Source organism: Neodiprion pinetum, chromosome 5 (assembly GCF_021155775.2).
Source record: "Neodiprion pinetum isolate iyNeoPine1 chromosome 5, iyNeoPine1.2, whole genome shotgun sequence".
NCBI classification, from domain to species: Eukaryota; Metazoa; Arthropoda; class Insecta; order Hymenoptera; family Diprionidae; genus Neodiprion; species Neodiprion pinetum.
The window spans coordinates 32,899,101-32,966,369 of NC_060236.1; the positions used below are offsets into that span (position 1 = coordinate 32,899,101).

The following is a 67,269-nucleotide window of genomic DNA, read 5'->3' on the forward strand; positions in this document are numbered from 1 at the left end:
TCGCATACCTGCCTTATTCACCTACTGTAAAATCGAGCGGATGAAGGTGTATAATAAATTAATGCAGACACCAACAGAGTTGCTTAAGGCGACTTAACGAATATAGATTAAAAGTTTGAGGGTTGGTCTGAGTCAGTTTGTTTGTATTTTAATGAAGGGGGATGGGCAACCGAGGCTGGGTTATGCTAATCCTAGCCGTTGCAGAGGAGCGAGTGACGAGAGGGATGCTGGGGAAAAAACGTTGCAGTTTTTGGTTTTTAAATTTTTCTGAAAATCCATGAGCCGAGGGTTACTCGCGTATTTCGCGTTTAACGGGCTTTATAGCCTGCAGTTCTTCGCCGAATAAATTCACGCCTCACTCTTGTATTTTGCAAATTTAAGGGAAACAGCGCGGCCTACAAGGTCTGATTGTTTTAATATCAGCCTCGCTTTCGCTCGGTTTTGCTCGAGGGTTAAAGCCGGGCATTCAAAAAGAGCCGCGGGACGAGGGACGCCAACCGGGACAGGGCGAACATTTTACATCCCCAGACTATCTCGTACCTACTACTCGACGAGGGAAACCCCGCTTTGACACACTGCCATAATTTCGACGATCGATAGATTCTCATCCCCCATTGACTTCCCGCTTCGGTATTGGCAAAAAAAATTTACCATTAATTTTTTTTTTTTTTCGTCTCTCCTCAATTTCATATATCGACAGGATTTCATTTTTTCTCAAATCACTTTTGTACATCAGTAATTTTTAAAAGAAAATCTAAATGCACCGTCAAAAGTAATTGACTCTCGAATTGTTTTGTACATTTTCCAAATAATTACGAAGCTGAAAGCAATCCAGAATTCACCAAAAGATTCATCTTATTCTTTGACTAGTCCAGTTGAAAACCAGATGCAAATTTGTTACGAGTATTGTTTGTTACGTATCGTGTGTATCGTTATTTCCCAGCGTGCCAATTTAGGCGAGCACTTGAACAGCCAAGTGAGAACTGGTTTATAGTCGGGCGAAATAACTAAACACATTATACGGAATCAATGGGGATCATTTGTAAGGCGGTCGCGTCGCTGGATGGCCCATCATGGCGATGCTACGACGCTCTATAACCTCACTTTTCTCTTTCGCGCCTCATCCCTTTCCTCCCTTTTATTCCCTAGGAGAGCAGCAGCTATCCTGTTGTGATACACCCGTTCAACTTTGTCCATGCAAAGAAAGAGATGGGTGGGAGAAAAAAAAAAAAAAGAAAAACTCGCCGCTACTTCGCCTAATAACATCGCCGCTTTGCATACATTTACTTATTTTTTTTTCCTTCTCCTTCCCTTCTCTTTGCAAGTTTCTCCCTTTTTTTAGCTTCTATCTATTTTTAGGAATATAAATATATCACTTCGAAACATCTTAAAATTCTTTACGAATAAAATTATCCACTGAATAAAGAATTATTTACAGTATGTAAGAGAAAAAGTATGCAGAAAAAATCGACGTATCATGTAAACAGTAAATAAAACAGGGTGAATCTTGGTACAAACTAAGTGAAACTCCGGGGTATTATATAGCTGTGTCAGCAAATAATGTGGAAGCCGATGGACAGACGAATCGGGCCTGAGGGTTGGTTAGGAGTTATTGACCGGGAAGAAATCGGTGCCGTAAACAACCACCCTAAACACCCTTCTGCAAAAGCAGGAGAAAGAGGAAGAGTAGGAGGGGTAGTTTTTCTTCAAAATATCCCCAACAACGAACACATACCAACGTCGACACTTTCGCACGGTTACAAATTGATCTGATATCGTGCGATATGAAGACATACCATCGTACCGAAATAAGGGATGAAAAAGATTTTTTAATCAGTCGTTGTTATTATTGTTTTCATCGTTGAAGGAATGGCACGAAGAAGCAGAGTTTTCCGACCCCTTTGAAGCCGAGGGAAAAGAATAATGCATAAAAAAAATTCATGTAAACACGTACCCAACGATGAATGTGAATATTGCAGTGATAATTTCGTGCAACTGATGGTATAAATATGTACATTACATGTGCGTAACGGGGCGGGGTTGGTTTCGTTCGGCGGCGCGATACCCAGAGGCGATCGCTTTGTAAAGATACACGAGAAGAGGATGAAAGGATATATAATTGCTGGTGTACCCCCGACGCATGTAACGTTCTAACTCGGTGCGGTGAGACGAACTTAACAAGGCAACCTTGTACCCAAATCGTGTCTCTGATATATCATAATACCACGTCGAGTGAATTACATACAGCAGCGAAAATAACCCACGCCACTCAACTGCAGCGATTACACAAACCCGTGAAGACCAACCCTTGATTTTCCAGAGTATAATTTGTGATTCGATGAAAGAAGGGAGGAAAAACGGAGCAAGAAGCTCCGGGCGTTTACTTGACAGAGTGAGACAAAATAGGGCTTACAAGATCGGGATATCGCACTTTCAAATTACCCAAGATTTTTGTTATCTGGAATAGCCGAAGAAGCTGCGGCAGCAGCAGTTGCGCCAGTCCTTAAACGCGAGAGAATAATACCCGAGATATCGACTCCCATGCATACGTTTGAATTCGGTAGCGAGACAAACCTCCGGTGTAATAGAGGGGGATAGTGTCGATACCTACTTGATAAAACGGCAGTGAGGAAAAAAAAAAAAAAGCTGCGCAGGAACGATTCTCTTCCCTGGCACACAGTGTGTCTTATGCGCCGTGCGACGCTCTTTATCTCGATTCCTTTCCCGCTACTTCTCCTCTTTTTCTTTTCAGCCCCTATATTCCGCTCGCCTGCAAACACAACCAATGATCACCGCGGACTCGGTCGGTAAGGACGGAAATAGAATGGTGCTGAACCTAATTCCGCGCAGTCCACACTTTTTACGCACCGATTTGGGACCCCGATTAAATCAAAGAACCATTAAAGTGACCGTCCCGATGACCTCGGGACTTGCCCGCGATCGTTTGCTGTTTTTCTTCAGGGAGAGAGAGAGAGAAGGAGGTACCGGGTCTTGTCCTATCCTGAAAAAGGGATAATCTCCGACATAACCAAGGCTTACCGAGTTGCCCTTCACCCCGGGAATCCCCGAGTCCGCGAAACTCTCGTAAACATCGGTTTATTTCGGAACACACCCTGCGGAACGGTCATGTCATCCAGTGATCGATACAGAAACGTCGCTCTGCACCTCGTCTGCAGCTGGGAAAAGTGAAATACCAATTTTTTGCAAGACCACGTTCTAACCCGCCTGCAGTATAACAGCTGATCGATTTCATCCTCCGCCCCTAAACGATCCCAAACCCATCCCGTATTTGTCAGATCATACGTGCCTCGTGCTCGCGATGGGGTCTAACAAATAGGGCGAAGGATCCAGTCGCCGATGCGCACTTTCACCGAACTTCCAACCGCTGTACAAGCTTTGGGCGGAAACCAATGATGACCGTACAGAAAAGCGGTCAGCCTCGTGGTCAGCGTAAACAGCCGGCAAAAACGGGGGCAAAACCCTTCCTCGCACCAATTTCTGTCCTGCATTCAGAGTCGTTCAGGGAATGGGAATTGCGAGGGAAAGTTTGAAGGGCCGATTACGAGTCGTGAACCCCGTTATAAAAATTCAACCTGTTTTCTTCGAGCCATCCACAAGTAGGTACTCCCTGAGTGTTCAGGTGCTGATTTTTCGTCACGCAGAATCAAAGGAATCAAGGAGGAGACGGGAAGGAGCGGCCGGGAGAAAAATAGTAATAATAAAAGTAAAATAAATATCCTGACTGGGCAGGGAGTTTCGTCCAAGAGTGTTTTTCTCCTATGGTCCTGTTACGGTTACTGCTTATGGCCGCTACACATCCGAACTAGCCAATGTAATAGTGGTACGTTACTATCTGACCCCCATCGGCTTATCCCAATCTCTCAGAAGGATATCGGAACTCGCGTCTTCCGATGTTATTTTGAATTGCCTACCCGATTGGCCGTCAGAATCCCGCCGAGAGAGTTTCGCGTAGTAATCTTTGCTCTTCGGGACGTTACGGGAAAAAAAAAGTTTCTGCTTAATCCTTGTATTTATTTCTTATCGCCGTGCAATATCCTTCCGATCGCGAACGGTCCGACTGTTGGCTGTATAAAGGAAACCATTGCCAAGTCATTCGAATCACAAAAGAAAACTATAACCACATTTTTAAATGCCCCAAGCACTGTTCAATCTATTCAAAGGAGTCCAGTTTTTCATCAAATCGGAGCTGCGAGATGGCAGAAAAGCACCTCTCTCTCTCTGATTCGGGATACATTATTTACTGTTCTCACTCTTATTTCGAGGGTGGCGATGTGGCGAGGATATTCCTCCACTCTTATTATCGCGTCTCTCTTTTTCCCGGTAGTTCGTTTGCCCGTTCTGCGGCTCAAAGAGAAGCGATTCAGTCAAGCCCTGCGCAGTGATAGCTTTGTGCATTACGAAGTGTATTATCCGGAAATGTGGATACTCCTCATCTCGTCGAAAAAATCGGCTGGTATCGTTCAGTATTTCATTTGCAACCGTTGAGCGGGGATCGAATTACGAAGGTAAAGTTTCGGGAGTAACGGTCTTCTGACCTTAAGAGTAACTCGGCAACTGTTTTCTTGAATTACGGTTCGAGTGATTAGAGCCGGAGAACTTGAATCTCATCAGAAGAGCCATCAGCGGCAGCCCAACCTTGACCTCAACCACCCTAAATCACAGTCATTAAACCCTTGCAGGGTTCTAATCTAATCTAATCGTAGCTGCAAATTCGAATGAAAGAAAAGTGATACGAGATCCGCGTCACGTGTTCAGCTGTCAGAGACTGAGCCTGATGCATCGCGTGTGACGCGGGGATGTAATTAAACACCAATCAGCCGGGTACAGTAGGAAAGTTACAGGGACGATGATCAAGCGTAGGATTTTCACCGATGTATGTTACATAAATTCCGGAGGGATGAGAGCCGAGGATACGACGCGTGTAACTTCTTGCCCGAGAGTTTGGTGTACCTAATGCTTCCCTCGGCAACGATAAACACTATCGGTAGTCTGCAGGGGGCTGACTTGAAGGTATGATGCAGGTGTTGTCGAAGATTTATTGGCCGCCAGACGTCTCAGGCAATTAAATACTTACCAACGCGCGAACGCGATCCAACCAACCTCGAGGGGGATGCCAGCTGATGTCGTCAGTCTCACCACCCATCCGTAAGTACCGAAGAAACCTACGCCCTGCACCCATCCCCCAGTCCTTCCTAATTATACGAAGACCCCGTTACACACACGCCGTTTTTTGCCAACGTGTCACTATTCCCGCAAAGGGTTCGAGGATTCGGGGATAAGGATGCCCCTGGCGAAGGTGCGGAGCCCCCTTCAGTCTCACTCTCTCTCTCTCACTCTCTTTTGCTCCTTCTCTCGCTCGGAGGCGACAGAAGGCTCTAAGATTAATGGGACGGTTTTGGCTTCTCCACTGTCTCGCCGGGGCTCAATATTGTCGACGGCATGAACAATGCCCTAATAAATAGACGCACATTGTTGCGGTCGGCTTAATTTACTAGTAACCTGCTGCTAATGCTGCCGCTACAGTTACTGCTACTGATACTCATGGTTTACATTTGTACAAAAGGTAATAAGACGCTTCTCACGATTTACATTTCTTACCACCGTCTTACTATCAACCCTGCTCTGAAACTTTAAAAGCATCCCGAACGGTAGCAAAAAAAATTCGACGATGCTTCAAGACTCTGAAAAGGCTACCAAAGCGTATAATATTTAAATTCGGTAATACGCTGCGTATATATTTGAAATTGGATCGCTTGTAAAATTTTCACCAAACGAATAATGCGAATAGTGGTTTCTAGGCACAAGTTTTATAAACACTCAAAACTGAATGACCGTTAGATTCTTTCAGATCAAAATCATGCTCCGAATGCACTTTTATTCAAAAAAAGCACTTGAAGCGATTAAATTACGGTTCAGAAATTGACGATAAGATTTTTCTACACTTTGTTTGGAGTCTCGGAATTGCGGACTTTATACAATATCTGGACTATCCAAATATTTCGAAGTAACAAACATACCGCTGATCGTGCCGCGGAAGTGTTGCCTGAGCTCTGCAGGTCAAATCCACCTACTTTTAGGCAATTGAGGGTAGATTTTATTGAAACTCGCCTGCATTTCGGCAACCAAAAATACAATTTACCGATCGACATTTGTCTCATACTTCACAATTGGCTGACTTCTCCTCACTCTCCTCCAATCGTAGACAACGAAACAAATGCCTATCGGTAAAATGTACGCTGAATTGCATGAATGCGGGCGGATTCACTCTAAATATGTTAAATTGCCGATGTAACATTTCCACAAAATACCCCTTTGACAACTGTGAGATTGAAAATTCTTTAGGATGTTTTTCCCTCGTTTTTCGCACCGTTAAAGTAGCTAGAGTCGCAATTGAAGGAGACGACGGTATGTATCTGAAAAAGGTGTGAGTAAATTCGACGGACATTTATCCAATTAACCAATTCCAGTACTACTTCAGGCTCGACACCCCTTAGGAGTAGTGAGAGGGGCGAAGAGAAGGGTGAGGAGGAGGAGGAGGAGGAGGAGGAGGAGGAGGAATAATGTTGATCTGTTATGTTTAATTACACCAGACCGATATTGACGGCTGGTATGTGCCGCGAGCCGTAGAGGGAGAGGAGCTACTGGATGCTTGTTACCAAAGTTACCCCGTTTCTCGGTAGCAGCTTTAAAGGGGGGAGGGGGTCAGGGGCTTCGGGCGAATGGCAAGAGTCCCACCGCTAGGATTCTGTCGAACGAAATGGCTAGCAATATTGTCCGTCGAGATGCTCTGACAAGGGGGATTAATTAGAACAACCAAAAACTTTCCCTGTCTGCCAGCCTGGCTACATCCTTCGACCCGGCTAACAAAGGACACACGTCGAACCCTTTTTAACCAGAAATAAAATAGCATTGCCTTTCAACTATTGGTAAAATTTTTTACAGGAGTGCGGGTTTTTGTTTAGCGTAACTTTCGTGCTGCAGCTTTATTGTTGGCGATAAGTCGGAGTATCGGAAAAATTTGATTTTTGATTTTGCCTACCTTGCGGTCAGGAGTGACCATTCCGATTCGCGTTCGAAAGAAGCTTTTCCTATGACTAACGAGCGGGACTTCCTGCAAACAATTAAACCTTACGACCTCGACTTAAGACTGACTAATGACGTATATTAAAACTAATACCAGCCCATCTCATCGGCGATTTCTCACCGATGGATTCACTTTCAGGCCTCTTTCCTGACGGGCCGGGCCGCGAGGCGCGGTGCAGCTCATTTCGCATTTACATCCAACAATATTCCGGCCTTTTTTGCCCCGTTCTCCTGCCCCCAAAAATCGTTTTACGTAAACGACTTCGGCGCCGGCTTTAAAGGGTGGAGGAAAATTTTAAATACACCACTTTAATCACCTGACATTAATATGAACAGATGTTCGCCTTTTTTCTCTCTCCTGTTTCGGCAAAAAAGCCTTCGCGAATCATTTGTCTCCACCGAAATAAGCCTCCCTTCCTCCCGGCGTCATGATCATACCTCCCCTGTCTCACCAAGGCTCCAGATTCTCTGGGATATAAAGTGTTGAGTTCGGCTGCGGGGCGAACGCCTTGACGATCGATTACGCTATCTCTCGCCTTGCTCAAGACCAGGTATCCTTGTCCTGAAACTAAGACACGATCCGTCTATGTGGATCCCTTTGCCCAGGACTAGAGGAAAAAAAAATATTGGCGAAGAATAAATCAACCGGTCAGGTCGAATTCAATACCATTTTTTGATCTGGACAATATTTTACCTTGAGTCAGCCGTGTCTGATGTTGTTTTTTTGCTTTTTGTTCTTCAAATTTTCTTTACCTTCGCGGAGACTGCGAGATGACGACAGGGATGAATATTTCCCTGTACAAATTATATTCCAGCGCAATTAAGGAAGACAAATCGTGCAAATAAGAAGGAAGGAAGAAAAGGGAACGGGGGGAAGTGAAGGTGACAGTATTACAAGAGAGAAAAATCTGCATAACTTTCTTTCGACGCGCTGTCCCTAGAAGCACCGCCCCATGCACACGAAGACGAAGTGAAGAGAACAGAAGAGAGCAGAACGGAACAGATGAAATACTTTCTGGCGCAGAAAATCAAATTAGGAATGCCGCGAAGGACTTTGCTCCTCCCGCCGCGGCTTCCCCGTTCTCTGTATTCCTGTCTTTTTTTAAAGCTCTTCCCCGCAGTATCTCCTCGCCTCAACTAAGAAGTAGAAATCAGGAATATTCAGAGGGTATTGACGCAAAATGGTTAAAAATAAAATCACGTCTTTACAGCCCCCGCGGCCCCCGACGCATATCGGATATTCAAGAAGACGAATTGTAATTGGTCTTCCGGTAAGTTAGACGCCGGATTTTCCCAACACCACGCTATGGCGCTTCGTCAATTTGGTCTGAAGGATGAATCGGCTGCAAAAGAGAAAAAAGAAACCGCTAAAAATATCTCATCAATTTTATTTGTGTCGACGATAGTCAGCACGGATGAAACAACATTCCTTGTACGCCATAGAAACTATCCAAGCAAATTCGAACAGCGCGAGCTATGATATCAATAGTTTGAAAAAAGCTGTTAGTATATTAGAATCTTCAAAGTCATTGGACTCTGGTGTTTTTCATCCCATTATAAAATTTTTCAACGCCTTTTTGTTCCCTGGCCAGATTTCCACAAATCTTCTCGAAAACATTTAAAAAATGTAAAATTACACCGTATAGTCATAACACGGTGTTGACAGACATCTGTTGCAAAAATTTTTCAGTCGATCTCGAGATGGTGAACAAAATTAACCCGTCAAAATCAGAAATCAATAACACCAAAATTCGATCATTAAGAACATTCTAACTGCAGCGAAATTTTCATAATTTCGCGATGTCTTACAGCTTGTGTCGAAACAGTTATTATCTCCTTTCCTACCTTTGATTCAGACGGCCTGACAGATTGATCCTTGCAAAAAAAAAAAAAATCACACCACCTGCACATCGGCGTAAGAAGAAGATATACACAAGTGGCATAGAAAACCCGCCCCTAATCCGCGTCGGAACTTCTCCTTCGATTGCGGTGAATCTTTCTGCGGGTCTTGGATCGTTGATTTTTTGGGCTAATAGTCCCTAATGGATCCCCGGATGTATCGGTCGATTGATCGTCGGTCCGAGGCTCCCTTCCACCCCTGTAACTCCACGCACTAAGCACTCGACGGGATTTATCGGTGGGGAATTGGCGTTCTTCGGTAGCTGCGTGGGATACCTTATACACCGGTTCTCCGCGTTTTGGGGGAAAAGCCTTGTTTCGAGGCACGACTTTTCACCGAGGAAAAGTTAAAACGATCAGAGGCGGCAACACCGGCCGCTGCAGCCACTTCTCTCAAGCTGAGCCCAACGCTAGAGCGTGTGAACTACTCCGCAAGATGTTGCATCCCATTACAATCCCCGGTGAAGGAGGAGGAGAGCTCCTATTCTTATCGCCCCGTGTATCCGTGTGTCTCGCACCATGGATGTAGGGGTTCGAGACGCGGGCCGAGAAGAGGGGTTGGTCGAGGTACTACACCCTGATCGGAAAGGCATAGCCGTCGCTCCTCTTGAATACCAAACGAAACAACTTAAGGGAATACATTTACGTTGCACAACTCGGATGCCGAGGAGGTGAAGTTTTGTCTTTTGTAAACTGTGTATTACCGCGTTGTAGATATTACACAAAACGAGGAATTTATATTTGGACAAGGAGATTAGGAGTATCAGTAACCGAGAACCGGAAGAAATTGACCATGTGCACAATGGTCTAGTGGAAAATTTTCTCATGACGTCAGAGCCTGGTTGTCGGCGCCATTTTATCACCAGATAACCTAACTTTTTAATTTTAATGGAGGCAAATCGCAATTCTTGGGGTTTCAAATTACTCATGTCATGTAAATTAGTGAAACATAATCAATGACGTATCTGTTCTACCATCCATACGCGAAAAAACACGGTCAACTGTCTGCCTGGTTGCATTAGTTTTATTTTTCTCCGCCAGATGACGCATTGTAAAGTGACAATCATCATAACGAATAAATAAACAAACGACAAAGAGGAGTAGTGATAACGATTGTGTAAGGAGAATAGCTCGTTTAGGTTCCGGGAAGATTAAGGGAAGTTGCGGTCTTAATAGCTCACTTAAACCCCACAAAGTGGTGATAATAATTAAAGTTTCATATATACAAGCGATATAACCCCCAAACCACCGGTGTGGAGGTGGAATTACCTAGCCGCCTTGGAAAACAAGATATTATCTAGAACCACAAGAATTAGGGAAGCAGGTTAAACCGGGGATTTGTCGCGGATGGCGTGAAGTGAACTACGCACTCGGTAACGCACAAACCTTGGGGGGTAGAGTTAAGGAAAAATGTCTCATATATGAGTTTTCAACTGAAAAAGTGTCCACCAAAAAGCGACAAATAGTGATTCAACAGGTCACCGGAGGGGCGCTTATAAACAACAAGGCTTCAATCTGATTAGCGATTTGTGGAACTTTTGCTACAGTAACGCCATCTTAATTGTACCTTACCTCTACCCTCCATAAGGCAAAGCTACGCCTGTGATTAACGTGCAGAAATCGCACGTCGATACCTATAACTCACATTTTTCTATCGTTACAGGTTTAATTGCGCCCCGAATGCGGTCGTCAAGGGATAAAAATATGAATTGAAACGTTTCAATGGAATCTTACAGCTTCTGTATTCGAAGCTGCGATTTCCTCATTATATTATGGTGACAAATTACGACTAACAGTTATTGCGTACGATACCCTCAAGTCGTTATAGATTGGCTTACACTCTGTCTGACTCGGGATAAGACTAGTTTCTATTCTTTCAACGAATTATTATTATCGACATTATTACCTTACTTTTTCACGAAGGTGATAAATTTTTATCGACCGATCGTAAACAGCTCGAGGGTTGGTATCATTTTAAATAATGCGAATTAATCTCCGAATTGGCGTGTTAAAAACATCATCACGTTGATCAGGGGCCGAGATGAGGATCGTTGAGTTTGATGGTTGGGCAGAAAAAAAGTTGCGAGAATTTGTTCAACTTCGGGACGAAAACGACCGTGACGTAGAGGAGAGGGGTAAAAAGGAGAATGAAAAATTCCGTCGTCAATACTAAGCAGATATTTAAGAAACATGCGTTATCCCTGAAATTTTCAGTCCGCGAGGGTGGCGGGAAGGCGACATTGTGTTTCGAGTTTATTGGTCGTTTAGACCCTCAGATTTAAAAATATATTTTATTCGGGAAATATATGGGCTTTATATATCGTTATGGAGCTTAGGCACATACCCATGCACTCACGCACACGCCTCCACGTAGCAGCAGACGCATAAAACTCTGGAGGCAGGTACGCGCCATGTTCACCCCAAAAACTTTCGAACTACACGTACGCGGAGGGGGAAAGATATTTATTTTTATTGCAAGATATTATGTATTATTTTTTGCAAACGCCGCTTGTAACTCTCTGCGCAGCTTCGTTCCTAAAGAGTCAACAGATTCCTTATCACGGCTTCAATTTGAACTCAGATCGATTTCGGTGGGGGTACAAATGTGAAAGGATCAGAAATTGAAAGGTCTCAGTATCGAATTTCCAAATACACGAAGATCCATCTCATCGGATTTTAAAATGTAGAATTTCGAAGTATAGACAGGTCAAAATATAAAAACCAAAACATAAGTTGGTCAGTTTCAGTAAAACTACATTTCTACATTTGTAAATAAATTTTCGTGTTTTTAAATACTTGACATTGTGTCCCTTGAGTCTATTTTCTAATCTTACGTTTAAAGTCGTTTAATTCACCGAACGGAAAGAAATCGTGTGGGAAGGTGACCTTGAGATGCGGAATTTTTGTTGAAGAACTCAGCGTCGCGGGTCGTTTTTTTTTTTTTTTTTTTAATTTCGTTTTTTTCATCATCTCCAGCATCGCTAACGGCTCGTTCCGGAGAGACCGGCGAGAAGTTGCCGGCTAGTGGAGCGTCCACTAAATCTTAAAAACGTTGGCGGGTAACCATCCCCCAGGCCGAAAAAGCCCATTCTTATTCCCTCGTTACTCGCAGCCCAGTTTCTGGAAGCGGGCATGGAAGCTGAGGCGAGCTTCTCCGCTCCTTATTATATCGTCTTTCCACGCCATAAAATCGGAAAAGAATTTCTTCACCCCCAAGACAATAGAAACTAATAAATTTGATTACTGATTACACGAGGCAAGCCCCCCTCGCGGCCTTATAATCCCCGGGAAAACGGGGCTGAGGGTCGAGTCGCTCGCTTCTGTAGACTCTCAAAATCCCCCCCCCCCTCAATACCAATCCTGCCCAATGCCGCTAAAAATTGACCCCCTCCCCCTCCCTCTCTCTCTCACTCTCTTTATTTTCAGAGACGTTATCCGCAATTGCGATCCTCAAGGAGCCCGACACTTTGCATAACGAAAGTGCGAAGCCCGTCTGTGAAGTATTTTTTTAAGTTTTCCAAAACATGTCCGTAATTCTTCTCCACCCTCATCTTGCCAATTTTCGAGCTAAAATCTCAGTGTTGCTGGGATCGCGGCTACGCGGTTACCCGCTTGTGTTTTGAAAGTGAAGTTCGGATCTACTTGGCGCAATCACCTCAGGCTGTTTAAAAGACACTTTCGCTTTAATTATACCCCAACTGGTGCGATATTATACGATATTACGAAGCATAAGCCAAGGCCTCGAGATTTAGGGTTACCAAAAGTTTGCACCGCTTCGCTCTGCTGATCTTGGCGTGTCGTTTTGTTGTCTGAATATCTCGATCCCGGTACGATAAAATTGTACTACAACAGCATTTCCTGCGACCCCGAATTAGATGTGTATCATTATTGCACTCGCGAGGTTTACACACGATTCACGAAATTCTGATGAACTACACCCTTATTAAAATCCTCAGACTACTCCCACCGATCATGATTAATCTTCGCAGGTAAGAGTCGCATCACAAAATCTCGCCAAGGAGGATGAAATGGTGATATTTTGCGTAAGGGTAGCGGATATATTTTTATTTGCGTTGAATACGGTGCCTGCGACGCTCACCCCATAACCCAAGGGATCCCGTACACGCAGGGTCCGTCCGTATACCTACTCATACACAAAGTGAATACAAGAATCAGACGACATAGCGTCGAAATCCCTTCGCCGTTTTCGGATATTCTTACCCCTCGTGCTTTTCTATATTCATATATCGATAATATAATATGTAATATATAGTGGACGGCGAGTAGAGGTGCGACCAAACTTTTTATCAATTCGGAAATCCAGCCCTCGAACGTGACTGGCGTAGCAACAACTTTCCCGGGCTTTTCAAGCAGCCGGCGTTGCTGCCTGCAAACACGAAGAAGCGGGTTTCAAGGTGCAAAAAGGCTTTTTCGATCAGCTATTAAACCATTATTTACATTCAGGTAAGTCTAACAATTATTCTATTGTTTCATAGAAAAATTTTAATCCGAGAAGTGGTGAAAGTGTTGAAAATTATATTAGGTTGGGTTGTAAAAAATATAGGAGGGAATCTGGATAGAACTATGAAGAATAAATCATTGTGCTTATGGGAGCTGCGTAGAAGGGAGACGAGCGTAAATGAAGAAAAGTAGACAGAGAGACTGTAAAATGTATAATTACTCGAAAATTAGAGGGCTGGGATCGCACCGGATATTACAACCCTTCTCACCCCTTCGCCGACTTGCTTCGAATGCCGCACACTGTCTCAGACCTTTTATTTCTGAATTTCGCAGGCATTTATTCTTCGGCTTTTCTTTCATTGAAAATGCAGCATCCCCAAGACGGTAGGACGATGTTTCTCCTCAAAGTTTTCTTTAAATACAGAAGTCCCGCAACTTGAAATCAGTTTCGACGTATAGTCATTGCTTGTTACTCAGCCCAGTCTACGTGACAATTTTTACCTGTGCTTAACAAATGTGTTTACAAATTTCGAATTCGATTGATAGTTTCGAAATACGGTTCGTCAACCGTAACCTATAGAAAATGAAAATTTCACTTTACCATTAGATGCTCATTTGCTGTGTCTATCGGTAAGTGAAAAACCGTCCGACCTCGGTACGGTAAATTTCGCTTTCAACCTATATTCATTGATTATTGCTTATCCCAGTCTGCGTGACAATTTTTACACATGTTTAACGAATGCGTTTAATAAATTTCAAATTCGATTGATGGTTTCAAAATACGGTTTATCGACCGTGACCTACAAGAAAAAAAGACACTTGTCGTTAGATGCTAATTTATCGTGTCGATCTGTAAGTGAAAAAACGATACCACGGTACGGCAGATTTGCTCTACATTACCCACAGCTTACGTGATGGTAAGTTCTTGCCGGTTACCGACACGCACTTACCATGGATAATTCGTTACAAAAATCCATGTCGAGTATTCCGAGAACGCTAATACGCATCGGCATCTCTGAACTCTTTAGACTGACTATCGAAAAGTTAAAATGCAGAATCTGAGGTACAGAATATGGATTTACAGGTATTCGGTTTTATTAGTAAATTAATTAGTATACATATAAACTTATTGACGCCGCGTGTTGGGTTAATACCGTGAAATAATATCGGTCTGATGTCTCACGCCACCCCGAGAACGAAAACAGTTTGGCTGCAATTCGCAGAATTGCTATCTGCGGTGGACGATTGAACTAAAAATGGAACGGCCAGGAAGTTATGTATGTGTAATAATCGGGGCTCCTGATCGTTGACCCAAGTCTGTGATGAACTTCGCCCATTTATCCTGCCAAATTGCATAAGCACGGTTCTTCTCTTCATTTGGCATCGCGCTATACTTTATGGAGTTTATGGCAAGTTGCTTAAGTGCTCGAATGTCGGCGGAGCGCGACATGATGCCGACAAAAGCCTCGTAGAAGTCGTAGCTAAGACCAGATGCTCCCCAAATCGCAGGGTCATCCGAGGAAACCACGACCGGGTAGTTTCGAGCGAATAGGAAGCTTGCGGGATGATTCCGCATATCACCGCAAAAACAAAGGACTTGGTTCGATATCGGATTCAGTTCGATCGCCACTTCACGCTCCACTACCAGTTCTAATACCCTCGGGTGCTTCGATACGGCGAATCTGAAATGATGGAAGAATTCTTAAAGAATACCAAGAAAAGTATCAATCAAAAACTGTGACCTTACAAACATTAAAACAAAACAAAGAAAGATTCAGTGAGAAAGGTACATTTGAATTTTTCTCGTTGTATTAACCCTTTCAATCAGGCAGTCAGTTTTGAAAATGCAAAAAAATTCAGGATTTTGCATTGAATATAAAAAAATGATAAAAACAAGTGTGCTACTATAGTGGCTTTTGTGACGGAAAGGGTTAACCCGGTTGGGAATATTGTACGTATCACTAACGCAAAATTCCCATAAAGAGAACGCTCATTGGCACAAGTTCGACCAACTTGCGAACTTCAAAGTTCTTGTGGAGCAAATCACTTTGTTACCCGTGACCGATTCTCGTCGTGTTGAGAAGAACAGCATCAATGAGGTTTCCATCGGTGCTTAGACCATTCCAGTTTGTCTCGCCAGCGTGGAAGAAGAATCGAGTGCTCGGAGCAATGGTTCTGAGCTCTTTGAGAAGCCATGTTAGAGGGTGGCCTGTGTCCTCTTGACCAACGATATCAAAGCCGACCACAAAATCTGGAAACGCTTTTTGAACAGCGGCAAAGGTGACAAAGTACTGTTTTATTTGCTCCTTTGCCTCACTATCAGATCTCCTGGGAGCGAAGATTAGTCTGGCACCGACGAAGTCCGGGTGATCCCTGATAAACCTTTGAACAATAATAACGGACGTGATGTGGTTGCAGTACACAGTTAGTATACTTTGAAGTTGTCGTTCCAACTTAGAAAGAAGGACCTGTTTCGGAGAAGTGATTCAGTGAAACGATTGCGACGATGAAGAGTTACTCGTCGGCAGTATAATAACGTTTGAAACTTATAGGTACTCCACATGACTTTGTACTTTTACGCGGAAAATAATTATTAAAAAGGATTTCGCAGTGATCCTTCTTTTACTGTCAGAGAGCTAATCAGAATATGTAAATGCAAATATCTGAACATTTCAAATAATACTACCTGTCGGTGGTGTTTTTGTATAATCTAACTATATCGAGGGGGCCATATACATTCCCGTCAAGATCATAAAGGTTTTGGAAAGTAATACGGAGCTCGATGTAAAAAACATTATCTCTGTAGAGTTCGGTAAGACCCTGGTATACGTAGTCCTCTAAGACGGGTTTGTAAACGAGAAGTGATCGAATGGTCTTAGAGACATTCCTAAAGGCGGTCCAGCTAACATTTATGTTGCAGTAAGCTGTGGCGGGGTCCGGGACGATCATGGCATCACGAATACGAGTGTTAACGTCTTTCACGATGCTCGCATTCGCCCTGAGTTCTGCAAGTAGTTCCCATCCATTGGAAGAAGCGCAAGTAACTTCTGAGCCCCCTGAGCGACGGAACTCAAACTGAAATGAGCCATCGGGGGGTCGGCAAATGTAGAGGTTGTCGCGGAAAGTGATATTCCCGAAGACAAAGTCCGTCGAGACGAACGCCTTGCTGTGGACGTGGAGTGCGGCCCCTTTCGGCATCGCCTGGATTATCCGAAACGTCGGCGAGCGTCGGATCTCGTCGGCAACGGAGAGGAAGTTGCGGGCCGGTAAGAAGCTTGACGGGTCACGAAACCCTCGATCGATCTCCGCCCATTTTGCCGCCATTAGGACGTCGTTCGCTTCCCGTTCTCCATATTCGAAATTCAGCTGCCCTCCCAGCGAAATCCGCGACTCTTCAACCAGGATTTGATCTCGATGGGACCAGTATAAATCGGCATCGGGGCCTGATTGCAGTGTCGGCAATTCTTCGCTCGAGACTAAGCTCCGGAAAATGAATAGCAAAAGACAAACAAATCGCAACCTGCACATGATTGTCATCAGCGTGCACAAGCAGCTTGGCAGCAGGAAGGAGTAGGATATGCTCACCTGTGCGAAAATATTCAGTAAATTATTATAATTGCTGATGTGAATATGAGTAATGAAAAAAAAATACTCTGTGGGAATAACAGAGCTAATTTCAAATCAGACGTAAAAATCCATGGAAAAATTATAGTGGAAGCTAGCGAGGGGTAAAGCACTTCCAAATCATTGAGACAACGTTTCGCCTGATACGACGGTGTAATATATATGATTTTTCGAGATTTACACCGCTGAAGTCTATTAAATAATGAAGCGTTTGTGTGATTTCTGTCGGTTGGTATGCTGTCGAGGCGTTAGTCAACGCTTGTGCCGCTATATGTGCGTAAGTCGGACTAACTCAAGTGATTTTTCCCTTAGCAACCGAGGATTATCTCTCGAATAGCTCATACGTTCGTTAATACTATTCTCCGTATACAATACGTGCAATATTATTTATTCACTTGTATAATAGACATGCTACAATTGTTTTATTCCTTTCGATCGTATTAATTCATTTGAATGCATCTGCAGAAGAAAGAGATTAATTTTTATTTTTCTAGTTTTCCATACACAAAGTATCCGTTTCTGTAATAACGATAAAATGAGTCTGCGAAAGCGCATGCGCGGAGTAGAAAAAAGGCCACTGATAGCCCCTACGAGTTGAAGCGCATGCGCATGCGCTGTCACAAAGAATTCTGATATTTGGCGACCATAACCTCAATTTCGTGCTTTGTGAAAAAACGCGTAACACACTCATATTATATAACGAATCGTGTGCAAAAAGAAGGCAAAGATTTTTTCACCTCGCGTATTCGCAATATTCGTCTGCGGCTTGCACAATTAGAATACTCGCCTTCGGCTCACATACGTGTTCATTTACGGCTCATATTGCAAGCTTATAATGCTCGGATCAAAAAGACGGAGCCTCCTTGTTACACGATATATTATTTGTGTCGAATTTTTGTAAACTTTTGTATCCCTAGATTGTTAGGGACGCTAATTACGACTCTTGACAACTTTTCCGAAAATTGCATCCGTGAATTCGCGAGTAAATTCATGTAGAGGGGTTTTTGAAGTCAGTAATTACGAATCATACGTTGAATTATTTAAAAACGAAATGGACGAAAATTTATTGAAAATCGCATTAGTAGTGGACAAAAAATTTTTGCAAAAATGGCCGCTGGCATGTGCGGCCAAAATGCCAATTTTAACATAACTTGTGTCGTGGGGTTTTTTTGGTTAGTAAAATCAAATCTTGTGTTGAATTTTTCTAAAATAAAACCGCACAAGGCCCGAATATTCCGATATTTCCTTACGCTCTACGAACACTGAGAGACGCGGAGAGATTCAAATGCTATCGAACGCTATTTGTCCTTAGCCGTCGTTTATTTTAATTTATTTTAGATTCTTTCACGTTTGCACGGCACTGTACAATTATTCGCCGCGATTTTCTTCTTAGCGATCGATTTGGCACAATTTTATTTATACATGAATTTCTTCTTATCGTACTAAGGACACGTTAAATAGAAAGGAAATACACTATAAAGCGTTAAGCAGTACTTGGTAAATAAAAGCTAGACTTATTCCAACTTATTTTGGCTTTAAAAAATCATGATTTACGAGCGCTTCACCCCTTGGAAGCTAGTTTGAAATTCTCTACCAAAGTTCGACTAAATTGTTCTACGCGAAGTAAGTGTACCGGTTATTGACACGTTTAGATCCAATTATGGATCCTTTTATCATCCAAAATTATAACTTGACGACACAAATTTTGAATTTCTCGATGACTAAAACCAATTGCTAGAGGGTTAGACACTATAAATAATTTTTTTCGTACTTTTAGAACTGAGGATCAAACCAATATAACCAAAAAATATCAGTAATTGGGACAGGATCAATAACTGGTACACTTACCTTATGAGGAATTGACGAATCCATATCATTCTCTTTCCACTTACTGTGACAAAACGCCTCGCGAACTCTAAAACTAACAAACAGTCTATCAGTTTGACCATATGTTAATGCGTTCGGTATTTATATCTGTTCCGGCGATAACCTCAACAGGCGACGATTTTGCTTTTGGGGCCGTCCATTAATCACGTGATCTTTTTTTAAGCATTTTTCAACCCCCCCTCCCCCTTGGTGATACGTGGTGAGGTTTAAGACTACCTCCCTACCACCCACCCAACATCACTTGTATTTTTAGTATCTAAAAAAAATCTAAAATTTTTCAGAATATCTTAGAATATTATCCTAAGTACAGGTATAAAATATAATCTGATCTTATTCTGATATTAAGGACCATGATACAAATATCTAGATAGAAAGGTTAATAATGAAAAAATAAATACACGTGATATCTTATTACCCCCCCCCCCCCCCCCCTTGTGACATTTCGTGATTTTTGTCAACCCCCCCATCCTTTCAAGCCTCACGTGATTAATGGACGGCCCCTTTCCTCGATATCCATTTCGAAGAATCATACGCATCATACGCAAATACTGAACGCAACTTCAGTCGTCTTATCATCTGAGTCGTCACGAATCAAATATCATTTGCCGAAGAGTAGTGTAAGAAATTAATAAATCGGTTATTAGTATATTCGTATATTATTCATAATTTTATATCATTCAACTCTACCAAAAAAAAAAATAATATCCCCATTCGCTGTAATTTTATTATATTATTTAAATACACTATGGGGCCGTCCATTAATCACGTGAGGTTTGAAAGGGGGGGGGGGGGGGGGAGGTTGGCAAAAATCACGAAATGTCACAAGGAGGGGGGGGGGGTGTAATAAGATATCACGTGTATTTATTTTTTCATTACTAACCTTTCTATCTAGACATTTTTATCATGGTCCTTAATATCAGAATAAGATCAGATTATATTTTATATCTGTACTTGGGATAATATTCTAAGATATTCTGAAAAATTTTAGATTTTTTTTAGATACTAAAAATACACGTGACTTTGGGTGGGTGGTAGGGGGGTAGTCTTAAACCTCACCACGTATCACCAAGGGGGAGGGGGGGTTGAAAAATGCTTAAAAAAAGATCACGTGATTAATGGACGGCCCCTATCGGGAATTTATTGTTTCACCCAAATTTAAATTCGATATTTCTTCTTCGAGTGTATTGTAGGCGTACTGAATATCGGAATTATCCGCTCATACTTTGAACTCTCAAGCATTCCGTCCCACTGAAATTGAACTAAACTTTACACTTATTGTTAGATTTCACTTCGATTATGATTAGATTTCACGATGGAATAGAGAATTCTTTTACACTGCATTTTCATTGTAAGTGCATTGAAAGCATACCAAGTTCCACCGAAAAATCACCGAGATAAAAATTTTCGATAATCAATCCTTAATTTAGCAAATATAAAAATCAATCAATATTAATCATGAAATTTTATTTGCAATTTTTAAAGGAAGAGTAATTATTTCTACAAAACATTCAAAATCTGCCTAATTTGTAAAATAATTGTATTTTACAGGTATAAAAGTGGCAGCAACTTATTTTAATTCGAAAGTATTATAAAATTGCAGTGAAAAAATATCACAACTACACCGAAGAATTGAGTGGAATTTAAGTGATTGCCTAAGATCACTGATTTTAGGATCCACTGAAAAAACACTGTAATAACACGGTGGAACCGGATCCGCCAGGGTCGCGACATTCAACTTTAAATCCGAAAGAAGCATTTCGCTCGTTTTTTCACCCATGGACTAGCTGTGAACATAGGTATAAAACATAGGCGCTATTGGCGAGTGTGCAGTCGGTTTATATCCATACGTAGGACTGTATCAGCACCATCTGTTTGGTTTTTCAGCGTCACTGGGGGAGGATGTATACAAGACATAGCGACAACATTAGCACATACCTTAGTTTGCGAAAATACGCAAATAGCCTACACTGTTAATCATGACAGAATTGTTGCCACATGTCGATTATCGTGAACCGATCAACAATAACGTCCTACAATTGGCACATTGACGTGTACAGCATAAAAAAGACATCAAGATTACATGTACAGCATACAAAATTATTACGTCCATAGATCATACGTCAAGATCGAACGGCTATCATTCTTCTGATTAGACTTTAGCGTGCTCGGGAGATATGAGCAGATGTTTAATCAAACCCGTGTTGCGCGAAGCATCGCGTATAACCCGCGTACAAAACGATTCGTTGATATTTTAGCTAGTTGGATGCGGCGCCAAGGTCACGAGTCAGTGGTCAAAACCAACAAACCGTTGGACTCCCGGGGCTCAGTTGCCGTCGAGCGTTTACCGACGAAGGAATTCAACCTCCGGTCTCTCCTTATCTCTGCGAATCCGACCGCAGGTCTTGAACAACGATGAATGGACTATGGTGGCGATGTCTTTCGCTCTGCATATTCATTGGCACGAGCATAGGGGCGCCGGCCTCCGAGCCAAGTTCCGATGACAACTACTGGGCACAACGAAGTCGATTCCTGATCGAGGAATCTCAGGTTTCGCTGGGTGGGCGGATGCATTTCGAGTACGGAGAGCGAGCAGCGAACAACATCCTAATGGCGGCAAAGGAGGAGGAAGTAGACGAAGGCTTCGTTGACCCAAGCAGCTTCTTGCCGGCTCGGAACTTTCTCACGGTTGTCGACGAGGTTCGGGGTTCCTCGACCTTCCAGATCATCGAGAAGATGCCGAAGGGCGCCGCACTCCATATTCACGATACGGCGCTCACCTCGGCCGACTTCGTCTTCGAGAACATCACCTTCCGCGACGATCTCTACGTTTGTCGACCCGCTGACGGTTCATTTCAGTTCAGGTTCCGCCGTGTGGCGGACAAGAAAGTTACGTGCGCTTCTTCCGAAGGATGGGAGCTGCTCGCAGATCTCAGAGCGAATAGCAGCATAAAAGATGAAGTTGACACTCGCATTCGTCAGGCCATGACCATGATAGTCCCTGACCCAGCTAAAGCCTATCCAAACGTAAACGTTGCCTGGATCGCATTTCAAAATATCTTCATTACCATCGAACCAATGCTCACTTACTTGCCCGTTTACGAAGACTACTACTATCAAGGACTTTACGAGCTCTATGATGACAATGTACTCTATCTCGAGCTGCGCAGCACTCTTCCTACTCTCTATGATCTTGACGGGAACCAATATGGCCCTATCGAGGTTGCTCGTCTGTATAAGGAGACGACCGAACGGTAGGATTTTTCCAGAATTATGGCGCCATTATAAATATATGGTGTCTATAGGGCATTCCACAACGTTTCGGCCAACGGTTGATACTCACTCCGTTTAGACTTCGACCTTTTCCATGTTTTAGTGCTGCTCGAAATAAGATGCTAACTTTTTTTTACATTCTCCCAGCCATCCACGTGTGAGAAACAAATTTTATCCATTTTTTTTCATCTTCATGGTTCTTACAAGGCTATAACTTGCAATCTTTACCTCACGTCGTAAAGTCTCACGTAATAGTAACGCTGAGACTTTAAACGACCATTCTGCCGAACAAAAAAGAAAACTGCAGTGGTTAAAAACGCACTTATGCTGCTAGACAAATGTATAAAGTTGTATCTGATCTCCAATAACACACGTTCTATTAGTTTTCAAAGAATTATGATGTATTCTGCAGCTAAGGGTAGAAATTTTAAAATCTTGTCAGAGGTGATAATTCAGCAACGACATATGCCGATGCAGAGAAATCATTTTAGAAATTAAAGTTTGACCCAAGAACATTTGGTAATTTTGTGAACAAAAATCAAGGGTGTGTTATTGGAGATGAAGTGCAATTTTAGACTTTTTTTTCCTGAACAAGTCCTCCATATTTATGGAAAACTCACCACTGGTAGTTTTATCCCTAACAAGTAAAATGTCGCACGCTGGCTGCAAACCACAATCGCATTACTTATACTTCCGTTTCCAACTCTTCAAGGTTCGTCAAAGATCACCCAGACTTCATCGGTACTAGACTAATTTATGCCCCTTTGAGAAACGCGAATGATAGACAGATGGATGATTATCTTACCACCTTTGCTGCACTTCGGAAAGAATTCCCCGATTTCGTGATAGGTTTCGACCTTGTCGGCCAGGAGGAGAAGGGTGAACCGCTTGCCCGATTCGTTGATAAGCTTAGGGCTGTCTCTCCGAGCATCCGACTCTTCCTCCACGCCGGTGAGACAAATTGGAACGGTCTGAGCACGGATGAAAACCTGATTGACGCTATCCTCCTCAACGCGACAAGAATCGGTCACGGGTAAAATAAATTTTATCTACATAAATTTAGAAGTGTATCGATTTTGGAACGTTTACATTTCAATGGGTTTTTTTCTATGGGACCTTTCGTGTAAGTATCATGGAACTCGAACGGTTTAATCCCACGAAGGAAACTCAAAGATGTAACTCTTACGGGATCTTCTACGTTTTTTCGTTTCAACGTTCGCTGAGGTCACAGTACCTCATTGTAAACCTTTCTTAGCAGCCTTTAAGACTTCTTCCATTATTTCAGATATGCATTGCTGAAGCACCCGAGGGTCTTAGAGCTGGCAGTGGAGCGTGAAGTGGCAATCGAAGTGAATCCGATCTCAAACCAGGTTCTCACGCTAGTTGGAGATATGCGAAATCATCCGGCAAGCTTTTTGTTCGCTCGAGATTATCCTGTCGTTCTGTCAGCAGACGATCCTGGACTTTGGGGCGCGCGCGGTCTCAGCTACGACTTCTACGAGGCTTTCGTAGGCATAATGTCACGCTCCGCCGATATTCGGGCGCTGAAGCAGCTCGCCTTAAATTCTATAAAATACAGCGCGATGCCAGACGAGGAGAAGGTCCGCGCTTACGAAATATGGACGGAAAAATGGGCGAAGTTCATCACAGACATGACGTATGAATATTCGATTGTATCGCGTTCGAAACGGAGTTGCGAAGTTGACTTCGTTCCCACGTGATACGCAAATATCAATCCCTTAGATTGGGGGCAGGGGAGGGGAAGCATCAAGTATTATATCTTCAACACTTTGTGTACGTTACCTAGCTCGTCTGAAACGGACCGAAAGGCCGATTAAAGGGTAACTTCTCGTACACGAGCACTAAGAAAAGCCAAATTTTGTGACGTTCGTGATAATTTTAAAAATAATTACGCTCTATTTTCTTACTGGCCCTCCTTATATACCAGTACATATAAGATGTATTCATGAATTGTCAAGTATTGATCAGTATTAAATCACTGAAATTAACACAAGTAATCAAGTATGTGTCGAATTTTGCATCTATTATCCCTCGACGGCATCACCGTCGGTTCTACTTCTTTTTGCTTCCATTCCATCCTCTTGGTTTGACCTCCTTTTCCGCTCAGCCTTTTTTTCGCCCATCGTTTTCTTAAGACCCTTCATTTTCCTTGTCTGTATTGACTGTATCCTCTGTTTGCCCATATGAATCTTTCCGTGCATTGTGCCCAAAGTGTCCTTAGAAATATTCTTTTTCTTTTTGACCTATTAAGGGATATAAAAAGTCGAGATAATACGTGCACCAGCAATAAGATAAACCCGCAGACAAGTTATAGAACATAGAAGCTTACCTTGAGTTCCTTGGGTTTCTTGCATGCCTGCTTGTACAGGTCATCAGAAGCCAATTTTGTGCGTCTTACAATTAACTCCATACGTGGACCAATCTCCTCTAACTCGATCCTGGGTATCCTGCTTCCAGATTTCTTCAAAAGTATTCTGTGGGTTTGGAGATAAATTGATGTTTGGAAAGGTGTACTGAACAATTCAAAATATCTTCTCATTTCATACAACGTACCTGTAACTCCGTACTTGTATTTTATTATCTATAGCGGTGAAACTGAGTGTATGTTCAAGCCCCTGCAATCTGATATTCTCAACATTATCACGCTGGAATAAATCTACTAAAAGACTCTTGATCCTAGAATAGTCCCGATTGTGCTCAAACAGTTCGCCGTTGAAGATGAGGATCGGTTTAATCCCCATGGAAACTTTATCTACTTTAAACTTTGCAAGACCTTCGTATTCCTGGACCCCGAACTCAACCATGTCAAGTAAACTGTTGTCAAACATTCTACCAACTATGAGACTATTGGGATGCTTTTTATTGTGGGAAGTAAAGACAAAGAGAGAGGAGCTCAGTTTTCTGGAAAACTGTTCCAACGGTGTAACGTCCTCGAACGGCAGAATATTGTTTTTTTTCTGCATCATCCTAGCATCTGGTTTTTTCAAGTCGTACTGAGAAATATGCAAAATTGACAACAATCATAACCATTGATGAAAATTAGCAGCATAAGAAAAGTAGTGACGCTAGTGCTCACCAAATCCTTCACGCAACTGTTGAGAGTCTCGCTACTACGACTCCCCTTAATGAACAAAGTTTGTTTCGCATCTTCTATGATCTTGGGCTCTCTACTCAGTAGTGCCTTTTTTCCTTTCCGTGTTTTTGGTTTACTGAAAGAAAAAATATCCGATATATTATAGGTTATATTTGCTTGCACGAGTTTCCGGGACAGATTGAACGCCGACATCGATTCATACTTACACGACCCTTTGTATCACCGGCATCCTTCAAGACTAACATTCACAGGCACTTGTAATCTCTGGTCAAATTTACCAAGTTTTTTAAGAATTAATATATTTCTTGTACTTAGAGGTTATATTACGTTACGATCTGGCCTAGCTTCATTCAAACACGTGTAGCACGTTCGATTCACCATGCGCATGCGCAAATCATAGGGGTCTAGCCTAGCCCTAGTATACTCATAGAAACTTGATGTGAAAAGAAAATAGACGAGAAGCGCGGAATTTCCGGGTGTAAATTGGTGGTATTTCTGAAAATCGAAATGACCAAATAATTGGGAAACATTCAAATTCTTGAAACTTTCTGAGATTAACCATGGGGCTGGAAATCTTCGAAAATCATGAATTTTATTGTCAAATTATAGAGAAATACCCAGAAACTTAAGGATATTGGATTTTAAAATTCATTTATTTAAATTGAGTATATGTACACAGTGTGGTTTCAATTTTGTATCACTCTGTCTCTGTAAATAAATAAAAGAGAATTGTTGTCGTCAGAATTTAAATTAACTGTATAATCAGATTATTAACTGCTGCAAGAATATTGTTGCAATTTCTAATTGCAGATAAACGATGTATGTACATTCTGTGAATGTTATCGGTCCTCAGAATTTTCCGGTCGTTCTAGAATGTGCGTTAAATTTGCAACATCAAATAACTGAGATTTGTAATACTTGAGTTCATTTATACTCTCTTTAATATCGTCAAGGGCTCGATGGTTGAACTTCTTGGCGGGTACACGGGCATATTGATTAGGACACCATCGTCTAAAAAGTAACATAAAAGGAAGAACAATAACTAATTAATATGATAAAAAAACGTGAGCAATGAAAATCGACAAATCACCTCATGAGTTCCTTGATAGTCGAAACGTCGATGATCCTGTAATGCACGTAATTGTCTACAAGAGGCAGATACTTTTTAATGAACACCCGATCCATCCACACGCTGTTTCCTGCTACAGGACACAGTTTCTCAGGTACGTTGGTCTTTAAAAATTCTAGTGTAAGCTCTTCAGCTTCTCGCAATGAAATCTTACTGGCGCGAGACTCGGCGGTCAAACCAGTCTGAAATATCAAAGTCATTTAATGGTTGCTATGCTTATTTTGTTCAAGAATTCTTGCGCTTCTTTGCTAGTTACTCCACGCTACCTTGGCATGCTGAGCTATGCACCAGTCATTCATGGCCTCAAGAATATCGTCTGGCTGATGTACTACAACATGGAAATCGTCGCTAACAATGTTAAGATTGGAGTCACTGATGAGACAAGCAATTTCCATTATATGGCACTTTTCTACATTTAGCCCAGTCATCTGAAACAGATGAAAATCGTTGTGGACTGGGAATGGTGATTTTTTTTTCTCTAAAAATTTGACACGAGATCAAGATATGCGTTTTTATTCTTGTAAAATAAAATATGTAAATTTGGAATACATACTTCCATATCAATCCAAACCAATCGATCGTCCATGGTTATTTTTTTTGAGCTGTTCTTGTTAGCAGTGTCTGAAATAATGTGGTACATGAAATACGTTGTTGAATATATTAATAGCAAATTTACATTAGAAGAACTGTGAGACGCGATTTTATGAAAAATATATGAGCCAACTCAATTGTAGATGGCAGTACGTGAAAAATAAAATTGCGTAAATAATTGCAAAATTTCTTTATTTTGAACATACTCAGAACGTTCTTCTAAATTACTGATAAATTTCTTACAATACATAATTCATAAAATACATTCTGACAAATGCCACGACAAATTGACAACAATTCACCGATAACGAAACTACCATTGTTTTAATGTTATTTACCGAAAAATGCCGAAGTGGAAAACAGCGCGGATGCTTCGTCTACGCTTGGAGACGCGCACCTACTCGGATGAGTGGATTTGTCGAAATTGTAGCGCAGCATGCTCCATGTGGCTGAAAGGAAGTCTTTGCCATGCAAGGAGCGCTGTAGGCCGCGCTGTATGACATACATTTGCGTTTTTTACAGTAGAATATCAGCCCGTGGCTTGTAGGTTATTTCGAGTTGTTGATAATGCACCGTTCAGACATCAGGAGAAAACTTCGGTATATACATACGTATAGATATTACGTATGTGCCGTCCCATATTACATGACGGACGCCATAGTGTAAAGAATTCACACTATGATGGACGCTAGCAATATATATTTCACTAGCTGCAATCGGCGTGTACCACCGAAATATATTTCTATATTTCACCGCTGAGTTTGCTTTTCAGTTTTCAACCAATAACAGAAGCTAGATGTTTGGAAAATCGCACTTAGATTAGCCAATGAAAAACGGTTCAAGCCAGCTGGTATAGCAAAGTTGCCAACACTGTACTCTTAAATAACTAAAATTACAGAAGTCAATATCTCTGAAAAGCGGGAAATCGAAGATAAATGTGCACAAAAAAAACGCACCAGGTAGCCTGCTTGCAAAAAAACAAAAATCACAATCAAACCTCGCAACATCAAACTTTAGTTGCAAAAAAAAATCTTACAAAACGATACGGTAAGAAATTTATCGACAGTTCGTGGTGAATTCACCAGAGTAAATGAACACACCAAGAGGGCGACGGAACGACTCCAGTCCAGGTCATCTTGTCAACAAGACAGACACATACAGCTAATCTTCGGTCAATGCCGTCTACACCTGCAACGTTCGGAGCAGAAAATGCATCGCAATGGAATGCGAGGATCCATTGACAACACGCATTTTTCGGCAATTGCGCGAAGGTCGAACATTATAATGGAGCGAAGATGATAATTGAAGCATGCCTCGCCGCATTCGCAGTAAAGGGCTTCGTCGAGATATTTAACAAGTCCTCGGGGTATTGTCTCGGGGCCATACCTCAGTCTAACAATAAAATTGGTGATTTAGCAAATAATTTAATTAAAAATGCATGAATATTTATTGATGATTTATGTTTCAAATACTAATTTCTCTAGTTATTTGTAATATAAATTTACCTTGATCTGAGAACAGCCTTAGCCGCGATTTCGACGAGGTCAGGTACATCTAATTTATACGGATCAATTTTACATCCCTCGAATCCTTGCGGGTTAAAGGTATTTCCAGAAACGTCGATAGTTTCTAAATGTAATCGTTGCACGCTTCCAGGGAGCATGTCAAGTAAATTTTCCTGGAGACTGAAGAATCTGTACAAGGGACACAAAATATCCTGAAATAAATAATCACCTAAAGAATACTTTGAATGCCCACCTTAAACTAGACAAAAAGCCAATATTGAATGGTAGTGATGAAAGCAGGTTATGATTGAGACTCAGTGTCCGTAGAGCAATTAATTTCCCAATATATGGCGGTATCCATCTGAGCTGAAAAAGTAAGAAACGTGTAGAAACAATAATCATTAGCAGTCGAGACTCTGGAAAAAGTTTTTCTTGCAAAAAAAAATAAAAAATCACCTCATTTCTTCCAAGGTCCAAGGTGATCAAATTTTTTTTTATCGCATGTCCGTTCAACCATGCCCATGACTTGGGAGGTGATTTTCCAAGCTGATTTTCAGCAAGGCAAAGCTCTGCAAGGTTAGGAAGGGAGCCAAGCTCCACAGGCAGGCTACGTATGCAGTTCTTAGATAAGTCTAAGGAGCGGAGCTGGTTGAGTCGAAGGATCTGACGATCAAAAGATTTTTTCTGAAGATCGACAATAGAGAGATGCTGAGTGGTACGAGGAAAACCCTGGAGTGTCGGGTATTCTGCATTTGTCGTAACAAAGCATTTGGTCTGGAACTTAGGCCGAAAGTACTTCTCGTTCAGGACTGGCACTTTGAGCACTGGCTCAAAGGAATTCTTGACAAAGGCCAGTTTGATGACACGCAGAAAGCTCTTCAGTAGAAGCGCGTCCGCTTGAATTATCAAGTCATGAGCCGGCTCTTTTAAACGTATTGTGCATTTTCCTTCGTTGATAAATTTTGTGAATATATGCACTATGTTGCCAACCACCTGCATAAGTAATAATGGTATCAATTACATTCACTATGTGAAAATTTTGATGACGCACAGTTTCAGTACATTGCTCGTAATTCAGCTCTAGTATGCGATGTTGTAAAATCTTACCTGTAAAACCGAAGCTGAATTATCGTACTAAAACATGCATCAGAAATTCTCTTTTTTTAAAGTTGAGTAATGGGATCTCATATCTTACATTATACCTCATCCCCTTTGTGTCCTGAGCGGACTGCAGGAGCAGGCATATTTCGTCCTTGTGGTTTGGCCGCCGTCCGAAGGACAAAGTAGAAGCACGCGGCCGTTGTATGCCGGTCCGGATGGCTCCAGGACACATGCGACTCGCATCTACTTTGACAGTGCAAATTAACCTCATTCTTTATTTTCTTAGATTCACTTACTTTTCGATCGTACGGCAGTCCTAGCCTTTCGTTATCTTAAACCTATTCGATCGCTTTTTTCATTCATTCCATCGAAGCAGAGGTCAAATCATAGCCTAAAACCTAATGTTTTGTAAACAGACTTCAATCAGAAACCTCTGGGCGAGTGACATATAAAATCACATACTTATTGAATCAATCGCGTGTTTAAATACTTATATTACAATTTTCCATTTTCGCCGGTAGCCTATCAGCGCATCGCTTTTCCGAAGACTAGCGCGGCCAGTCGGAAAAGCAGCACCGTCATTGGTTCGTCACATGGGTGAAGTGGATATTTAACGCTCATCAATAGCGAATCAGAGCGCTGCTTTTCAATGCAGTATCTGAAAACACCGTTCTGGAGAAAACTAACATTTTTCTCACTATTCGCATGTTCGTCTCCAAAGGCCGCATTCTTTTTGGGAGCTTTCCAGCAAGGAAACACAGTGTGACACTGTGTTACACGGTTGAACACTGTGCCTTGGTGCTTGTTGGAACGCTTTGAGGTTTTTAATTCAGTCACTAGAGTCCGCTCATGCATTATACGAAAAATCTAGGAACACTGAGCGCTCCAGGAAAAAAAAAAACATTTGTGAAACGCGTGTAGATCATTGTATTTAATAAATAAATATAAACAATACCATGCGTCGAAAATAAAATCTCTAACTAAAAAATTGGCAGCAATGAATCCGACACAGTGTCCAACCATGCTCCGCAGCTGTATCCGACTGTGTCGTTCTGTGTCGTTGTTGGAAAGCACCATGTTCGACACAGTGTCGCTGTGTCGCTCTGTGTCGTTGCTGGAAAGTTTCCTTTACATCAATTTTCTGACATAACACATAACTATGGGATTTCATTGACCTATTAAAGCTTGCGTTATCAGAGGGTTTCAGAGGTTAATGGTTTAACTTAATTCACGACGAAGGAACAGATGTCGCATTGCGTTCCGAAATTTTTCGATTGACGGTATGTCTGTATTTTCCCTATGGTCACCGATGGTGTTCATTGATGTATTAAACTGGTTTGAAACGTCAAAAATCCGTTTATAACACGATATACATCAGGATTGCCTGAACGTAATGGAAAAACCGCTTCGGCGCTGACAGCCGGCTCGTAATTTCGTTTAAAAAGGCAACAAAAACAATCCCACTATCGCCGGAGGTTTTCCATAAAAGTTGCCAATTTTTCTAACCAAATACAATTCATACAAAGTCATTAACGTCTTTATTGTGTCGTATTCAGGCACAAGCAGCCTTCAGTCTAGTGGAACGGTCATGGGAATCCAAACAAATGTTTCACGTCTTAAGATATCTTGATTAAAAAACGTTGTACTGTCAGAATTCTAACAGCAATATACAGAGCAGAATGAAGATGTTTTCCAAAGAAAATCCCAGAGTTGTTGACCTGGTCCGTCAAAGAGAACTGTCGGTAAGCCAAGTCGACTTTCTTTGAATTCAGATTTATCTGACGTGGCAACACAAACTAAAAAAGTAACTGAATACACGTATTCAATGTCAATATATTTTTCCATTGTCACAGGAATCCTGTGCCGCTTCTCTGTCAAGAAAACTGCAGGTGACTGATGATTTGGTAGCCCGTTTGGGTTTAGAAAAAGAGCTTGAGGGTCACGGAGGTTGTGTCAATTGTTTGGAATGGAATGAGTCCGGGGAGTGAGTATTTATTCACAAGATTAACTTTACATCAATGTCAGTCAATCAATAATTATGTTTCTTATTACAGAATTCTTGCGTCTGCTTCGGACGACACACATGTCATACTGTGGGATCCGTTCAGATATACAAAGAAAAAGGTATTTCGCACAGGACACAGTGGAAATATATTTTCTGTCAAGGTATTTTCTATTTTCTTTCTTATGTTCCAATCTTGTATCAAGTTAAATATTTAATTAATAATGTAGTTCTTTTTTTCCTTTTCAACCACCCAAGTAATAATAACCATTATTATATGACAATTTTAGTCAGAGGAAAAAGGTTAAGAAGATAAAGTCAATTTAATATCCATATCCTCTTGCCACAATTTTATGACGCGAATGTATGAGCTAGTTTCTCAGTGCTTTGAGAAAATTCAAAAATATCTACTAAGGCTAAATTTAAAAAAAAGGATGTAAAATAAAATTTCCACCCTCAGTTGTCCCACGATTAATTATGCGGCAATGTCAACTCTGCGTTAACGTCCTGAACCATTAATTAAAATTAAAAAATTAACAGCATATGCAAAAATAGAACTCTGATCATTTTAGTTTATGCCAAAATCAAACGATGGCATTTTGGTAACCGGAGCAGGGGACTGCTGCATTCGTGTTCACGATATCACAGTCTCAGACACGATATTAGTATGTAGTTGCCATAAAGGTCGTGTGAAAAGGATCGCAACAGCGCCAAGTGTACCATTCATGTTTTGGACTGCTGGAGAAGACGGGCTAATATTGCAATATGACACAAGGGTTCCACACAGTTGCACATCCCAGGACCGAAGGGGAGTTCTTATTAACCTGGTCAATCACCTTGGTCGTCTCGCCGAAGCAAAATGCATCACGATTAATGCTCGCAGACCGGAACTCATTGCCATCGGTGCCAATGATGCCTATGTCAGGATGTACGACAGAAGAATGATCAAACCATCTACTTGCCAGGTAAAGACAAGAAACTGACAACATAAAACCATCACCTTGCATTTATTAATCATAATCTTCTCTTACGCAGGCTACGCCAGCCTCCAATTTCGATGCAGTGAATGAAAACTCGGAGGGAATTGATGCTCAAGCCCACTTGCAGCGTGCTGGAAAAGGCGACTCAGACGATAACATTCCCTTAGGCTGTGCTCGGTACTTCGTTGCCGGTATGTTCGTCGGTGAACCATAGGTAGTGTGCATCAATTGAATAGAATTTGTGAACGGAAGAAGGAGCGAGAGAAGTGAAAAAAGATTAAATATTACAAGGAATTTGCTACCTCAGCTGTCAAGCGCTTTGATAAAAATCATCATTCAATAATGTGTAACGTATTTCCAGGCCACTTGCGAACGCGGCATCAAGACCAAAAGAGGAATAGAAGCCTAGCTGCAACTTATCTCACATTTAGCGCCGATGGAAATGACCTTCTCGTCAATATGGGTGGCGAACAAATTTATCTCTTCGACGTTAACAAGGGCAGCAGCTCAAAGTTCCTTCCTAAGTGGACGAATGGCACGCGATATTCGGGTGAGTGAAATAAGTGCCATGGTTGACCTAAGTTTCATCTAAAATCTTTAATTATGAATAGTGCCCGGTGATCAATGGTGCTCGGATCAAAAGCGGGATGAGGGAATCCAGCTAGAGACTTACTTCAAGCATAATGACCCTTTGGTCCTGCCCATTCACATTGAGAACATCAAAGAAGAAGTGAGCTTTTCCTGGTAGTTGATTTAATCCCATCAAATTCTGTACTCGTTTTGTTACATCCTCGAATCGGCAGAATACAGTGCATAAAGAAGAATTCTCAAAATTAATGACTCAAAACCATCCGAATGTCACTTTTAACCAAATTGAAAAATCACTCTAAACGCTTGACTTGTTTCTCATGGGTTCACCGTATTCTGTTTGATCTTTGCAGGCAAATACAGCCTTTCAGAAACAGAAGTATACAACGGCGATAAACTTGTACAACAAGGCTATAGCTTGGTGCCCGCACGGAGCTGTCCTTTACGCAAATAGAGCTGCATCCTTCATGAAACGTGCCTGGTAATTATCCATATCTTACTGTTTTCAAAAATCTTTCAAATGTACATGAACACCGTGTTTCAGGGATGGCGACATCTATGCAGCGCTTCAGGACTGTCAAACGACGATTCTTCTCGATCCAAGACACGTCAAAGCTCATTTTAGGTGAGAACAGTGATCCACAGCTTGCACGTCCGCTACCAAGAGGTAGAGCGGACCGTAACCCTCCTTGTATATCATTACTTTTCATACCCAATTCTCACTCTCCAGATTAGCCAGATGTCTTTACGAGTTAAACCGAGCCCCGGAAGCTCACAAAGTGATAAAAAACTTCCAGCAGAATTTTCCCGAATTTGCAACAAACTCAGCTTGCCGGGCTTTGTACAAAGACATCAAGAAAGCACTCGGCTCTGGTTCGTATCTGTAGTCCACAACTTGTCCCATAAATTTTATCCATATTTTATAATCTCGGTTGTGTAATCTTCACAGAGGAAACCAATGAAGAAGAAACTGATGAGGTTGAAGAAGAAGAGGACAAGGATGAGGTCGAATTTCCCGTAGGCCAAGTCGCGCAGGGTGTATCAGCACACGAGCTGTACTGGCAACGAAACAGCGTTGATTACGATATCCGATTCTGTGGTCACTGTAATACGACGACTGACATAAAAGAGGCAAATTTCTTTGGCAGGTATGGAAGTATGAAGGCATCTACCTGTTGTCTATGAAATACTTGAAAGAGGATATTTCCTTGGGTAGGCAAGCGGATCAAAAAAAAAAAAATTACTCTTCTGATTCATTTCATTTTTGTGCAAAAGCGATGGGCAATACATTGTGGCAGGATCTGATGACGGATCTTTTTTCATATGGGACCGTGAAACAACAAATATTCTTAGAGTGCTACGCGGCGATGAAAGCATCGTTAATTGCCTTCAACCACATCCATCTTCGTGTCTCCTGGCCACTAGTGGTATCGATCCAGTTATTCGGCTATGGAGTCCTCGCCCAGAGGTAAAACTATAAAATCAACCAAATTTGTGGTAGAGTGAGGATGGAAAATTACCGGAATCCAGAAATTCAATTGTTGGAAGAAAGATGAAAGTGAGAGTGAGTTTCCTAGGATGAACATGATGCTTTTTTTCCGCTAATTCAGGATGGGAGCCAGAACGAGCGAGCTATAGAAAATCTGGAGGATGTAGCGTCGGCAAATCAATTAAGGATGAAGAGCAACACGTTTGAATTGATGCTGTTGAACATGGGATACAGGTTTCCCGGGCAACAGGATCACAACCAGGATCAATCGGGCGATGACGGAGATGAACGTGAGCGACCAATGAGTCCATCACAGACATCACAACCGCTCAATTGCCGCCAGAGTTAAGAGATGAAGCCATAGACAGTCGGATGAGAGTAATAAGAATGACAGAGGATTAAGGTTGTTGTATAATTTGTTTCAATTATTATAACAATATATATATTACAGAGTTTTATCACGATATTTTCGCGGCAGTTGTTTATTTTGTGTTCATATTTTTAATGAAAATATTACGGCTGTACCACCCATCTCTTCCTTTAATGATTAACTATTCAAATAAATTAACTAAGTTTGTACTCTGTGGTGGCCGCGCTCGGCCGTCCCAAATGTACACAAGAATTCTTTGTCATCTCGGAGACGGAGAAAAACATTCTATGTGCGGAAAAGTACACACCGCGTATGAGGGCGCCGATCTTGGCAGTGTATAAAGCCGGTGACATAATTAATGCTAATAATTGATTTTTTTTCAGAAGCTGTAAAATTCATTTGTCCATAAAGCCTCGACGCTTTTATGAAGATCGAAATTAATGACGCCGAGGTACACGTAATAGACCGATAATCTAACTAACGACCACTGTCTCTCCAACGAAACCAGCCACCTCGACAGTGAGGTTTTACACGACTTTTGCTTCTCGTCATATACTGAATGCACACAGCATTTCGACATTTCTATGAATGCAGACATTCTGGAAAAGAAATATAGTAATTAAAATATCAAAGACGCTCCACTCTCCTGGCCTGAAATAAGCTGAGGAGTTTTGATCGATTTACCTGGCCTGAGTTTTGAGAGTGTGTTCTATGCCCCGCATCAGATCATTGGTTTTTAAAACGAGAAGCATTTGCCTATTAACTCGTTCGAGCACTTCGCTAATTTGGGGCAGAACATTGGGAAGTTCCTCCTGAAAAGCTTCTCTCTGAAAGTTCCAACAATCGGTGGTAAAATTGATCCAACTGATTGGCACAAGAACAAACCAGCAATCAAATCCATATCACATACCTCACTATCGGTGAACTTGGTCTTTTGAATACCCGCCATTATCGTATCCCAACTTCGCCCAGATACCATACAAACAAGGAGTCCGTATAGATCGCCGACGCCAAGAGTCTCTGCGTATTTTCGCATCTGTATTCTGTCACCGTTCAATATTGCGAGCCACAGCTTGGCATACTCCCATCGGAATTGATCAGAAAGTGTCTGAGACAGGGAATAAAACGGAAGATAGGACAATACACTCAGGACATACGATAACGGAGCCAAGTAGCGCTTACTGCGTATAAACCATGATCCAGCAGCACAATTTCCGCCTCGTGATCCCTTTTCCTTATCAAGATATTTCCGGGGTGAGGATCGGAGTGGACGAAACCGTCAACAAATATCATGCGACTATAGAGCCGCCCGAGTTTACCGCTAACTTCGTACAGGTTCACGTTATGCGCTCTCAGGTAGTCGACATCGTTAACGTGCCCACCTTCGAGAAATTCCATTGTCAGAACTCTAGATGATGAGAACTCCCAGAATATGCTTGGAACCTGATGATAAAATTTGTTAAAAAATACAGTTAATATTGGAGTAAAACTGGGAAAAAATTTCGAAGAAAATATGGCAACTTTCCGACCTTAAGCCAATGGAAATCCTTGAAGAGACTCTTGACCTTCTCTGCATTTCTTCCCTCAAGGGTAAAGTCTAGCTCCTGGGGTATATTTTTCTTTGATTCGTCCACTATCCAGTCAAACTTAAAGTCTGGAAAGACCCACGATGTGATCTTCACGAGAGCTGCCATTGTCTTGATGTCGACATAAGAGTTGGACTTTACAGCCCTGAAGAGATCAATTTTGATAATGAAAGTTGAGATGGCTACACTTATTTGTTACATTCTTAATTTTACTCACCTGTGCTGTACCTTCACCGCAACTGATCTTCCATCGAGAAGCACGGCTTTGTGAACTTGGGCAAGACTGGCCGTACCCAAGGGAACGGATTCAATTGATTTAAATATTTCATAAGCCTAAAATAGATGCGAAAGATGTTTATACCTGCTCGAAAAGCATTAAATAAGGATTAAATATGCATATTCTACTTACATCCTTTTTGAAATCCTCTTTTATCACAGTCAGGATATCAGGAAAGGAAGACTGGGGAGCTGAGCTGTGCAATATTCTCAGCGTTTTTACGTATTCAGCAGGCAGCAGATAGTCCAGTGCTCCAATGTGCTGCCCCACCTGTAAAATAGAACTAGTATTGTCATCGCTGTTGCATTACTGCTAAATATTTGGTGCTTACCTTAATGTAGACACCCTTGTTAGCGCAACAGAGATCTAGCAGTTTTTGAGCACCGTATAAATGCACTTCAGATTTCAGCTTTGCATACTCAGGAGACTCTTTGTCAAGTTTACCCGAATAGAGCTTTGTTTTGTAATGTGTTCCAATTTGAAAAACCTAGAACAATGAAAATCTAGAATTATTATTAAAACTATTCCTGTTCTCAAGAAAAATGATTTTGCACTGCCACACATTTTGGTTGGACTTTAAAGCGCTTACAGCCCTTGGAAGTAGGTTCTTTTAAAGATGGAGAGTGTGCCGAAAATTTGATGATACCGCTATCATGGTACAGCAGTTTTTTTTTTCTTCATAGAACCCTACATAAAAAATCCGACAGTCTCTATCGGGTCTCTGTTGGATTTTTTATGTAAGGAATCATCCAATAATTTTAATGCGAAAGCAAACGCAAACGAAAAATCATTAGATACTGACCCTGCCGAAAATGTTCATGTGATAAATCATAAGAGGATATGACTGAAATCAACATGTAATTTATTGCATGATTTATTTTGCAAATTCGAGAAAAATATATAAAAAATCACGTAATAAATTACGAAAGCATGAATTATCATATATACTAGATCAAAAATTATATAGTCAACGGTATTTGATGATTCGTACACGTTGATTTCTGTCATAACATTAAATGATATAAGACATGGTCATTTTCAGTAGGGGAAACCGAGGAGAAAGTCTGAGAAAGGAATGTGAAAGCTTTCCTTAAAGACCCCTACATGTTTATCTAACGGATCGGAATTTCCGTTTCCAACATACATTACAACCATAACCACTTCAATAGATTTCAGGCCAGATATATTCCATGAATTGCTAGTTCCATACGGATCAAGTACTCCGCTTGTATTCCTACAATATTCTGTGACACCCTTTCCCGCGCATCGGCGCGCATACCAATCATACTTACGGTAAGTGCAGCTCGCGTAAGTCGAACGACGCCGATCGCTCCTACATCGTATTCGTTGGCCCTAAGCGAGGCTAGAGTGCCGATGACAGCGGCTCCAGTGGCGGCGAGAGTGACTAAGCGGCGCCTCGACATGATGCTAGTTCTGGAATTGAAAGCGACGCATGCGCGCGGTGACGTAAGTTGGGAACCGAGAAATCCACGTGGACCAGAATCAGAGAGGAAACAGGGAGTCAAGAAACTAACAATCAGCTGTCGCAAAATTACCTCAACATTGCACCTCAGTATTAGTTCTTTCAGGAGCACACAATGGCGTTCTTTATCTCACCGTAACGTCCCTCAACTGTGGTGAACTCAACGGCACACGGCATAACTCTGAAAACTTTCCTCAAACTTGACTTTCCCCGCCGCCCTGTTCTAACCCCCCATGCAATTTCACTTGTGATGCAACTATGTCGAGAAACGCCTCATCGCCGAGCCCTCTATAAGTCTATTCATATGTATTTAATTTCTGTGTCAGTGATGCCAACGCTTTAACATTGACCTTGGAATTTCTTACTTGGTGCTGGAAAAATCCGCTAGGTGTCGCCAACAAAAACTTAAATCTGGAGACACCGTACTCGAAATGAAACTATTGAAATCTTCCAGGCTCAGCTATTTGACCGGATACAAATTACTTCATTGCGGATCAAAGAGGTTCGTAACTTTGATATTCATTAGAATCAGTTTTGATTCAAGATGAGATGGAAATTTCAGATTTGCTCCTGATTGTTACAATGATGATACATTAAGGAGAGAATACAATCGCAGTAGGTATGTAGAAGAATATATATTGAAATAAATGTTTTCAATCATGCATCATATTATGTACTTGCGGACAATAGTCGCTACTTCTATCAATAATGATAAGAATAATAATACACGTAAAAATTTCTCTTTTGTGAAAAGAAAAACCATCATGTTTTTCTTGTCTTATCATAAGTATCAATATGTTTTCTATCACAGTCGAAAACCGTCAAATCGACAGGAATGACTGTATGTTACACCTTTCAGACAACAAAATACCCATACAATACCCCCATAGATATTTTTCATACCTATAAATAACAATACAATATCCTATAATGAAGTATAATAAATTATCTTCTTGCTGAACAATATTTGTTACTCTCCATGTCTGTTACGCTTCAATCTTTAACCAGTCCTTCGGTTCTCTCAGAACGCTCATAAGTTTGTCTTCTTCTGAGCCTGGTTCTGGCTTGTGCATGTATTGCCATTTCTGTATAAAATCAAATATTGCTTACCTGAGTAAGTTGCCACAAACTGGCTCTACATCTTGATAGTAAAATTCAAAAATACTTACCGCAGTTAGGGGTAATGACATAAGTATGCTCTCTATTCGAGCACCAGGAGTGAGCAGCCCAAATTTAGTTCCTCTGTCATATACCAGGTTGAATTCAACGTACCTACCCCTTCTCAAAAGCTGCCACTGGCGTTCAGAATATCCATACCCGTCATTTTTATGCTTCTGAACTTGAAATTTTGAAAAAAAAAGATGAGAAATTTCTTTGCGATTTTCTTCAGACAAACCTAAAGTAAGCACACTTATGTTCTCTGGATTGTATACTGACATACCCAGAGGTATATACGATGGAATAACAGCTTCCGCACACGAGTTCGCGAACTGAAATGCCTCCTCCTGATTTGGCTCATCGAGATCATCGAAAAATATTCCCCCGATACCTCGCCTCTCGCCACGATGAGGTATAAAGAAGTAATCGTCACACCACTTCTTAAACTTTGGATAATATGACTTGTTGTTCACGTCACAGGCTGTCTTGAGCTCCTTGTGAAAGTGGACGGCATCAGACTCGTTTAGATAGTATGGTGTGAGGTCAGTTCCACCACCAAACCACCACTGTAAAAATAACCTGTTACATTCGAAATGGATCCAATTTCACACTTTCATAATTTGCTCTTACTTCAACTGATCCATCAGTATTTGTCACTTCGAAGTATCGGTAGTTGAAGTGAATTGTTGGAACATAAGGATTCCGTGGATGAATAACGGCGCTAATTCCAGTAGCAAAGAATGGAAGAGGACCTCCCTCAGAGAGCTTCTTTCCTCTGTATAATGGATACATGTTATGTCTAGGTATCTTTTCTTCGATATCACAGTAGCTGGCAATAACAATAACTACCTTGCTCTCATTTGTTTGATAGCTTCGGTCGGCAGGCTTCCATGGACGACTGAAATATTAACTCCAGCCTTTTCAAAGACCTGCCCATCCTCCAGGATACACGATACACCTCCACCTCCTTCTTTTCTTAACCAACGATCAATTCTGAACTTGGATCCATCCTGTTCTTCCGCCTCTAAAGCCCGGCAAAAATCTGCCTATCGAAAGAGTTAAGTAAGATCTACAGAATAGCTTCAGCTAGGGTTTCTGCAATTGGGGGATATTTAAAATGCAACTTTTATTATTCTCCACGATCATTTGTTTCATTCTGCAACTATATATGAAAAATGATTATGACTTTGCTAAATTAGATAGCAGCAAAGTTTTTTACATAACACAACCTATTAATACAAGACAAAAAGCAAAAATGCCCCTAGTGTCTCAGAAAATTTGTTCTTTAAAGCAGACAAAATTCTGGAAATGTACTTCAACCGCTTGAATCATGTTTGCAGTGAGTTCATTTTTTGGCTGTAAATGAGATTTCAAAGGGACTTGTATGAAATCCTAGAAGCCTGCGTCTAAACTGTACCAGAATTTCACCTGGATTTTCATTATTAGAAGCTCCATCCTAGCCTGCATATTTGTACGATGCTTCTCTAGCTTCTCCATATTACTGACTGGTTCAGTCATAAACTTTTCAATTTCTATACCATCCAACGAATCCTTCGAAGGACTAAAAATTGAAAACATTCCTGCCAGTACTCCGGCGGCCTGCATAGATCTGCTGGACCACAAAATACAGTTTATCGATCCCACGTCCAGAAATCCTTAATTAGTAAATAGTATGATAGTAGTAATCGTTAGATAGTAAATTCTGTATTATCAAAAAATCTAGAAATAAACAGATTTTCATCATTACGTTAACGTTACATATTTCATACTTATAATTAACAAGACATCATACTTGACAATTCCAAGCTTGCATTCTTCTCGCCGATGATAGTTGACGACGAATCGAATTCTGTGCCAAGTCTTGTGGCAAACGTTGAATACCATGTTCAAGCTTAGTTCGGTGAATTGATTCTTGGCCGCACCGGTCGTAATTCAGACCCAGGTATTTCGGGGTTACAATTATTACTGATATGAACTAGAAAATACTGATTATTTAAATTATCTAAACCAAGTAACATAACCCCGCCTAACACGTTGACAATGTGGAACCAGCGGCGCAAGCGCAGTGATCAACGAACTCAAACGGATTCCTTCCACCATTTCCATCTACCAGTAAATGGTTCGAATTCTTAGAAACCAAAGGTGAACGTGGAAATGCATTGATTGGTGTCGGTAAGTGAGAAACACCGACTATAAACAAAACTTTCTATCTCAACAAACGTTGAAATTTCCAATTCTATGGGATTCCAGATATTTTTTTTCGTTTCAAAACGGTTCAATTGATCTGGAAACGGGTCGTACAGATCCATTCAGAGAACAAAAATATTTTGCTCTTGAAATCGCGGAAAAAAGTAAGACTAACCCTTTGAATTTTTAGTCAAATTTTGGCCGGTTTTGAAGGATAGCAAAATAAATTATATGATGCACTACATCGATGTAATTTTCGAGAGGAATCGATTGGGCGCAGTCCCGATACGCTGCAAGCAACGGATGCAGAGTTACAACCAAAAAGCCAGTCATTTCCGTTGTCATTTCTCTGCTGTTGATCCCACGCTGTTTTCGCTGCGTTTTCTGAATTCCTGGGGGTCCAATTAGTCAGGAAAGAGTCATTCAAATCGAATCTGAGACCAACAATTTTCAGCTCGAAAAATGAAGAAAAAGTAAGGCTAACCCCTTTGCATTTTTGGCGAAAAATTTCGCGATTCTGAAAAGTGCTGGAATAAATTCTTTCTGGTACTATTCCTACGTAATTTTGCGAGAGAAATCGATTGGGTGCAGTCCCAATACGCTGCGATCATCGCATCAAATGTTACAGCCAAAAAACGAGAACCTGTGTTTTCGACACTTTTCAGCTGGTGCTTTTTCCATCGTAATTCCTCTGCTGTTGATCCGACACGGTTTTCGCTGCGTTTTCTGAGTTCCTGGGGGTCCAATTAGTCAGGAAAGAGTCATTCAAATCGAATCTGAGACCAACAATTTTCGGCTCAAAAATGAAGAAAAAGTAAGGCTAACCCCTTTGCATTTTTGGCGAAAATTTTCGCGATTTTGAAAAGTGCTGGATTAGATTTTTTGATGCCCTATTCCGATGTAATTTTGCGAGAGAAATCGATTGGGTGCAGTCCCAATACGCTGCGATCATCGCATCAAAAGTTACAGCCAAAAAACGAGAACCTGTGTTTTCGACACTTTTCAGCTGGTGCTTTTTCCATCATAATTCCTCTGCTGTTGATCCCACACTGTTTTCGCTGCGTTTTTTGAGTTCCTGGGGGTCCAATTAGTCTGGAAAGAGTCATTCAAATCGAATCTGAGACCAACAATTTTCGGCTCAAAAATGAAGAAAAAGTAAGGCTAACCCCTTTGCATTTTTGGCGAAAATTTTCACGATTTTGAAAAGTGCTGGAATCGATTCTTTGATGCCCTATTCCGACGTAATTTTGCGAGAGAAATCGATTGGGTGCAGTCCCAATACGCTGCGATCATCGCATCAAAAGTTACAGCCAAAAAACGAGAACCTGTGTTTTCGACACTTTTCAGCTGGTGCTTTTTCCATCATAATTCCTCTGCTGTTGATCCCACACTGTTTTCGCTGCGTTTTTTGAGTTCCTGGGGGTCCAATTAGTCTGGAAAGAGTCATTCAAATCGAATCTGAGACCAACAATTTTCGGCTCAAAAATGAAGAAAAAGTAAGGCTAACCCCTTTGCATTTTTGGCGAAAATTTTCACGATTTTGAAAAGTGCTGGAATCGATTCTTTGATGCCCTGTTCCGACGTAATTTTGCGAGAGAAATCGATTGAGTGCAGTCCCATTACGCTGCAATCATCGCATCAAAAGTTACAGCCGAAAGACGAAGAACTTTGTTCTTCATTTCTCTCCTGTTGGTCCCACACTCTTTTTGATGTCTTTTTCGTGTTCCTGAGGGTCCAATCAGGGAGAAAAGATTCTTGCAAAACGATTCTGAGACAACAAATTTTCGACCCCCGAAAATCGCTGAAAAGCAAAACTAACCCCTTAGGATTTTGCCAGTCCATTTCTGGCGAAGTTGGGAAAATGCTGAAATCAATCAATTCATATCCAGTATGATCGTAATTCTGCGAGAGGAATCTATTTCACGCAGTCTGCACACACGGCCAGCAATGAATCAAAACGTATGGCTGAAAAACATCAAATTTGCACAGGGTTTGCACAGAGGTGGAAGAGAAAAATCATGAACTCATGGGTACCAAGTTTCAATTTCATTTATTCAATGCGCCGTAATTCTAGTACAATTGTTCAGGTGTCAGTGTATACTGCGTTACTAAATTTCCGAATATTCTAGTATAATTCTCATATATTATACTGACTACCAGTACATTATACTAACAATGATATAACTTACCAATAATTACTATAGTAATACACTTATTTATATAATTAGTTTAATATCTCCAGTAGTATTGTAGTTCAACATAAAAAATGCAATACAATATGTATTCTCAGTCAACGATATAATGAACGAATATCACATAAGGAATCAGACTACTATATGAACCATTATATGAGATGTAATGTTGTATGAGATAGTTGTTATACTAGTTTGTAAGCGTAGTTTGAGTTCTGAGCTGTGTACAGGTGCAATACATCGCTGCAGTATACGAGATGTTACTATTTCACGTTAACTGGAATAAAATGAATAACACCCACACAAATCTCTATGAATATCTTCTCAAATACTGGTCCCACGATTCTCCAAAACCTTTTTTGCAATACTTGGGTCCCAACAGGTCTAGAAATGGTCGTTTGAATTGATTATGAAACTAAAAGTTTTCCGCTCGAAAAAAAGGAAGGTTAATGCCTTTGGTTGTTTTAAATCTATTTTTAGCAGATTTTGAAAAATCCTGAAATCGATCTATTCATACCTTATATCGACGCGATTCAGCGAGAGGAATCCATTGCGCTCCGTCCAAATATGCTACGAGCAACGTATCAAGAGTTACAGTCAAAAAACGAATGATATCCACTGTAATGCCTCTGCTGTTGGTTCCACACTTTTTTTGATGTCTATTTCGTCTTCCTGAGGGTCCAATCAGTGGAAAAATGGTCCTGCAAAAAGATTCTGAGGCAAAAAGTTCCCGAGCTCTGAAAATCGCAAAAAAGCAAGTCTACCCCCTTTGGTTTTTTAAGTCGCAATTTGGCCGAATTTGAAAAATACTTCACCGACAGATCAAAAGTTACAGACAATTGAAAAATTGAAAAGTAAACTATTGATCGTAGTCCCATGTCGCATGTGATCAACTTGTGAAATATTAAATCCGAAATCCGAAAAAATGTCGTATGCTTGTGGCTCATAGGCGTAGGAATTTTGTAGCTCCTCATCGCCCGATGTTCTGGATACCTTTTTAGAATCATCAAAACCGAAAGAACGTTAGCTCCGTCGGTCAAGAAAATGCGTTGCGTAGGTACCGGCACGTGGTGTCTCCATCACGTTCCGTATCCGACAGATATGGAATCAATGTGAAACACGGGAGGGCGCTTGCCCACAGTTAAGCGACCTTGAGCGCAAGATCCAAGGCTTTCGTGTCAGTTTTTGACAGGAGAGAATTTTTAGGTTAAGTGTTTACCAGACGAGGTTAGTGTTTACCAGACGAGGTTATGTTTGTTTCGAAAGTAACGACGTATCGTCACAAGAAGCCGGCATTTCGGCCGGCTTAAGGAGGGCGGATCCGGAACTGGAATGTTTTGATAATCTCCAAGCCGAGCTTTGCTGGATTAATTCGCAAGGAGGGGCTTGCGATGCTTGCGAAGGGGGTCGTCACCCAGATAACCGAACACGTCCGCGGCCTGTCCGTCGGCATCGCGGCGATACTCACTCTCTGTTACTGCCTCCATCCTGGCAGGTTCGCGTCGCATTACAGCCACATTAAAACTGAAGACATCTTCAACGAGCTTGAGAAGGCGTACCTTCCTAAGAACAACTCATGTGCCGTGAACATCAGTGGCAAGTCATCGCGACTTCTCTACCCGCTTAATGAGGCCAAGGAGAATCCGACGGCACTTGCAAGGCGACTAGGAATTCTACCGGGCGGACAATGGAAGCCCTCGAATTGCCACTCGCTCTTCAACGTAGCCATAATCCTGCCGTACAGGAACCGCAAGGCTCAGCTTACGATATTCATGAATTATATCCATCCCTTTCTTCAGGCCCAGAATCTCGATTACAGAATATTTGTCGTGGAGCAAAGTCCCGGACGCGAATTCAATAGGGCGAAATTGTTCAATGTCGGCTTCAACGAGGCGATCAAGGCCAACGATTTTCACTGCTTCATCTTTCAGGACATCGATCTGATACCCCAGAATCTCGACAACATATACGCTTGTACCAAAATGCCCAGGCACATGAGCTCTAGCGTTAATACATTCCGGTATAACTTACCCTACAACGGATTGTTCGGAGGTGCTATTGCACTTACTCGCGAACATTTCAAACGCGCCAACGGTTTCTCTAACGTTTTTTACGGATGGGGTGGCGAAGACGACGACTTTTACAGCAGACTGCAAACTCGGGGGCTCAAGGTAATCTCAAATAAATCTAATTGTGATACTGTCTACAAATCACGTGAAGTGAAACATTCTGTTTGCTCATGTTTTTTCCTGAAAGACCGTGACAAACTTATCGTTGGCTGTGTACTTTTCGCAATTAGTCGCAAAATTACGTAGAACTTGGGTAAAATTACGTAATTCGAAGATCACGACCTCTAACACGACTTTTCGGAGGTAGATACAATTAAATCAATCTATCTGTGTCAACACCCTTCGTATTTATCGTTGGATATAATTGAAGAGGAGAATTGAAGAAGACTATCAAAGCGCCTGCAACGAAAAATTTTGTGAACCGGAGAATTAGTTTTTTTAAAAAAAGAATGGCACTCAGACTTGTTCTATTCTCCTCTTCAATTATCCAAGTACATAATCCTATTCCATAATACCACGTATGATATGGATGCTTCGAATACTAACTTTTATCATCTGGACACGAGATGGACGCAAGAGAACATAAAATACATTTACAATCTGGAATCTTATTTAAAGTTGGCTGAAATTCCGTTTTTTTGCTTTCTTACGTACAGGTTTGTAGGTTTGGGCCAGACGTCGCGCAATACTACATGTTGATACACGCTAAGGAACCGCCGAGCAGTGCGAGATTCGTTAACCTCGAAACTGGGGCGCGAAGATATGATACTGATGGAATCAGTAATCTCGAGTACAGAGTCTTGAGTCATCAATTACGTCCTCTATATTCGTGGATACTAGCTGATATATAAGCTTAGCTCAAATTGTTTTTTTTTCTCATATCTTGTGTCATCATTCGAAATGTAGCCTACATTCTTCATTCATCCAGCTCAATTTTCTTCATAGAAAGATTAGTTTGAATAATACATCTATGCAAAAAATATATGTATGGTAATGTAAAGGAAATGTAATATAGTAAAGAAATTGCACGTTTTACAAGCAATCAGCTGCCTGTATATTTATTACATTTGCTTATGATTTTTTCTCCCGAATACATGAATGTTTATCGAGCTAAAGCAAGAGTATTAACATACAAGTTCATTAAGGGATTAGTAAAATGTAATTTTTCTTTGTACATGCATCCACGCATTCATTTGACACACGAATAAAAAAGTCAAAATGTACTGCTACCAAGTGATAGTAAAGATGAGCATAATTTTCTTAAATAAGAGTACACTAAAAATTCATTCAATTTCGTTTATTTCTCATAATTAGTTCATGAAACGATTTTTTAAATATCAATCAGTTATCACGATAAAATTACGTTTGGAATCGATGGGCGTTTTAATGATCATTATTGTGTATAAACCACATAAAGGAATTTCTAGTACCGTTTGGAAGCGGCTACATAATCAACAGTGAAAAAAAAATGGTTTTTTGTTTGTTGAAAATATGGTGAAACGAATACCTATTAAAACCGATGGTCTTATGAGGGATTTATAATTATCAAAGGCACGGCTGTTTTAAAAGCAATGAAACAATTACGTGTAAACGACTCATGTTATGGTAACTTTTAAACAATCTTGTTATTAAAATACACGGGATTCTAAAAAAAATTATATATAATCATGACTATGATTGCATAATAATTAGTCGGAGTTCTCTTCGTGTAACTACAACAATTGATTATGCCTCAAGATGTACGTAGTAAACAAAGAGGCGAAAAATAACTTATAAAAAAAAAAAAATTAAAAAAATTACAAATAAAAAGGCAGAATCAACTCTCATTCTAACGGATGAACTGTTGTATTACATTTACTGGGGAGAAGCAGTGAGCGGGGACTGACTGAGCTGTGGCATGATGTAAAAGATAGAAAAAAAAGAAAAAAAAAAAAAAATAGAATTCTCCGCGATACATCTATCAGTACCAGATACACCGCTAGGTGCATTCGAATGCGATCTAACACTGCTATTGTCTTGCTTTGTGTGTAAGTATAATGTCTTCCGTCGCACGTATCGATATTATATACACAATTTACATACATGATCGATTACCAATGTATGCATAAACATGTATGTATAACATATATTATATAATTGCATATAAAAAAAAAAGAAAAATATTTCGCGTTATTTTCGGCACATATTACGTATCTGAGAGTTCCTGATACCTAGCGTACATCATTTTTTTCACACAATCTTTATACGTGTCACCAGGCAACGCGTTATACGCTGCAGCCTTGGCACCTAGGCCAGCCGTGGGAACTCGTCTTTCAGCTTCGATGATGCTTGTTCTACCTTGGTTAGATTTTCCCAATCCCATACCCTCGCTCCATCCCATTTTTTGCAGCAGTTTATTACCAACATTGTCGGAGCCGATTCCAGCTCTGGTTGGTTCCTCGTAGTTCACCGAGACTTCGTCAACCCTTGTCTTGAGGTACTTCTCCTTGAGCCTGTTAGGCTGCGGTGGTTCAGGCTCCCCGTACTTCGCTCTCCTTTCTTTTGCGCGATCCCTGTACTTACTGTTTCTCTGTTGCGGGTCATTGGGATCAAGTCCACGAACGTGATACCAATTCTCCAGATTCTGTTTGTGTAAATCCGACAGCTGCTGGTGTCGCAGGAGTCCTTCCTTGCTGGGAAATTGTCTTTTGCAAAGGAGACAGGCGAGCTTGCTCCAATCGGTGTGCTGCCTCTCTTCTTGCTGCACGTCTTCGATCTCTTCCTCGGTGTCGCTGCCGCCACCATAGGCGGCGACAAGGCCGTTGCTTCCACTAGGGTCCTCTTCCTCCTGGTAAGCAGGTGCCAGGTGATTCCTCTTCTCGAGGATGGCATAGCCCGCATCCGCTGCACCGCTGAAGGCTCCCTGGTGACCTTCGCTACCCGCATATTCCGCGCTCCAGCTCGACTTCGCGTTTTCCTTCTTTTGGTTCAAAGTCTTTGCCCACCGCTCCATGTCCTTGGCTATTTTTTTAGCCACCTTGACTTTATCTTGTTTGTTGTCCTTCTTCTTGTTTAGATCGTCCTCCTTTGACTCTTGGCCCACATTGGTGCTCATGGATTCTTGAATAACTGGCATAGTTCCGCTTTCGGCGCCCAGAGCCACACCGGCTCCCACGATTCCAGACGTACCAACAGCTACCTGAGAATTTGAAATCGGGATAAGGGATAGAGAAGGGATATACCACGATTACGGTTTCACACTTCTTCCATGCTTACCTTTGCCGGTTGATACGACAAAGACTCTGCGTCCCAGTAAAGAAACTGCTGTGTGTGACTGTTGTAGTAGTACTGAGAGTTTGGATCGTAGTACAATCCCGTGCTCGGATCGTAATAATAGCCCGAAGATTCGTCATAGTGATAGGTACTGACATCCGGCACAGCTGAAACGAACATTTTCATTTATTGCGTGAAGGATATTCAAGGATACAATGCTATCAAACGAGTGTTTAGATCATTCGAGTAAAAGAAAAGCTTACAATAGACTTTGCCATCGTTAGCATGAGCAGGAACTCTACCGCTAGCTAAGGACGTACTGCTAGGGGCAGTTGGGGTTGGTCTGGCTTTCATCTCTTCAGCATCACCCAGTTTCCTCGACGCCTGAAGTTGCTGGATCGCCGACTGCGCCACGGCCGCCGCCGCATTAACTCTGTCAGTCTGATTCAACGACGGCAAAGTTATCGCCGATCCCTGCATTATCTGGTTCTGGTAGTACTGAGTGTAATACTGTACATAGTGCGCTTTTTGCGCCGGAGTTTTCGCGTACATATTGGCACTGTATTCTGCCAATTGTGACACATCATCCAAAGTATACCTAAAGTGAAAAATTATTAATAAATATTACGATAAACCGATATCGTACAAACATGAAAGATCTTCAGATCACTTTGCCATACCTTTGTGGCTGAGCTTCATTTGACTTCCAAGCACTAGTGCTGTTCACCTGGTGCAGTTTGCAGTACGTGATTTCGACTTTCCTACCATCTACCATCAAGCCTTGCTTGCTCAATGCCGTGTGTAGATACATGGCATCGACGACATTAGCCATTTCTAAATAACAAACACCACGTGATGTGTTGGTCAGAGTATCTCTACCAATTCTAATACTTCTGATTGGTAGGGAGGAGAGGTTTTTCATTGCTTGTAATACTGAATCCTCAGTAGTCAGGACGTCTAAACCACGAAGAAGGACCGTGTTTGTTGGGTGCGGACTAATCTCGTCGCTACCCTCCCCACCTTCCTCACTCTCGGCACGGGATGCACAACACTTGAAGCAAGTTTCACGTCTTTTAAAGTTGTGTGCTCCGCACTGTTTGGAAAGTAGAAATGTTATCAGGTATATTCGAATGTATCCGATGAGAGGAAAGGATGGGAAAGAAATCGTGTTAAATGGAGAAGCTACACACCTTAACACAATGCCAATCCTGCGTGTTTTTTGCAAGGGGTTTGTCCACGTGAAAATCTTTCGGTATGCTGTACTGCATGACTGCACGGTACTGGTCCTGCAGCATTAGAACGCCCTGAAACAGAGAATTTCAGTGTTATCCAATCCGATATCTTCCTCTGGCCTCCGTTCATCCCTTAACTTGCTTCTTGCTGAAGGAACTGTGTTTCTCTACTCGCTATAAGTCTCGATTAGTTGATCACGGTAAGATGAATGGAAGAAAAACTAAAAATCCGCAGCTAAATGGTTCTTCACGTTGCGAAATCATCACTCACGACCGTGAATCATTCCCTGTCATCAACCGCAATTGTAAAATCAATCCAAGCTATGTAAACGTCGATCATATTTCAAATCGCGGTTATTCTATGGAAGAATGTTACTTCCTCGAAGAAATATAGAAATAAATTAATACACGACGATTTTGTCTAACAGAATAGAAAAAAATATGGCCAGTAACGAGACATGAGCACGGCGGTAAGCGAGGTAGGTCACCCTAGGTAAGTAAGTAGGTAATTAGATATTATGGTAGGTTGAAATAGCCTTTGATAGGTGGTCAGCCATGGCCATGGGGCGACCTAGGGCTGGATTACCATGCCCTGCCGCCACGGGGCGTCGTTGGCACGCAAGCAACACATCGGTCGAGTACGTGGACTGAACTTCTTTCTACCTGTTTCATCTCCATCCATCGCGAGGCCTCCTGAGTCGCGTTAAACTCGACGAATGCAAAACCTCGTGAAGCACCTATACAGAGCAAATACACACAGATCCATTGTTAATCCACGTTTTTGCCTGAAGTTCTCTACTCTGAGAGGGCAGGCAATCACAGCACCGACCATTGACAGACTGATTCTCAGCTCCGAACGAAGCGTTTGTTCATTCCCCTTTTTTGCTATTTACCTGAATAATTCCAGGGCAACGTTTCACACATCTCTAAGAAGGTCCCCCGCCTTTGAGTACACTGAGTCTCACATCAAATTGCTAATAGAGAATGATTTATAAAAAAAAAAAAATCAAGCATCAAAAAGCAATTTCGATGCTTCGACGGAGTGTGACTGCAAAGAGACCTTCTTAAATTTCAATTCATGTCATGAATTGTTCAAAGTTCTTCCTCGATCCACGTATCCGGTGAGATAGTAGTCGTAGAGTCGACAATAAAGGATCACAGTGTGTATCGACGGCGTAGCAGTAGAAAAATTGTAGGGTAAAATCTTTACCTGTATCCTTTTTCCTGATCAGCCTGATGTCCTTGGGCATGAGACCGCAGTTGAGAATGTCCTGGCGCACCTTTAAATGCCATTATATACCAGTATGAACACATGTAATCAATTATAAATCAGGAATAAATTCACTTCAGTTTTCTCAAGCCAACAATCAAAGTATAGGTGATACCAGTGCTCAAACTGGTAAATACTTTCCTTACAAGACGAGAAGCTACAATCATTTGTTATTTTTATTGTAGAAGGTGCCTTTCGATCTTAATGTGTCGTTTGAACAACAATTTTATGGCGCAAAATAATTTCAACAATATTCAGTTTCATTGTTAATAAAAATCATGAGAAATTGAATCCTGAAATACAAGAAAACCTACATCGTTTTCAGTAATGTGTTGTGCCAACCCCCTGATCATGATGGTGTTATTGGGGGACTGTGACTTGTAGTGAATGCCTTCCATCGACGAGCCATACCCACGACCATGGTCATGATCAAAGTCCATGCTCTCCCGACTATGGTCATCATCCCTGTCCCTGTCCCTGTCTCTCTCGTCTCCCCTTTTGCCTCTCCTGTCTCTGTCGCCTCTGTCTCTTTCTCTGTCCCTATCTCCTCTATCTCTGTCTCGATCTCTGCGAGACCTTTCTCTCTCTCGATCTCTGTCTCGATCCCGGTCTCTGGATCGATCCCTCTCTCTGTCTCTGTCGGCGGAATCTCTGCTGTCCCTCTGCCTTCCGTAACGATCATCTCTGTCCCTGTGGTTCCTGTCCCGATCCTCTCGACTCCTGTCTCTCCTCTCACGTGAACGATCCCTGTCTCTGTCCCTGTCCCTTCCTCGGTGAGTTCTGTATTCGGGACTGCGATGATCCCTTTCTCTGTGTTCTCCCCCACCGTAGTCCGACGATCTGTGGTCCCCATAGTCTGATCTGTAGTCTCCATAGTCAGATCCGTGACCTGATCGACGATCCGGACCATATCCTGGTTCCCAAGGGTCGAGGTTGTTGGTGTACATGGAGTCCATTACGTTATATTCGGTCTGCTGTGCAATGTCAAATCATGAGTCTTAAATTTTGGAAGATTCACATTAACTTGGGTGTGAAATTGTAAAATTGTAAAACTCTGATGTCACGCGAATTCTGCTGGGAATATTTTTGCACAATAATGGTTACGAAGTACAAAAGAACAGAAGGTAAATTGGAAATACTGGTATGTGGGATGTTGGAAGAGATATAAATCGATGTGTGTGGGAGGCTTCGGTTCAGGTTTTTTGGCGACAAAAGTATGAAACTTGTGCGTTATCTAGCATAAAATTGTCTCATGGATTCGATGATTTGATTCTTCTATTTTTACGACAAATAAACCTAGCTTTTTTCACATTATCATAGCGACTAATTTGCACATTTTTAGTTTTCAATATTAATTGACGTTGCATATGTACGACGGAATAAAGGTCGGATTTATTGAAGAAGGTTGAAGGAGGTCAATATCTTAAATAAAATGAATCGTTGTTTTGGAAGGTAGTATTTTTATTGGATAGTTAAAATAATCACACCAGGCCGCCGTTTGAACGACGTGGGAGAGCCTGCGGCAGGTAGTTGAAGACAATACGTATACACATAAAACGAGCCGGAGACAAGAGGATACATATACGTATGAATTGGAACGGGATGAGGTTGTGGGTTCGGAGGGTTCGTTGTCAGCCACGCGATCGTTGGTTGTCGATGAAAATAGCAACGAATCATGATTTCGAACGCAGCAGCAGGGTTTGAAACAAGTTCAAGCCAGGCTACGCGTGCATGTACATACGTAGACAAATTTTCAGGAAGGCACTTGGCCACAGATACAATACTGTATGCGCCAGTGCACTTTGTTGCAGCCATCCGATATTTGGCAAACTAACGTCGCACGGACGCTTACCCGGTTTTTCTCAACCTCTCAAAAATTAACAATGTTCTACTTACAAATTCGGCAATCTTTGCTGAGTCACCCGTATTACACTTCGAATTGAAAATATTGATTTTTATCACAATGGCGTGGTTAGGGCTGTTTGGGATTTACGGAAAATATGGCCGCACGAACCTCCGATTACTGAGGATGGCTGTCAACTACAGTCAACTAGAGAAGGAGTTTAACCGCTGCCGTTCCATCGAATTTATTCGACAGATGGCGTTGCGCACGCAGTTTGGTCGCGAGGAGCCAAATACCGAACACCGTCAACGGTTAGTTCAAATCGTTCAAACCGGTGCAAAGCAGTGTTGCCAATCCTGACGAAATTTCGTTAGATCTAAAGAAATTAAAGCCCGTTCAAAGAAAGAAGAAAAGTTGGTTTCTCAAGATGATATCTCAAGACTGATAGCGAAATATCTTAAATATGGTCTGCGAAATCGAAACAACAGCCTAAAAATCAACCAATCGTCAGGTTCCTGAGAAAATATGCACCAATTAGGTGGCGTCTGCATTTTGTGAACGCACTTATTTGATAAGTTAGTGGTCTCAAATATTGGAAATAAAAATAAAGTATATAAGTTAACGTTTCTAATATCTTTATACTTACAATTCAGATTGTAGGATATAAATTTGTCTGGGTTACCTCATTCGGAAATTATCACTCTATCTTTCTGGAAAAATTGTTCATGTTATGAAACAAAAAAATGAAATATATTATGTATTCGTGTATTTATTGAGTTTCAATACCGTCAAACATCGCTCTTGAAAATGATAAATATGAAGAATTGTCATGGTGCTATGTAAATAAGAAATCTAAAGAACTTTTTTGGTGCCATTTAATGAAATATTCGTTTGATAGGCTGGCAACGCTGGTGCAAAGAATCGTTGAAAGAACAAAGGAACAACAAGCGTTACTAATATTTAAAATCAATAGTTTTTAAGAACTGTCTAAATACTACTTATTTTTAAGTATGCTTTCAAGTATATTTGTGTTTCAAAAAGTTTTGGTTATTAGTTCGGTTTACGCAGTGACCAGAGCCATAAGTTATAGGGAATTAGAAGACAGAGTAAAGATTCAAACTTTTCTTTCCTTGCTGTAAAAAGTTTTCCAAACTTTTAGCTTACCCCTAATACTGGAAGTTATGGGTTTAAGTCCATTGCGTAAGTCTGCCATAAGTATATATGTATCTCTTCTAAACGTACCACAGCAAAAAGAAACTGACTGCAGAGATATTTATTTTCACGTTTGATACTAAACAATTCGGAGGGAGAAAAAAATAACTGCAGCAAATTTTGAAATCGTGAAATTATCCCGACTTTTAACGATGCAGCTGTTAACATGTATTATTTATGTATTATTAACAATTAACTAGTTGGAATGGTTGCAGATGTAATGGGAGACGGGATTGTATGAAATGCCAACTTCGATGATAGACATATATTATATTTGAAAAACAAAATATCGTTTTATAGTTGAATATTATACACAGATACAGTAGTTATTAATAATTATATCACCCTGCTCTCGGCCACCAAATTATACCGTACAATAAAGTGAGCCAATTGGCTCACTTATATATTCAAACCTTACCGTATACTCATACGTAATTGATATAGCAGTTCCACTTTTCAGTACACGTGGAAGTAGAATTACGTATTCAACAAAAGTGGACGTAATTCGGATTACAGAATGATTTTTCTGGAACCTCTGACTAGTTAGTTCCTATAAAAGAAAAAATTAACGGTAGAGAATTTTTTTTAATTTGTCGTCGCTGTAGCACGATAGTCGGATGCTATAATTATTCACATTCCCTTTGTTTAACACTACGTTATTGAATATGCATAGTGCAACTCTATTGCCTTAATACTATTACTGGTTAAATCTCAGAACAATTATTTCCGTCTCAACTACGTAATATAGTAATTGATACAGAAACGTCATTTCGATGTCCAATCATAAAAAGTTGTCTTAAAGACCCACCAATCGATATTTCCCTACTACAGTCACTGATGACATATCCGTAGTAATCTTAGCACTCGCTTCGACGCTTTTTGTTCCTTCTCAAGTTAGATTCTTCTAGACTCGGCCGCATACGAATCGTCAAGTTATAGTTCAGAACAATAACAATCCAGAGTTGGAACGTTATTTATCTGAACAGCCGTAATGACTCCACGTTTTCGCTGAATAATCATAAATAAATCAAATGGACTCAGTACATATTTTTTAATTTATTGTCATCGATAAGTACATACTAAGCGTAGGGATATTCTCAATATGCATCTGAGAAGATTATTTTTAGGATATTTTTCATTAACAATAATCGAGTATTGAAATAACAATTGAACTAACAGAGACATGTGATCAGTCGAAATATAGGATAGTTTTGTTTAGATTTATTCATCAAAGATTTCATTATTTAATTATTTCTTTAATAGGTATAATAGATAAATATATAATAGCAATTAAAATCACTGGGGATATGTAGGTTATTTTGATTAACGTTAGGTTTAGTTAATCGTTGCACAATTAATAGTTTTCAGCGTTTCCATTGGCGTGAAAGAGGATACATGTTCTTCGCAATCTCACGAATCGAACATCAACTGTTTTCTTTTTCTGCAACTTGTATTTATAGTAGTACCTCTTTCTTGATATGTCATAGGTATAATAGATGATACGAGTACAGAGTAACAAAATGTCGGTTTTATAAGCCAATAGTAGAAAGGGTTATACATTGTGTTACCAAATAAGTATAGCATTCGTTGGGCTGCCTGCCGTTCTAGTTGTTTTCTAGCAAAGTGAAATGATTTCTAGCCGTGAATTTCGATAGTCAATTGCGGTATTCGATAAAACGATACGAAATTCCGCCCAGCGTGCCGAGATACTCAGTCGGTAATACTCTGTAAAATTGATTGTATCGTTGATTATAGTTATAGAATCGCGAATCCAATAATAATAGATGATTTTTTTCAAGTCATTATCTGGGGAGAAGTATTATACTATACAGTATTTAATATACTATATCGGTTAAATATAATAATTTGACCAAATACCTGCACGCAATAATTGTACACGTATATGCGTGTGCGCCTCTGTATGGGTCGTGTCTATAATTAGAATCCAAATACTTAACGTGTATACGGGTATGTATACAGTACACAGGTAATACCTATATATGTATGTATATCATCCAAGCGGTTATTGTCTACACCTTTTCAAAACATGTCAAATTACTTGCTAAGACACTGTACGTTTCCTACCGAAAGAATACACTCTGTATCATAATTTATACTCCATACTCATATTACAATCTTTCCTAGCAATATTATTACAACGTTAATTTACCATTAATATTAATTATTGTCAATGCTTCGGCCTGTATTTTTCTACAATTCTTAGTGGCTCGGGTATTTCAGATCGACTACAATTAACGTTGCTAAAAAAATGACAAAAAAAAAAGAAAAAAAAATGTGCTTTGCTGTTCCCCAACTTCTGACTTCTGGATATGTTTCTCGTTTTCAACATTCTTCAACAGAGGATTAAGATATGTATATTGTACCGAATCGAACTGAAATTATATTTATATGTATTGTCTGCATTCGGTTGAAACGTGGTGTAAACTCCAAATTTTCATTTTTCAAATTGCCTTTCGCCAGTAAGAATCGCAGAAAATGACCTGAATAAATGCACATGCAGTCAGTAGGCTTAATTATTAATTACAGTATGTACCTAAAATACCGCGCGTGTGTATGTACGCGTGTACACGACGAAAAAACAATCGGATTTGAAACAGATTAAAAGTTTATCCGTTTCTTTTTCTTTTCGCAGGTTTCTTACAAGAGCGGTTTTTCCATTATTTTCATTCCAATACTCTGTATCAAAGCAAGTGATATTCTCGATATGAAAAGCAATTCGAGGAAAAGAAAAATTGGCGTGAACAACAATTATTTTCGATTTGAACCGATTCGAGTGTGGTGGCGTGGTCACGCATACAATCACCAGAGCGAAATTACAAGATAACCGAATGAACGTCAGGATCTGCAGCTAATTGAATGCTTAGGGGGCATCAATATTCACTTAAAGCGTAGTAAAATTGATATATTAGTTAATAATAATCAATTTCAAATATTTTAAAATTTTGAAAATTCAATCTTTCAACTTTTTCATAGGTTGGAAAAACAAAATGTTGAACAAATTGCAAAATAGTACATTATGGAACAAGGGAATAAAGTCGATTTTTATTCCTGTGTTACATATAGGACTTTATTTCCGACTCAACTCTGGCTGCAATATTTATTTGAAAATTGGGTACGGTGCGTCTTGTGGGCAATTGTTTGTGCTCGCTTCTTTTGTTTTCTTCAAAGCGTTCGCTTCTTCTGTTTCTTTTTTCCAAGGCGCTCGCTTCTTCTGGATTTTGATTTGCGGGAATTATGAGTTCGTATTTCCTGCTGATTTAGACTTGCGGGAAATATGATATCATATTTCCCGCAAATCCAAATCCAGAAGAAGTGAGCGCCTTGAAGAAAACAGAATGATCTCACATTTCCCGCAAATGCGATTTAGGGAAAAAAATGCCACTTTCGTCCCGCTTTTGAGGTAAAATAAAGTTGACTTTATGGTTGAGTCGGGAATAAACTACTTTTCTCTCGTCTCCACGCATGTATTCTCGCCTGTGATTAGTTAACCCGTATAATCGATCCTAGTGATTATTCAGTATAATAAATGTAAATTATAGATAGACAAATGGGTATAAATAGACTCAGGTTAATTCATTTAGATAAACCCAGCTTATATTCAAAGTTCAATAAAAGGTCAGAAAATTACTAATTAAAGCGTAGGTTGAGCGGAGGGTTAACTAATTGATTGGCCGTATGCAAGGCTGCGATCTACAGCCTAAGACTGAAACCAACCCCGAAGTTTAAAGTGTATTGTTAATTGAGACTGGAGACTATCTACCGGACTCCGTATTGATTGCGAATTAATTAGCTGCATTGCTTTGACGTATGGTTATTAATATATCATATGATCGAACACGTTTACGCTATAGATATATGTATGTATATATTTATAATTATGTAATTATAATAATATAATAGATCTCTTATAAAATTAATAATTCTTTTTTTTTTTTTTTTTATTATTATTATTAATCCTGCTTCTTTTTAAATAAACATCATTTTCCGCCTCTCTTTTTGCATGTTGCTGTTGTTTTTGGTTTTTTCTTTTTATTTCGTTCACTTCCTTATTTTCATCTCATTCCGTCAAAGAATGCGTTATAATTACACGTCATTGGTATTTTTATAAATTATTAGTATTTGATTCAACATCTGACACGAAAGGATATTTATTTATGTATATCGTTTTCACTATTATATACGGAGCCAGTGTTACTAATCCATTGGTCAGCGGTTTATACTGAACGCTCGGTTAAATCGTATTGTCAAACAATTATTATGTCACGATCATCATCGTTTCAGCTGACAATAATATTCTGTTTATACACCTAATTATATACGTATACTCATATACATATATGTGTGTGTGTGTGTGTGTGTGTGTGTGTGTGTGTGTGTGTGTGTGTGTGTGTTATATGCATCGGATTATTATAATAATAATATCTAAACGCTTACGCATGCCTACCTTTCGTCCTGACGTAAGCGTTCGAAAAATGTATATGAATAATTGAACATAATGTTTTCAATGGGTCTCGCTAATATACCTCTATATATATACATACATATTTGTATATTATATATGCATATATGGAGGTCAATTTTTTAAATATCCATACATGTGTGCGTGCGTGTGCGTGTGCGTGCGTGTATGCATTAGTAATATAATATAATATAATGTAATACCTAGATTTATAATTTAGTCAGGCTTAGTGACCATTGTAACAATATTATTAAGCCATGTTATTATTGTCTGACACATTTCACCTTAGGCGAGGCATGCCTGTGTTAAAAATTATCTGCCCCACTTGCTCAACATTGCATTATATACGCCCGTTACATTATTATGTAATTGTAACGATGAATATTATCTATCATTTGCCGTGTTAGTCGGATCACCGAATACGATTGTTATTGTGTATACAAGTGTGTTTTTGAAACGCGCGTATTAAATCTTTGATTTTCGTTTTTACGTTGACAAAACAGCTCCGCGCAAACAATATATATGTATATATACGTATTTATGTTAAATACGATAATAGTAATAATAATGATAACAACAATGAATACCCGTATTGGTAATTGAAGGAAAATAATATACCTATAATCGTGGTAAGTGGCACACTTTAGCACAACACTGCCTCTCTAAATCTACCAAAAGATACCGCCAAAATATAATACGATTAGTACCGTGTGCGATATTTTTTTTATTTTTTTTTTTTTTTTTCATTCTTTATTCTTTATCTCCTCTCTCTCTCTCTCTATATATATCTCTGTCGTAAATGAAAAAATCTAATCAACGGATGAATAAATAATCCTAACCATAAATTTTATACTTTGACGAATATCCGATGGCACATTATTATATGTTTACATATACGACGAATATCAAGCATAGGCAGCACTTGAGATTCTCTGCCAAATTTCATATACATCGATCGATCGTTTCATTGTCATCTGACGCACTTTCTTCCAAAAATTGTTTTTTTTTCTCTTTTTGAAGAAGAAGAAGAAGAAGAAGAAGAAGAATCATCTGTATATAATTGCAGCATTACAATATAGCTGCAGTATATATATCGAACTTGGATTTGTTGTTAAATTATTATTATTATCATTATCATTATAACGTATAATCATAATCATTATTATTATTACTATTATTATTAATCATAATTTTATTTATTGTCATATATTATATATTGTGAGATTTAATAATTGATTTGGCGTTCAACTCGAGATAATCGCGCTCTTTATCTTTGATTCATATTATGCAGGTTATTAGATTTCTTGTGATACATATACATATATATGTATATATATTATATTTTTAAAAAATTTCCCTTACATAAATACTACGTAGTTATTGTCAGAATGTTTTTTTTTTTTTGCCAATTCAATACACCTGCAGATGAGAAACTTGCGTTTGTTAGAGGAAATCTTACATGATTTGCGATTACACATGTGGCAATTATCAATGAGTTATTGCTTTATCTGATAATAAAATTTATCATATTCTCCGTACATTGTTTAGCGTTCATTTAAAATTCCGTGTGGAAGTGCAAGGTAAACTATACAAATTCTATAGGAATAGAAAAATAATAAAAATACCGCGTGAAATTTTTTCTATTTCTCTCCAACGCTGCACGCAAGCTTCTCACACGCTATTCAATATTGTCGCACGTTAATTAACATTATTAGGCTTAAAGTTTAGTATAATTGAAAGTTACAGTCAGCAAGTTTAATTATCTTCTCAGAAACGAAGACAAACTGAATTGAAAAAATTATGCGTAATAAAAAAATTTTCCACCTGAGAGAGCGTTGATCAAGAATGATATGTTTGTAAAAAATGGTATATAAATATTGGGATCACTAGTTTTGCAATAAAAACAAAAGCAGAAGGAAAAAAAAGTATGTTTTGTATTTCAAAAAAAATTTCGCTTCATTGATACCTGATTCATCGTATTAAATTTTTCGCTAACAATGGGATTGTAAAATGATTTTTATGGAAATATTTTTCAGCTACTCAAGTTTTATACTCATCAGTCATCGTAGGGAAAAATTGAGAAATAAGAAAAGTATTATTTCGCGATGCTCTCAGCCGCGTTGTATAATTCGATCTCGAATAATAGTGTAGCGGTGCTGTTCAAAGGTGTTCCGTGAAAATTTCCTAGTATTTGAGGGCTTGTTTTTCTCCTTCGTTATATACGCACTCGCTACACTTTATAATATTGAATTGATATGTTTTAAAAAAGGAGACAAAATAAAAAATCACGTCTCACCGTGGAATGGAATCGCAAAACGTAGTAAATTTGTGAGAAAGTATAAGAAAACAATTGTGGCTTTTAATATTCAGGCAATTGCGTCTGAAATATCGGTGAGACGGTGAAGGTATAACTTGAATCGCAATCTTTGATTTCACGGGATCTCGGATAAGTACACATGTGTGATTATGCAATGTGTACCTATCGGGAATTTAAAAATCATTATCAAGACAGCGGCTGAAGATTCGATCGATCGATCGATCATAATCGTAATACCGTATATTTTTCTTCTTTGTAATCGGCCGTTTGCATGAGTCGTTATCGCGTTCAGTTGTCATCGCCGTCGCACGAAAGAATTGCTTTCCTAACGAAGCGAGTATCCCCTCCCGTACTGATCGCCTCTCTACAAATAAAGGCGATGGTTGTTCTCTCTGACGAAATACTCGGCTCGATTTAGTAATTGGAAAACGAAGAAACTCACCGACAGGGACTGCCCAAGGTTTGCCATGTTCGAGACGTATTGCACCTGGTCGTAGTCGTTGTAGTTGACGTTTTTCATGTCGTTGTAGGACTGCAGGGAGTTCAAGTAGTGCTGACGAGTCTCCGGCTTGCTTTGTCTATGTCCGTTTGTCATCTCCTTGATTGCCGCAGCCCGCGCAGCTACTTCTTCGGCGATACGTTGCTCCTGGGATTAGAAGAACCGATACTTTACGCCCCGGGGAGACGATTGTCAACTGAGTATTTTTTAAATCGCAACGACGCGTCGCTCTGTTTTTTTTTTTTGCCGTCGAAAATACGAACCGGCCAGAGAGTTTCCTCTATTTATGTCTTGGAAAATGTCCTCATGACGTCAGAGCCTGGCTGTCGGCGCCATTTTATCACCACATAACCTAAGATTTTGATTTCAATGAAGGCAAATCGTAATTCTTGCGATTTCAAGTTACTCGTGTCAAATAAATCCATTAAACGATCAGCTGTCGGCCTGCTTGCATTAATTTGATTTTTTTTCACCAGATGACGAATTGCAAAGTGACAATCTCCGTAGAAAGTGAGAGATTTTCGATCGGGAATAGTTGAACGATATTCGTGTGTAAGTGCGAAACTAAACTTAATATTTGAGGGTTGGCCATTTGCTGGCGCTAAATCTGACAAAGTACCGTACGTACTTTGAAACAGAAAGTTTCCATGCGGTTTTGTGTTTCGCGTCACGAAAGTGAGGGGGAAAGTTGAACGGGATCTTGTGTGTATCCACAGGTTGCAGAAGTGAGGTTACAGCGACGAAGGGACTGTACGAGGTGTACTTATTATTTACCGCCAACTTCCGATTCGCCTTTATGCTGTACCTGTGTACAGTTGGTTGTCCGTACAAAAGAGAGAGAGAGAGGTCAGAGTGGTGTCGCTGCAAAGAGAGTTTTCCGGTGGTTGGTATTACATGGGAATTCCGACCTGTTTACCGACGGAGGTTCCGACAACTTCTAAACTTCCCTGAACCCTGCGCGCGGTATACCGAAAGTTTTCGACCCCCGTGAAGGAGATCGAGGATGCGGTTTGGTAGGTACTCGAGCCGTCCGAGTTTGAGCTGATGATAGTTAAGACGAGGGTGGGTAATTCCACATCTCGAAACGTATGGGATCATCGCGTCAATCGAGAGCGAGTAATCAGTCCTCAAAGGACCGTAGCGCGAAGTAAGAAAAGAAAAAAAAAAAATAGAAGGAGGTCTCACCGGCGCCGAAATAAATTGACGGGGGTAAGAATGATCACCTGGAGTTCTCGGGCTCGTTCGGTGCGGATGAGTTCCTTCAAGTGCTGAAAGCTTCCGGCCTGAGGAACGTGGGAGATGCTGTCTTGGGATGAGGGCGAAGCGCCACCCACGTGCCGGAAATTCGTCAGGCGACGACGGGGTGACTGTGAGGGGTGACGATTTACCGTTCCATAATGGCGCGTCACCTCCTCGAAAGCTCGGGTTCTGTCGGGCATGCCGTTCCGCAGTTGATGACCCGCGGGAGCTTTGTGGACTATTCTTCCGAATATCGGCACGCCACCCGCTCCGCGGACTCTGGCAGGACCTGTGGGTCCTTCGAACCGGAAGAGAGATGACGATGAAGTTAATTAACGTTACTTCATACGCTTAGGATTGTGTTAAATTGAGCTGATAAATCATAATAAAGAAAACATGTTCATAATATAAAAAGCCAACTCCTTGAGAGTCGTTCTAAAATTGTACAACGATTCATTCCGTGATGTATGGATACGGTAACGTTACTAACTTCAACATGGTGAAGAGAGAGGGTTTGATCAGTTCGTACCATGGAGGTACTTTCTCTTGCACGGCGTCACGTGACTGCACTTCAAGTGGATGTCATAGACATCCTTACTGGCAGAGTAAAATGTCACTGGTTTTTACTATTATCGAAGCTTACGCAGCACTGATGTGAAAATGTCGCGGTCAGCGCAATCTTACATGCAATGCCATACAGACATATTCTAAAAGTTCTGTCTTTCATGCAGGAATATTGCCAGTCAATATGTTCCTACAATAAGTGATCATTGTTAAGTAAAACAAAACTTTTTTTTGAGCATTCTTATCCGTTATTTCACGTAGAATCGCGCTGACTGCGGTATTTTGACATCATTGATGCGTAGGCTTTGGTAATGTATAGTCAAAACAAGTGATATTTAACGCGGTCGGTAAAAAGTGACTGTGGCATCCCCTAATTACGAGTATTTACGAAATTTGATCCAATTTTTCTCAAAACTTCTAATCGACTTGACATTGTTTAGGAAATGATAGTGCTGCTGAAGAAAACTACGCCTTGGTCAGCTAGGGGTGAATAAATATAATATAAATTTTTAACCTTTCTATTTCGCTGCGAAACGAGATTTGAGGTTGTATCTTGCAAATTTTTCGATCATTCGATTCATAGGTACGATAATTTGATTGTCTTAGCTGATCAGAGAGCAATTCCTAGCATCCAAACGGATCACATATCCCGAAAAATATTTCAAATCTAACCGATGTTTTACGAAAAACTGATCGAATATCGTAAGTGTGCTTGAATCGGTCACGTGACACCGTACTCGAAGCGCTTTAGCGCTTCGTTGTCAACTTTATGGCTTTGTGGAGTTGTTATGATGACAGAGTACCTTGCGAATGCTCGAGTTGGTTCAGACTTTTTACTCTGATTCTATGTTATTGATCGGGGGACGAGTGTCAACGTCAGGTGTCAAGAGTGTGTAGTTGGGAAGATTTCTGGTGTGTAAGTTTCGTGTTGGCACAAGATTCGCTCGAGTTTCGGGTCGGCTTATGGAACCCCACATGTACGGGTACATGTATATGACCCGGTGAAATTATGCCCTTAACCCTGCAGGAAGCTCTCTTACCCCGATAGACCAGGGACGACTGCGTCCGGTCTAGATAGGGCTCCCAAACGTTGTACGAGAACGGATCGCGGTAGGTTGGTATTTCGTTGGTGATTTCTGCAGCTCTGCTCTGCCTCTTGCTGTATCTCCACATGGCTCTGAGCTCCTCGCAAGATGGCTCCTCCATATTTCCCCGTTTCTCGGTAAGCCCTCCCGATATTTGAACCGGGATACCCAGCTCGGGGTTCGCCGGATGGACACCGTACTGCTGACCCTTCGATCCCATTATGTTGCTCGCGAGCAACACGTGAAAGCTCAGCAACCCTACGATAGCCTGCATTCTCTGTAAGCACAGAAGAGAACGTTGGCCCGTAAGAAATTTCATTTTACAATCGCTACCATTGTTGGTATAATGTTCTCCTCATCCAAAGCTGACAGTTGGAAGCTCAAAGCTCGACGCTTAATTGCATTCCATTCTGACTTTGCGCCCGATTTCGCATGTATTTACCCGCGCGGGAATGAAAGCTACAGGATATATAAGAGTGCGCGAGAAATGGTGCGGATAATTGTATTTGTGGATTGATTATATACACCGTGGATACTGAATCTTGGCACTTAACATGATTAACTTTGTAAGGAAACTGCTATCTTATCCCGTGTTTCGGGGGCTTCGGTGATTCGCGAGAATTTGAAACTTGTAATTAATTTAGGCTGAACGCCAGGCTGGAACTATGTGATAGTGTATCGAGTAAACCCATATGCATAATACTGGCGTCGTTGCCTCAAGCAAGTGTACGGCTCTAGTGCTTGGTTGACGGCGTAAGAGGATTAGTTCATCCCATAAATTGCTAGGTGTTGCTAAATTACGTACAGAACCTACTGTAATTATATTCGTCAGGAGTCCTGCTGCAGTAGTACTCCAAGCAGTTATGTCGCGTTATTAAATACGTCTACATCCCTTCATTCTCCACATACCTGTACCAATCGCCTTCATTTTCCGAGCAATCGAGTTGCCGGTTTTAAGAGCTGTGAACCATTCGTACGGAATTTATACCACATGACTTGAGGCAAACAGAATACGTGCTTCCAGTCGATTATACAATCCTTACAAACATTCTCTGAATATAATACTTTTAGCCTGAATTGATTCAGTTTGAGTGGCTATGACTTTGTGGCTTCGGTAAATTGAGTTAACAATTTGGTCGAGAACACGATATGCACCATCCATTAAATTAATTCTCGATTATACAATCAGGGACCCACGCGCTTACCTATTTACCGAGAAGAAGCGCAGGCGTTGTACAAATACGATGATCCTGATTATCCGCGATGCCGTTTACGCGGCAATTATTATAATTAAGGGTTGATTGGGTTAAAGGGGAGCGTCACGAACTGTATCTGGTGCATGTACACATGCTGCGTGGATGAATCAATTTTGGCACCAACCTTTACGTTGTTTTCAGTCTTTCCTCAAGCCGTGTGACGATTGAAATAGTCTTTCCAAAGATATGTGTTGTGAGATATGCACCGTGATTGAAATATCTGCAAGCAAACAAGAAACGGTATCGATTTTAGGTACACATACACTGTAAAAAATTTGGTGTCAAAATCAACACCATTTTAACACCACGCGTAGTCCCGAAAAGTCCACTCCGTTGGTGTGCATGCTTGGTGTTAACAGACGGTGTTAAAAGTTTGGTGTTCCGAAGTAACACCGATTGCAGTAACACCCGAAACCTGACACCTTCAGAATAACACCAGAGTATTGACGCCCAGACAATTATGACACCATAAAAATCAGCACCAAGGAATTTGAACCCTGCGAAATAACAACATCGAAATGGACACCATAAGAATCCGCACCGCTGAATAAGCACCTTGCGAATGAACACCAGCGGATTAACACCCTGGCAATAACACCAAAAAACTGACACCCAGTTGATAACACCAGAAAATTGACATCCGCAATATAGCACTATAGAACTTACACCCTGAGAACAACTCCAAAAAATTGACACCATGGTAATAACACCAGAGAATTGGCAAACCGACTATTTTTGCTTATATGAATATAGGTATATGCATATATGACACATGAGGTAGGGTTCAAAAATAAAATACAGTGATTCATAAGATAATCCAAGTCAATATATAATTTCTATTACATAGGTAAACACCTTACATGTGCTTTCAAATATATACATATATAAACTTATTTTTGCTTATACATATATAATATATATAACCACATGAACCTTAGAATAATCTTACATAT

At 40.6% G+C, this 67,269-nt stretch overlaps 11 protein-coding genes and 1 long non-coding RNA gene across 20 annotated transcripts in view; 4 read left to right on the top strand and 8 right to left on the bottom strand.

The window, feature by feature from the left end:
* Positions 1-14,552: 14,552 nt before the first annotated feature.
* Positions 14,553-19,064, bottom strand: LOC124219503 (adenosine deaminase 2-like). 3 transcript variants are annotated; one of them, XM_046627130.2, is made up of 4 exons: positions 18,981-19,064; positions 16,151-17,049; positions 15,520-15,846; positions 14,553-15,146 (listed from the first exon to the last, which is right to left on the bottom strand). In XM_046627130.2, exons 1-4 carry the CDS (start codon positions 19,035-19,037, stop codon positions 14,738-14,740), a joined length of 1,692 nt encoding a protein of 563 aa, XP_046483086.1. In that variant the 5' UTR covers positions 19,038-19,064; the 3' UTR covers positions 14,553-14,737. The 3 variants fall into 3 exon arrangements, with proteins under 3 accessions (XP_046483086.1, XP_046483087.1, XP_046483088.1); XM_046627131.2 differs by having other exon boundaries at positions 18,937-19,014; XM_046627132.2 differs by having other exon boundaries at positions 16,151-16,940; positions 18,937-18,998.
* Positions 19,065-21,215: 2,151 nt separating this feature from the next.
* LOC124219069 (adenosine deaminase 2) lies at positions 21,216-24,263 on the top strand. Of its 2 annotated transcripts, XM_046626198.2 has the most exons (4): positions 21,216-22,226; positions 22,958-23,278; positions 23,531-23,615; positions 23,698-23,897. In XM_046626198.2, the coding sequence occupies exons 1-4, from the start codon at positions 21,388-21,390 to the stop codon at positions 23,755-23,757; spliced, it is 1,305 nt and encodes a 434-aa protein (XP_046482154.1). In that variant the 5' UTR covers positions 21,216-21,387; the 3' UTR covers positions 23,758-23,897. The 2 variants fall into 2 exon arrangements, with proteins under 2 accessions (XP_046482154.1, XP_046482153.1); XM_046626197.2 differs by having other exon boundaries at positions 21,221-22,226; positions 23,531-24,263.
* Non3 (Ribosome production factor 2-like protein Non3) lies at positions 24,140-25,746 on the bottom strand. Its single transcript, XM_046626201.2, has 5 exons — positions 25,567-25,746; positions 25,343-25,475; positions 24,820-25,259; positions 24,596-24,740; positions 24,140-24,509 (listed from the first exon to the last, which is right to left on the bottom strand). The coding sequence occupies exons 1-5, from the start codon at positions 25,587-25,589 to the stop codon at positions 24,291-24,293; spliced, it is 960 nt and encodes a 319-aa protein (XP_046482157.1). The 5' UTR covers positions 25,590-25,746; the 3' UTR covers positions 24,140-24,290.
* A 248-nt stretch (positions 25,747-25,994) lies between these two features.
* Positions 25,995-27,941, bottom strand: LOC124219072 (oligoribonuclease). The gene is made up of 5 exons (XM_046626202.1): positions 27,419-27,941; positions 27,043-27,110; positions 26,756-26,917; positions 26,451-26,671; positions 25,995-26,371 (listed from the first exon to the last, which is right to left on the bottom strand). The coding sequence occupies exons 1-5, from the start codon at positions 27,585-27,587 to the stop codon at positions 26,200-26,202; spliced, it is 792 nt and encodes a 263-aa protein (XP_046482158.1). The 5' UTR covers positions 27,588-27,941; the 3' UTR covers positions 25,995-26,199.
* A 136-nt stretch (positions 27,942-28,077) lies between these two features.
* Lrr47 (Leucine-rich repeat 47) lies at positions 28,078-30,376 on the bottom strand. Of its 2 annotated transcripts, XM_046626200.2 has the most exons (6): positions 29,983-30,374; positions 29,781-29,929; positions 29,042-29,578; positions 28,839-28,951; positions 28,586-28,774; positions 28,078-28,472 (listed from the first exon to the last, which is right to left on the bottom strand). In XM_046626200.2, exons 2-6 carry the CDS (start codon positions 29,916-29,918, stop codon positions 28,253-28,255), a joined length of 1,197 nt encoding a protein of 398 aa, XP_046482156.1. In that variant the 5' UTR covers positions 29,919-29,929; positions 29,983-30,374; the 3' UTR covers positions 28,078-28,252. The 2 variants fall into 2 exon arrangements, with proteins under 2 accessions (XP_046482156.1, XP_046482155.1); XM_046626199.2 differs by having other exon boundaries at positions 29,781-30,376.
* Positions 30,377-30,751: 375 nt separating this feature from the next.
* adp (WD and tetratricopeptide repeats 1) lies at positions 30,752-37,449 on the top strand. Of its 3 annotated transcripts, none has more exons than XM_046625883.2 (15): positions 30,752-30,966; positions 31,243-31,428; positions 31,540-31,670; positions 31,741-31,852; positions 32,261-32,653; positions 32,724-32,859; positions 33,030-33,218; positions 33,280-33,398; positions 33,610-33,737; positions 33,801-33,881; positions 33,987-34,129; positions 34,206-34,404; positions 34,532-34,724; positions 34,867-35,148; positions 35,499-37,449. In XM_046625883.2, exons 2-14 carry the CDS (start codon positions 31,366-31,368, stop codon positions 35,092-35,094), a joined length of 2,115 nt encoding a protein of 704 aa, XP_046481839.1. In that variant the 5' UTR covers positions 30,752-30,966; positions 31,243-31,365; the 3' UTR covers positions 35,095-35,148; positions 35,499-37,449. The 3 variants fall into 3 exon arrangements, with proteins under 3 accessions (XP_046481839.1, XP_068992186.1, XP_046481838.1); XM_069136085.1 differs by lacking the exon at positions 30,752-30,966 and adding an exon at positions 30,977-31,131; XM_046625882.2 differs by lacking the exon at positions 30,752-30,966 and having other exon boundaries at positions 30,977-31,428.
* Positions 34,532-38,750, bottom strand: Adck1 (aarF domain containing kinase 1). The gene is made up of 10 exons (XM_046625884.2): positions 38,535-38,750; positions 38,271-38,412; positions 37,310-37,465; positions 37,111-37,248; positions 36,919-37,034; positions 36,645-36,846; positions 36,298-36,558; positions 36,026-36,223; positions 35,800-35,942; positions 34,532-35,714 (listed from the first exon to the last, which is right to left on the bottom strand). Exons 1-10 carry the CDS (start codon positions 38,540-38,542, stop codon positions 35,495-35,497), a joined length of 1,584 nt encoding a protein of 527 aa, XP_046481840.1. The 5' UTR covers positions 38,543-38,750; the 3' UTR covers positions 34,532-35,494.
* Positions 38,677-40,648, top strand: LOC124218936 (uncharacterized). The gene is made up of 3 exons (XR_006883249.2): positions 38,677-38,963; positions 39,024-39,080; positions 39,852-40,648. It is a non-coding gene; the product is annotated as an uncharacterized lncRNA (long non-coding RNA).
* On the bottom strand, positions 39,082-41,675 carry Coprox (oxygen-dependent coproporphyrinogen-III oxidase). Of its 2 annotated transcripts, none has more exons than XM_046625886.2 (7): positions 41,412-41,675; positions 41,048-41,228; positions 40,469-40,665; positions 40,250-40,394; positions 39,903-40,185; positions 39,631-39,800; positions 39,082-39,546 (listed from the first exon to the last, which is right to left on the bottom strand). In XM_046625886.2, exons 1-7 carry the CDS (start codon positions 41,501-41,503, stop codon positions 39,448-39,450), a joined length of 1,167 nt encoding a protein of 388 aa, XP_046481842.1. In that variant the 5' UTR covers positions 41,504-41,675; the 3' UTR covers positions 39,082-39,447. The 2 variants fall into 2 exon arrangements, with proteins under 2 accessions (XP_046481842.1, XP_046481841.1); XM_046625885.2 differs by having other exon boundaries at positions 41,048-41,231.
* Positions 41,676-45,179: 3,504 nt separating this feature from the next.
* Positions 45,180-48,070, top strand: LOC124218990 (beta-1,4-N-acetylgalactosaminyltransferase bre-4). Its single transcript, XM_046626024.2, has 2 exons — positions 45,180-46,169; positions 46,724-48,070. The coding sequence occupies exons 1-2, from the start codon at positions 45,390-45,392 to the stop codon at positions 46,916-46,918; spliced, it is 975 nt and encodes a 324-aa protein (XP_046481980.1). The 5' UTR covers positions 45,180-45,389; the 3' UTR covers positions 46,919-48,070.
* Positions 48,071-48,154: 84 nt separating this feature from the next.
* On the bottom strand, positions 48,155-53,879 carry LOC124218989 (RNA-binding protein 5). 2 transcript variants are annotated; one of them, XM_046626023.2, is made up of 9 exons: positions 53,718-53,879; positions 52,136-52,792; positions 51,762-51,831; positions 51,215-51,288; positions 50,510-50,623; positions 50,000-50,412; positions 49,583-49,917; positions 49,323-49,486; positions 48,155-49,245 (listed from the first exon to the last, which is right to left on the bottom strand). In XM_046626023.2, exons 2-9 carry the CDS (start codon positions 52,775-52,777, stop codon positions 48,253-48,255), a joined length of 2,805 nt encoding a protein of 934 aa, XP_046481979.1. In that variant the 5' UTR covers positions 52,778-52,792; positions 53,718-53,879; the 3' UTR covers positions 48,155-48,252. The 2 variants fall into 2 exon arrangements, with proteins under 2 accessions (XP_046481979.1, XP_046481978.1); XM_046626022.2 differs by having other exon boundaries at positions 52,136-52,795.
* A 4,923-nt stretch (positions 53,880-58,802) lies between these two features.
* The window catches only part of LOC124219241 (uncharacterized), a 24,199-nt gene continuing 15,732 nt past the window's right edge, over positions 58,803-67,269 (bottom strand). Inside the window, exons 2-6 of the mRNA XM_046626546.2 lie at positions 66,441-66,536; positions 65,016-65,337; positions 63,396-63,709; positions 62,116-62,319; positions 58,803-62,037 (exon numbers count right to left, since the gene is read on the bottom strand). Coding sequence (XP_046482502.1) covers positions 61,999-62,037; positions 62,116-62,319; positions 63,396-63,709; positions 65,016-65,334 — 876 coding nt within the window. The 5' untranslated portion in view covers positions 65,335-65,337; positions 66,441-66,536 and the 3' untranslated portion in view covers positions 58,803-61,998. The remainder of the gene's footprint in view (positions 62,038-62,115; positions 62,320-63,395; positions 63,710-65,015; positions 65,338-66,440; positions 66,537-67,269) is intronic.

Bases quoted from the DNA above. Each gene is read 5' to 3' on its own strand.
- adp (XM_046625883.2), top strand. From the start codon at position 31,366: ATGAAGATGTTTTCCAAAGAAAATCCCAGAGTTGTTGACCTGGTCCGT. The intron at 33,399-33,609 runs GTGAGCTTTTCC...TGATCTTTGCAG, and splicing joins TTGAGAACATCAAAGAAGAA to GCAAATACAGCCTTTCAGAA. The intron at 34,725-34,866 runs GTAAAACTATAA...CCGCTAATTCAG, and splicing joins TATGGAGTCCTCGCCCAGAG to GATGGGAGCCAGAACGAGCG.
- Adck1 (XM_046625884.2), bottom strand. The intron at 37,466-38,270 runs GTAAGTATGATT...TCATTGTTCTAG, and splicing joins TTACGCGAGCTGCACTTACC to GTTTTTCAAATTGGAACACA. The intron at 35,943-36,025 runs GTATGTGATATG...TGGAACTTTCAG, and splicing joins CCAAGTTCACCGATAGTGAG to AGAGAAGCTTTTCAGGAGGA.
- Lrr47 (XM_046626199.2), bottom strand. From the start codon at position 29,957: ATGAGGTTAATTTGCACTGTCAAAGTAGATGCGAGTCGCATGTGTCCT. The intron at 29,579-29,780 runs GTAAGATATGAG...TTACTTATGCAG, and splicing joins CAAAGGGGATGAGGTATAAT to GTGGTTGGCAACATAGTGCA. The intron at 28,775-28,838 runs GTGGGCATTCAA...TCCCTTGTACAG, and splicing joins GGCTTTTTGTCTAGTTTAAG to ATTCTTCAGTCTCCAGGAAA.
- LOC124219072 (XM_046626202.1), bottom strand. From the start codon at position 27,587: ATGTATGTCATACAGCGCGGCCTACAGCGCTCCTTGCATGGCAAAGAC. The intron at 26,918-27,042 runs GTATGTATTCCA...CATCTGTTTCAG, and splicing joins TGGTTTGGATTGATATGGAA to ATGACTGGGCTAAATGTAGA. The intron at 26,672-26,755 runs GTAGCGTGGAGT...TTGATATTTCAG, and splicing joins GCATAGCTCAGCATGCCAAG to ACTGGTTTGACCGCCGAGTC.
- LOC124218989 (XM_046626023.2), bottom strand. From the start codon at position 52,777: ATGGACTCCATGTACACCAACAACCTCGACCCTTGGGAACCAGGATAT. The intron at 49,918-49,999 runs GTATGGCAAAGT...TTTTCACTTTAG, and splicing joins AATGAAGCTCAGCCACAAAG to GTATACTTTGGATGATGTGT. The intron at 49,246-49,322 runs GTAAGCATGGAA...TCAAATTCTCAG, and splicing joins TGTCGTATCAACCGGCAAAG to GTAGCTGTTGGTACGTCTGG.
- LOC124219069 (XM_046626197.2), top strand. From the start codon at position 21,388: ATGAATGGACTATGGTGGCGATGTCTTTCGCTCTGCATATTCATTGGC. The intron at 22,227-22,957 runs GTAGGATTTTTC...CAACTCTTCAAG, and splicing joins TATAAGGAGACGACCGAACG to GTTCGTCAAAGATCACCCAG. The intron at 23,279-23,530 runs GTAAAATAAATT...CCATTATTTCAG, and splicing joins GCGACAAGAATCGGTCACGG to ATATGCATTGCTGAAGCACC.
- LOC124218990 (XM_046626024.2), top strand. From the start codon at position 45,390: ATGCTTGCGAAGGGGGTCGTCACCCAGATAACCGAACACGTCCGCGGC. The intron at 46,170-46,723 runs GTAATCTCAAAT...TCTTACGTACAG, and splicing joins TGCAAACTCGGGGGCTCAAG to GTTTGTAGGTTTGGGCCAGA.
- Coprox (XM_046625885.2), bottom strand. From the start codon at position 41,503: ATGGTATTCAACGTTTGCCACAAGACTTGGCACAGAATTCGATTCGTC. The intron at 41,232-41,411 runs GTATGATGTCTT...TTTGTGGTCCAG, and splicing joins TGCAAGCTTGGAATTGTCAA to CAGATCTATGCAGGCCGCCG. The intron at 40,395-40,468 runs GTAGTTATTGTT...TCCATTATACAG, and splicing joins ATCAAACAAATGAGAGCAAG to AGGAAAGAAGCTCTCTGAGG.
- LOC124219503 (XM_046627130.2), bottom strand. From the start codon at position 19,037: ATGGTCAAACTGATAGACTGTTTGTTAGTTTTAGAGTTCGCGAGGCGT. The intron at 17,050-18,980 runs GTAAGTGGAAAG...ATTTTCGCACAG, and splicing joins TCGCGAGGCGTTTTGTCACA to GTGAGCATATCCTACTCCTT. The intron at 15,147-15,519 runs GTAACAAAGTGA...CCATCATTTCAG, and splicing joins ACGACGAGAATCGGTCACGG to ATTCGCCGTATCGAAGCACC.
- Non3 (XM_046626201.2), bottom strand. From the start codon at position 25,589: ATGCCGGTGATACAAAGGGTCGT. The intron at 25,260-25,342 runs GTGAGCACTAGC...CATATTTCTCAG, and splicing joins ACAGTTGCGTGAAGGATTTG to TACGACTTGAAAAAACCAGA. The intron at 24,510-24,595 runs GTAAGCTTCTAT...ATCCCTTAATAG, and splicing joins AGAAACCCAAGGAACTCAAG to GTCAAAAAGAAAAAGAATAT.